We start from the raw sequence: 72,089 nt of genomic DNA on the forward strand, positions 1-72,089 counted from the left end.
GTATCTCTATTTGCAGATGACATGATCTTATACACAGAAAACCCTAAGGAATCCTCAAGAAAACTACTGAACCTAATTGAAGAGTTCAGCAGAGTATTGGGATACAAGATAAACATACAAAAATCAGTTGGATTCCTCTACACCAACAAAGAGAACTTCCAAGAGGAAATCACCAAATCATTACCATTTACAATAGCCCCCAAGAAGACAAAATACTTAGAACTAAATCTAACCAGAGACATAAAAGAGCTATACAAAGAAAACTGCAAAACACTACTGCAAGAAACCAAAAAAAGACCTACATAAGTGGAAAAACCTGCCTTGCTCATGGATAGTAAGACTCAACATTGTGAAAATGTCAATTCTACTCAAAGAGATCTACAGATACAGTGCAATCCTGATCCAAATTCCAATGGCATTTTTTTAAATTTATTTATTTATTTATTTATTGTGCTTTAGGTGAAAGTTATCAAATCAAATCAGTCTCTCATACCAAAAGTTATACATACCTTGCTATATACTCCTAGTTGCTTTCCTCCTAATGTACATTCCTCCTTTCCACCCTGTATTCCCCATGTCCATTCAACCTCCTCCTATCCCCCTCTTCCTTCTCATCTCTCCACGAGACAGGAGTTGCCCACATAGTCTCATGTGTCTACTTGAGTGAAGAATCTCACTCCTCACCAGTATCTTTGTCTCTTGTAGGCCAGTCCAATCCCTGTCTGGAGAGTTGGCTTTGGGAATGGTTCCAAACTTGGGCAAAAAAGCGTCCAGGGACCATGACTATCAGGGTCCTTCCAGTCTCAGTCTGATGATTAAGCCTGGTCTTTTTATAAGAATTTGAGATCTGCACTCTGCTGTTCTCCTGCTCCGTCAGGGATTCTCTGTTGTGTTCCCTGTCAGGGCAGTGACTGGTGGTAGCCGGGCACCGTCTAGTTCTTCTGGTCTCAGGATGATGGAGTCTCTGGTTTTTGTTTTTTTTTTCTGTCTGTTGGACTCATCTTTACCATATTTTTTGGTGTTCTTCATTCTCCTTTGCTCCAGGTAGTTCAAGACCAATCGATGCATCTTAGATGGCCACTTGCTAGCGTTTAAGACTCCAGATGCCTCTCACAAAAGTGGGATGCTGAATGTTCTCTTAATACATTTTGTTATGTCAATTGACCTAGATGTCCCCTGAAACCATAGTCCCCAGACCTCCGTCCCTGGTACTTTGATCCAATGGCATTTTTTAATGAGATGGAGAAACAAATCACCAACTTCATATGGAAAGGGAAGAGGCCCCGGATAAGTAAAGCATTCCTGAAGAAGAAGAACAAAGTGAGGCCTCACACTACCTGGTTTTAGAACCTATTGTACCATCGCCGTAGTCAAAACAGCCTGGTATTGGTACAACAGATATATAGACCAATGGAACAGAATTGAGAATCCAGACAAAAATTCATCCACCTACGAGCAGCTAATATTTGACAAAGGCCAAAATACAGTTAAAAGGGGAAAAGACAATATCTTTAACAAATGGTGCTGGCATAACTGGATATCAATCTACAAAAAAAAAAAGAAACAAGGCTCATACCTCACACCATGCACAAAAACTAACTCAAAATGGATCCAACACCTAAATATAAAATCTAAAATGATAAAGATCATGAAAGAAAAAATATGCACAATGTTAGGAGCCCTAATAGATAGCATTAAAAAAAATACAAAACATTACTAACAATGCACAGATGCCAGAAGAGAAACTAGATAAGAGAGAGCTCCTAAAAATCACTTATGGACATCAAAAGATTTCACTAAAAGAGTGAAAAGACAACTTATGGACTGGAAAGTATTTTTGGCTACAGTATTTCCAATCAGAGTCTAATCCCTAAAATCTACAAGATTCTGCAAAACTTTAACAACAAAAAGACAAATAACCTAATTAAAAAATGGGCAAAAGATATGAACAGGCACTTCACCAAAGAAGACATTCAGGGGGCTAACAGATACATGAGGAAATGCTCATAATCATTAGCCATTAAAGAAATACAAATTAAAACTACAATGAGATACGATCTCACACAAACAAGGCTAACCGTAATCCAGAAAACACAAAATAATGAATGTTGGAGAGGGTATGGAGAGACTGGAACACTTATACACTGCTGGTGGGAATGTAAAATGGTAAACTACTTTGGAAATCAATTTGGTGCTTCCTTAAAAAGCTGGAAATACAAGTATCAGACAATTCAGCAATCCCACTCTTTGGAATATATCCTAGAGAAATAACAGCCCTCACACAAATGGATATATGCACACCCATGTTCATTGCAGTACTGTTTACAATAGCAAAAAGATGAAAACAACCAAGGTTCCCATCAAGGGATGAATGGATAAACAAATTATGGTATATTCACACAATGGAATACCTTGCAATGGTAAAGAACAAAGTTGAATCTGTGAAACATCTCATAACATGCATGAATCTGGAAGGCATTATGCTGAGTAAAATTAGTCAGTTGCAAAAGGACAAATATTGTATGAGACCACTATAGTAAGAATTCAAGAAAAGGTATAAACACAGAAGAAAACATTCTTTGATGGGTATGAGGGTAGAGAGGGAGGGATGGGGTATTCACTAACTAGATAAAAAAAAAGATAGCAAACAAGAATTCTCCTAGGAGAAGGGAAGGACAACTCACAGTACAGGGAAAGTCAGCACAACTGGGTCAACCAAAAGCTAAGAAGTTTCCTGAACACAACCAAACACTTTGAGGGACAGAGTAGCAGTGGAGGGGGTCTGGGGACCATGGTTTTGGAGGACATCTATGTCAATTTGCATAACAAAGGTTATTAAGAAAATGATCTGCATCCCACTTTAGTGAGTGGCATCTGGGATCTTAAAAGCTAGTGAGCAGGCATTTAAGATGCATCAATTCGTCCAACCCACCTGGAGCAAAGAAGAATGAAGAACACCAAAGACACAACGAAAATATGAGCCCAAGAGACAGAAAGGGCCACATAAACCAGAGACTCCATCAGCCTGAGACCAGCATTAGATGGTGCCCAGCTACCACAAATGATTGCCCTGACAGGGAACACAGCAGATAATCCCTGATGCAGCAGGAGAAAGTGGGGTGCAGAACTCAAATTCTAGTATAAAGAACAGACTTAATGGTCTGACTGAATCTGGAGGAACCCCAGAAGACATGGCCCCCGGACTCTCTGTTAACCCAGAACTAAAACCATTCCTGAAGCCAACTCTTCAGACGTAGACTAGACTATCAGACATGAAATGATACGCTGAAGAGTGTGCTTCTTAGTTCAAGCAGATACACTAGACTAAATGGGTAGCTCCTGTCCTGAGGCAAGATGAGAAGGCAGAAAGGGACAAAATCTGGTTAAACGGATGCGGGAAATCCAGAGTGGAAAGCAGGAGTATGCTGTCACATTATAGAGAAAGCAAGTAGGGTCACATAACAATGTGTGTACAAATTTTTGTATGAGAAACTAACTTTAGCTGTAAACTTTCACTTAAAGCACAATTAAGAAAAAAAAAAGAGTTTGAGTAAGTGCAGTATGACTGCAGGAAAAGGCCCAGTTGAGTTTGGTGGTTACTAATTTATTGTGAAATCAGTTAACATGGCCCTGTTTTTCTCCCATTGCAATGAATCATGTGGCAGACAGCCTAGAGTTGGATCGGAGCAGTGTTGTGTTTTTGTTTCACAAGCAAACGGCAGAATAATGGGGTCAAGGGAGTTTAGGGTGTATTCTAGGAATTTATGGTGATGGGAAATCTTTGCAGGATCAGGAAGGAAGTCAGGACTTGAAGATGTATATGAAAGAGTGAAAGGTAATGGATTGAGGGACAGAACATCCTGTAGAGAAGAGTTACTGGAGTTAAAGTGTTAGAGGAAGTAAGCTGGAAAGTTGGGAAGAGGGGAATGCTTGAAACTAAAATTAAGCAGGATATAATAATACCTAAATATGACGATAGGTGTTGGTGGCTGTGGTAAGTAGAGAAGAATATATGATAATTTGATTACCTAAAAAAGCAAAGTTACTGTATACAAAGACATTATAAAATTATAATGCAAAGAATGGGCAAAAAAATTTGCATCATATATGATAAAGGGTTAATAAATTTATTAAATAGATCTTTTCCAAATCAATATGGAAAATAAAGCATCCCAGTAAAAATGGAAAAACACAGGATTAGGAAATTCTTAAATTACTAACAAGTTCATGAAGAAATATTCAAGCAAATTAAAGCATCTGTCTAACTGGCAAAGATACTTATAAATTCTAATACCTGATGTTAGCATATTTACATTACTACAATCATTCTCATACCATGCTGGTCAAAGTTTAAATCAGAACAACTCTCTCAAAGCCATTTTAGCAATTATTTTTAAGGACCTCAAAAATGTACATAGACTTTGACTCGCTAAATCATAGATGGGAATTTATTCTAAGAACACAATAAGAAATGTTTGTTTCTGATTATTTTTATTTCAGCATTTATTTTGCATTATATTAGTAAAAAATTGAACGCATCTTTAAATGTTGAGAATACCTTCAGGAATCGCTTACATACACGCATTGCCATCTAGTCAATTCCAACCCATAGCCACCCTATAAGACAGAGTAGAACTGCTCCGTGGGATTTCTAAGGAGCTCCTGGTGGATTCGAACTGCTGACCTTTTGGTTAGAGGCCATAGCATTTAACCACCAGGGTTTCCACTTACATAAAGGTAAAACCAGTAAAAAAAAACTAGTTGCCATCAAGTCAATTCTGACTCATGACAACCCCATGTGTTTCACAGTAGAATTACTTCATATGGCTTTTGGTGGCTGATTTTTCAGAAGTAGATTGCCAGGCTTTTCTTCAGAGGCACCTTTGGGTAAGAGATATTTCTGGGTGGACTCAAAGAATCAACTTTTTTGTAATACATTTTCACCACTCATAGACTCATACATAAATGGAAACAAAACCAAACCCACTGCCATCAATTATAACTCATGGTGACACCACATGTTACAGAGTAGAAATGCTCCGTAGGTTTTTCTTGGCTGTTGTTGTTAGGTGCCATTGAGTCAGTTCCAGCTCATAGTGACCCTATGCATGACAGAACGAAACACTGCCTGGTCCTGAGCCATCCTCACAATTGTTTTTATGCTTGGGCCCATTGTTGCAGCCACTGTGTTAATCTATTTTGTTCAGTCTTCCTCTTTTTCGCTGACCCTCTACTTTACCAAGCATGATGTCATCTGCAGTGCCACTGGGGGTCTTGAACTGCCTACCATTAGGTAAATAGTAGAGTGAAAACCATTTGCACCACTCAAGGACTTTATATAAAGGTAGATACAACGAAACACTGAGTAGTCCTTTGTCATGAGTTGAATTGTGTCCCCCCAAAATATGTTGTCAACTTGATTAGGCCATGATTCCCAGTATTGTGTGGTTGTCCTACATTTTTGTGATTCATATAATTTTCCTATGTGTTGTAAATCCTAATCTCTGCCTGTGGTTAATGAGGCAAGATTAGATTATGTTAAAGAGGATTAGAGTGGGCTGTAATACCCTCGCTCAGGTCACATACCTGATCCAATGGAAAGGGAGTTTCCCTGGACTGTGGTCTGCATCACATTTTATCTTACAAGAGATAAAAGGAAAGGCGAGGAGCAGAGAATGCGGGACATCATACCACCAAGAAAGCAGCACCGGGATCCGAGCATGTCCTTTGGACCCAGAGAAGCTCTTAGGGCAGGCGAAGATTGATGACAGGGACCTTCCTCCAGAGCTGACAGAGAAAGCCTTCCCCTGGAGCTGACACCCTGAATTTGAACTTGTAGACTACTAATCTGTGGGAAAATAAGTTTCTCTTTGTTAAAACCATCCACTTGTATTTCTGTTACAGTAGCACTAAATGACCAAGACATCATTGAAAATTATTTTCAAATAAAATTTGATAACAAGTAAAATCTTCCCAAAGAAACACTAGGTAACAATAAAAAAAAAAGCCTGCTACAAAACTATAAGTATGCAATTCCCCACCTAAATAATAATGTACACGTATGAATGTGTGTGTTGGTGGTGCTATATGTCCATACCAACATACATAAAGCCTGGAAGGAAAACTGCTGGTAGTGCTTATCTCTAGATGCTAAATGATTTAAAAATACTTTTCAATAGTATTTATACTCCACCATATGGGAAGCTCAACTACAGTTTGGGGAAGTCAACATAGAAGCAGCAAGATAAGATACAAAGTTAAAAAAAGGCAATCTTGACATTATTCGGGTTTTTAGATGCACTTGTTGCACCAGGGCTCTACTAACCCCGGCTCCCTAAATTAAAAAAAAAAAAAAATCCTGTTGCTGTAGAGTTGATTCCAACTCAGCGACCCTGCAGGACAGAGTAAAACTGCCCCCCAGAGTTTCCAAGGAGTGGTTGGTGGATTTGAACTGCAGCCTTTTGGTTAGCAGCCAAACGCTTAACCACTGTACCACCAGGGCCCCCACTCCACCATTGCCCTCCCACAATTTTGTTAAATATACAAACATGTTACTCACACTTTGTTTTGTCTGATTTCTTTTTTATTTCCTTTATGTAAGTTAACCTGAGTTTCTACACTTGAATCAAAGAGTGGTAGAAAGAGATTAACATAGAACTAGTATGAATCGGAAACCCTGTCTGTTTGAGTTGTTGTTGTTGTTAGGTTCCCTAGAGTCAGTTACAACTCATAGCGATCCTAGGTGCAGCAGAATGAAACAACACCTAGTCCTGCATCATCCTCAGAATTGCTGTTATGTTTGAGCCCATTGTTGCAGCCACTGTGCTAATCCATCTCATCAAGGAGCTTCTTCTTTTTCCGTTGACCCTTTACTTTACCAAGCATGACCTCCTTCTCCAGGAACTGGCCCCTCCTGATAACATGTCCAAAGTATGTGAGATGAAGTCTCCCCATCTTTGCTTCCAAGGAGTATTCTGGATGTAGTTCTTCCAAGACAGATTTGTTCTTTCTTTTGGCAGTCTATGGTATATTCCATATTCATCACCAACACCATAATTCAACAGCTTCAATTCTTCTTTCAGCCTTCCTTATTTATTGTCGAGGTTTCACAAGCATATGAGGCAATTGAAAACACCATGGCTTGGGTCAGGCCCATCTTAGCCCTTAAAGTGACATCTTTGCTTTTTAACACTTTAAAGAGATCTTTTGAAGCAGATTTTCCCAATGCCACATGTTGTTTGATTTCTTGACTGCTGCTTTCTCGGGCGTTGATTATGGATCCAAGTAAAATGAATTTCTTGACAACTTCAATCATTTCTCTGTTTATCATGATGTTGTTTATTGGTCCAGTTGTGAAGATTTTTGTTTTCTTTATGTTGAGGTGTGATCCATACTGAAGGCTGTAGTCTTTGATCTTCATCAGTAAGTGCTTCAAATTCTTTTTGCTTTCAGCAAACAAGGTTGTGTATCTGCATATCGCAGGTTAATGAGTTCTTCTCTAATCCTGATGCCTCATTCTCTTCTTAGCATCCAGTTTCTCAGAGTATTTGTTCAGCATTCAGATTGAATAACTATGGTTGAATATGAAAGGATACAGTACCATACTACCATAAAAATGCCTTTTGCTCCATGTATTCATCCTTCTACCCTTCTCCCAAAGCTCTGACAACACCTGATCTTTACCGTTTCTATACTGTTGCCTATTCCAGAGTATCATATAGTTGGAATTATACAGTATGTAGCCTTTCAGACTGACTTCTTTCACTTGGCAATATACATTTAAAGTGTCTCCATGTCCTTTCCTGGCTCACTAGCTCATTTCTTTCTATTGCAGAATAATATTTCAGTGTATGGATGTACCACTGTTTGTTTATTCATTCACCTATTGAAGGACATCTTGGTGGCTTCCAGTTTGGGGCAATTATGAATAAGGCTGCTATAAACATTCATGAGCAGATTTTTCTGTCAAAATATATTTTCATCTTATTTAGTTAAATACCTTGGTGCATGATTGCTAGATCATATGATAAACTTATATTCAGCTCCCTAAGAAACTGCCAGACCTATTTTCCAAAGTGGCTGTGCCATTTTGCATTATCACAAGCAATGAATGAGAGTTCCTATTGCTCCATATCCTGGTCACTATTTAAGGTTGTCAGTGTTTTGGGTTTGGACCATAGTATAGGGTCATTGTATGGTCTCTATGAGTCAGCATAGGCTGGATGGTAACAGGTAGTATCTCATTGTTACAGTATCTCATTGCTGCTTTAATTTGCAACTCTCTGGCAACATACGGGAAACCCTGGTGGTGTAGTGGTTAAGTGCTATGGCTGTAAACCAAAGGGTCCACAGTTCGAATCCACCAGGCGCTCCTTGGAAACTCTATGGGGCAGTTCTACTCTGTCCTGTTGGGTCGCTATGAGTCAGAATTGACTTGATGGCACTGGGTTTTTTTTTTTTTGGTTTAGTGACATATAATATGGAGCACTTTTAATAGGGTTACTTACCATCTATTTATCTTCTCTGGTGAGGTGTCTTTTCAGATATGTTGCCCATTTTTAACTGGGTTGTTTGTTTTCTTATTGTTGAGTTTTAAGAGTTCTTTGTATATTTTGGATGGAAGTCCTTTATCCAATATGTGTTTTGCAAATATTGTCTCCCAGTCTTATGTATTGAATTTTCATTCTCTTAGCAGTGTCTTCCACAAAGTAGAACATTTTAATTTTGATAAACTCCCATTTATGAATTTTTTTTTATGGGTTGTACTTTTGGTGTTGTATCTAAGATGTCATCACCAATTCCAAGGTCATCTAGATTTTCTCATGTCTTATATTCCAGAAGTTTTATAATTTTACATTTTAAATTTAGGTCAGTGATCCACTTTGAGTCAATTTTTATGAATTAGGTCTGTGTCTATAATCATTTTTTTTGCATGTGGATGTCCAGTTGTTTTATTTGTCAAAAAGACTGTCTTTTCCTCCTGATCCTTTGATACTTTGCCAAAGATTAGGTGACTGTATTTGTGTGGATCTATTTCTGGGCTGTCTATTCTGTTTCATTGATCTATGTGTTTATTTTTCTGCTAGCACTACACTGTCTGGAGCACTGAAGTTTTGTATTAAGTCTTAATGTCAGGAAGTACCACTCCTCTGACTTTGTTTTTTTCCAGTTCTCTGTTGGCTATTTTGGGGTCTTTTGCCTTTCCACATAAATCTTAGAGTCAGTTTGTCAATATCCACGAAATAACTTACTGAGATTTTGATTAGGCATTAAATCTGTAGATCAAGTTGGGAACAATTGACACGGAGAATATTGAGTCTTCCTATGTATACACATAGAGTATCTCTCCATTTATTAAGATCTTTTTTATTTCTTTCATCAGGGTTAGGCAGTTTTCCTCGTATGGTTCTTGTTATACTTATACTAAAATATTTCATTATTTTTGGAGCTGATGTAATTTCAAATTCAGTCACTCACTGGTGGTGTATAAAAAAGGAATTGACTTTTGTATGTTAACCTTATATCCTGCAACCTTGCTGTAATTACTTATTCATTTCAAGATTTTTTTTTGTAGACTTTTTAGCATTTTCTACATAGACAATCAAATAATCTGCAAAGACAGCTTTATGTTTTCTTTCCCAATAGGTTTCATTCTTCATCTTCCATCTGCCATCTTTCCCTTGATGATTTCATCCAGTCTCCTGCTTTTAAATACCCTATAAATGCTGACTGTTTCCAATTTGTTTTCTCTTCTGAGACTTCAGTTTTGAATTCAAATTTCACATATCTAGTTATCCGAATGTAATCTCCACTTGAGTGTATAGTAGACATCTCAAACTTATCCTGAATAAACCAAAATTCCAATCTTTGTGTCCAGGCCTAATTTACTTATAGTCTGATTCATCTCAGTTATGACAATGCAATTCCTCCAGTTGCTTAGGCAAAAAACTGAAATTAGGGATAGAAATCTAGGCCAGAGATATAAATTTTATAGTTACTGGCACTTAGATGGCTTTCAAGGAATTTCCCTTGAAAATATTTTTTATTTTACCTTCCACAGGATAGTCGTACAAACAATTCCTTTTGTTTATAAAGGAACTCATTAATACAACAATATTTCTTAACTAAACCTTTAATTTAGTTAGCCTTTAATAATTAAAAATGTAGTTGTGTAAATAATAATTATTTTAAGTCATAATATTCATATGTTAATAGTTGTCCTGGAGGATTTTCATCTTAAAAATAAATAAAGAAATGCTCATGTTTGTCATGCATAAACTTGTCAAAGTAGTCATGGCAAAGCATGAAAGTAAGACCACAAGACATTCACTTAGCACTGGAGAATCAAAATTAACAATTACAATGTTAGTTCAATGTCGAGAGTTCAAATCTTTAGACTTCAGCTTTTTACCCTTAACAAGAGGTCCCCAGTAGCTAGGGTTTGCGATTGGTTGTGGCAGCCAGAATCTCAGTAGGCTCTCAGTCTTCGGAGCGAGCAAGAGCCAGAGAGACCTTTTGTTGCTGTCTTCTCTTAATAAGTAAGCAGAGATGGAGGGTTTATATACAATTTCTTCACCTTGACCTCACAAGATAAGGGTTAGGTACTGTCATGTTTAACCAAGAATAGTATGTTTTACTACTAATTAAGGGGATTTTTGTATGGTTTATTTATGTCTCAAGGCCAATTTGTATGGATTTGATTTATTAGAGATTAAGTTGGTTGTTATATGATGTGTTTATATCTCAGGACAATTACAGAGATTTGATTAATATTACATTTGTTTATCAGGGAGGTTTTTCACTACATACCTTACATACTTGTCATAGTTCCCTTATCTACATCCACAGTTAGAGCAACTTTCTAATGACTCATAGATTCTAATGGCTTATGGTTCATGGTTAAACAGCATCATAGAAGTAAACATGTTTCTATTTTTAGTTCAGAAATTCTCTATTTCTAACTTCACGTTATAAATGACTTACACGTAGAGGTTTAAAAGAATTATAAAAAGCATCGTAACAGTGCCAAAAGCATTATAGAAGTATACATAATAGTGACTTATACATAGGTGATTTGAGAGCATCCCAAAGACATACATAACAACAATAGTGAATGAATGAACTAAACGATTATTAATTAAATAGTTACACTGCTAAGGACAGATTGTCTGAAGTGCTTTGACTAGCTGGTCATAAGTTGAAGGTAACCAAGCTAACCACATTTATTTTTTTTCTTCTTTCAGGCCCTATAATCAATCTTTTGATAATATTTATTAAAGGATAATTTTCCCCCAAAATGTAAAACCATGACTCTCATAAGGATATCAAATGAACATCTGTAAGAAATTTTATTTAACTCATTATTAATGAGGAAAGTAGGCAGATGTTAAACTTATTCAAAGGAGAAGCCAAAAAACAGATACATTTATATCTCAGGAATACTGAAATGAATTTGTGAATGGACATAAAACTGGCTTCCTCCATAGTCAGGTAGGGAAGTCAATTGACCTCCACCTAACAGGATTATTTGCATGTTTGTAGACAAGATTTACTTTATTTTATATTTATATCACTTTAATATTTACAGAGCTGTGAAATAAAACAAAGGCAGTGAATTAGAATCAGAAAGCTCAGAAAGGAATGCTCTAAGTAATGCATGACTTTGTTGTTGTTTTTTTCTTTTGTTATTGGAGACACTCAGTAACCTTTTGCTGCTTATTCCAATAATCTTTACTATTCTAAGTATTTGCAATTACCATCTGATATGTAAGAGAAAAGGAATTGAAAAATGGTGACAAATAACATACAAAAAAGAAATCAAATCTTTTCATTAATTTAAACATAATTAGATTTTCCATTAGAAAAGTAAAAATAGGTTAAACACAATAAACAGGTCAATTAATAGACATACTTCAATGATTTTTGTTATATGACACTGGTATGTTAAATTTTTAGCCATCAAGATCACATTCAAGTCTTCTACTCTGTTATCATAACTCAGTCAAATTATAATAATCCAAGACAACCTACTAGGAAACTATTACTTTCTTCTGTAATAAACTGGCACTGGAGAAAAAGATTTTTCTTCGTTGTCTTTAAGTACACTACTTAAATAACTTTCAGTTAGACTTTTACTTGTAAATACTGACTGATCAATGTAGAATAATGATATGTGTTAGCAATAATGACAAATTATTGTGTCTAATTGAGGCACTTAAAAAAAAACGTTGCCATCAATTCGATTCCGACTCATAGTGACCCTATAGGACAGAGTAGAACTGCCCCATAGGGTTTCCAAGGAGTGGCTGATGGATTTGAACTGTTGACCTTTTGGTTAGCAGCCAAACTCTTAAACGCTGAGCCACTAGGGCCCCAAGGCATTTAAGAGGGGACCAAATTTGTTACTGAGTCTGTTCACCTGATAGTCAATTATCAGGTCAAGTCCATCAGTTATTCAATTTATCAAATAAATTCTTCTATTTATGAGTATTGAGAGCTAGTTGCACAGAAATAACGAGAACCTATCCTAATGTGACTTTTCCAGAGGGTCTCTTTTCCCACCCACATAAGTATATTAAGAGAGAGCTTCTGAGGAAGTACAAAGTAGAGGAATGGCAAGTGTCCAATGTATGTGAATAGTGGAAGTGGTAAGCCTGGATCATGCAGGAACAAAAACTGCTTTTTAAGTCATCATATTTCAATTGCTTACACATCTTCTTGGCATCAGTGCATCTTGATTTCATTTAACCAATTTTTTCTACTATCTACAAAATAGAAATGTAACGCTTTCACCAAGAAATATTGGGAAAAAATAAATCCAGAAATAAACAATATGTCTACAGGGTTGTTAAATCAGCTCCGATTATAATAAAAGCAATGTTCTTAAGCTTTCTTGCATTATGAACACAATGCTCCCAGTATTTCAGAAACCAGGGGTCTATTTATAATGGTCTTGGCCTCAATACACCATATCCATAGCTTGTCTACTGATGCCAGAAAACTAAGGATCCAAATTACACCATGCAGAATGCCAATGCAAGTTTCTTTTCCGTTTCACAAAACTTAATAAGACTAAGAATTTGGAAAGACTGGCTAAAAATATTCTTAACCTTGAATCTTCAAATGTGTAAAATAAAAAAGCAAGGACTTGATCTCCATTTTTTTGATTTCTTGATTCAAATCTGCCTAAAGCAGGATTGAATATATTTGAAACTAATTCTATGGCAAACAGGAAGCATTACAATTTAAACTATACAAAGACATTAACTCCACATAAGACCTCATCTCTTTCTTGCAAGACACAAGAGAGAAATCTCACTAGTTTCAGAAGAAAAAAAAGCTTCTATTATGTTAAAAGCTCTAAAGATAAAAGTACCAGAAAGCAGAGTACTGCAATTATTTCTGCCATCTATAAATCTCAGGTGGTGGTGGAAAGAAAATGGATGGATGATAGACAATAACCACTGGAAAATTGTGCTGTTATTGAGTAAAATTAGCCCACTGAGAACCTTCATTTTGACGTAAGTCTTAATGACAGCATTGTTTTTCATACCTGCATGGTAGTAAGTCATTTTACAAACTGAAACAACCAAACCCTGGAACTTGAGCTATTTTTTCCTTTGTTTTCTGTTTCAGCTGTTGAATTAGTACCAAAACATCCTGTCTGTTTATTATTACCCAGGTTAAAAGCTATGAAGCTCTGAACATTTCCATTATAAAAATGTCCTACTTCCTATCAGTACGAAAAGTTTCCTTAGCCTGGATATTTCCAAAATGTCTTTTAATCCAAAAATAAATTTTAAACTGTTTAATTTCATATTTTCAATAAATACAACAAATCAATAATCACCCTGTTTAGCAGACATTGGTTTTAGGCATAGAACTTATATAACATAATACCCAGTTAGCATCACAACTAGTGCCTGACACTCTGCGCCTACACTGCAAGGCAGATGAAATACCTCCTTGGAACCCCCAGTGAGCCCTTTATAGTCCTTCACTGATCCAAGAATCCTTCATGTTGCTTCAGGCTTGCCTTCTTACCGACAGCTCTCCCAAGATTGTTTATGTTTTAAAGAGTAGTTTCTGAAGAGAGCAATGCTTAACGAAAAGACTTAAATTGTATTAGTGACACCTCAAGTATTTCACACTCTAGTCAGCTTCCACGTCATGCTGTTCCAGTTCCCTGAAAGTGACTGAAAAGATTACAATTTAGCCTTTCCTCTACAACAGTGAAACTACTTGCTTTAAAGGTGAACACTGGTGGTATAGTAGTTAAGTGCTACGGCTGCTAACCTAAAGGTCGGCAGTTCAAATCTGCCAGGTGCTCCTTGGAAACTCTATGGGGCAGTTCTACTCTGTCCTATAGGGTTGCTATGAGTTGGAATTGACTCGACAGCAACGTTTTTTTTTTATGATTGACTGTTTAACCCAGGAATATGCTATGGAAATCCTGTCCTTGGGTGGATGGCACTGATTCTTCATGAAAGCTTTCGTTCTAAAGCCAGAACTTTTTAGGTAGTGAAGGATCCTCCTGATTCCTTCCACTTCCTCATGCTCCACTCTTGTGCTTACTCTTTCCCCCCGCAATTTATTTTTACTTTATTTGTTAATTATATTTATGTATGTAAGTTATAGATGTGGATTTTTTTAACTCATCCCCTCCCCTAGCCCCTGGTAACCACTAATTTTATCTCTATGCGTTTGTCTCTTCTAGATAGTTCATATAAGTAGGATCATACAATATTTATTTTGTGTGTGTGTCTGACTTATTTCACTTAGCAAATGTTTTTAAGATGTGTCTATGTGGTGCCACATATCATTACTTCATTTCTTTTTAAGGCTGAGTAGTATTCTATTGTATGTATACTGTATACCTCATATTGTTTAGCTATTCATCTGTTGATGGGCACTGGGGTTGTTTCTACCTTTTGGCTGTTGTGAATAATGCTGCAATGAACACCGGTGTGCATGTTTCTGTTTGAGTAGCTGCTTTCAATTCCTTGAGTATATTCCTAGATGTGGAATTACTAGGTCATATGGTAATTCTATGTTTAACTTCTTGAGGAACCACCAAAATGTTTTCCACAGTGGCTGCCACCATTTTACATGTCCACCAGCAACATACAATAATCAGTCCAACATAGCCACGTCCTTGTTATTTTCTGGGTTTTTTTGTTTGTTTCTTTCTTTTTAATAATAGCTATCATCCTATTGGTTGTAGAGTGGTATCTCATTGTGGTTTTGGTTTGCATTTCTCTGATGCCTAAAATGCCGGAGATGGCGTGATAGAATTTTGTAAGACCAATGACTTCTTTGTTGCAAATACCTTTTTTCACCAACATAAACGGCAACTATACACATGGACCTCACCAGATGGAATACACAGCAATCAAATTGACTACATCTGTGGAAAGAGACCATGGAAAAGCTCAATATCATTAATCAGAATAAGGCCAGGGGCTGACTGTAGAACAGACCACCCATTGCTCATATTCTAGTTCATGTTGAAACTGAAGAAATGTATAACAAGTATGACCTTGAGTATATCCTACCTGAATTTAGAAACCATCGCAAGAATAGATTTGACATGTTGAACACTAATGAAGGAAGACCAGGTGAGTTGTGGAATGACATCAAGAACATCATATATCAAGAAAGTAAGAGATCATTGAAAAGACAGGAAAGAAAGAAAGACCTACATGGATGTCAGAAAAGACTCTGAAACTTGCTCTTGAATGTCGAGTAGCTAAAGCAAAAAGAAGAAATGATGAAGTAAAAGAGCTGAACAGAAGATTTCAAAGGGCGGCTCGAGAAGACAAAGTAAAGTATTACAATGGCATGTGCAAAGATACTGAGATTGAAAACCAAAAGGGGAGAATATGCTGGGCATTTCTCAAGCTGAAAGAACTGAAGAAAAAATTCAAGCCTTGAGTGGCAATACTGAAGAATTCTACAGGGACAGTATTAAATGATGCAGGAAGCATCAAAAGCAGATGGAGGAGGCAAATTATTCACAGTATAAAAGTAGTAATAGAAATGGATTTTTCCAAGCCTTTTCCAAATTACCCTAAAGGTCTATACCATGTTTTCTGTAGAATTTATGAAGTTCCACCACAAAATGAACAGCATTGGAAAAGCCACCCACCACCATATTCAAGGGAGTTGGAAAACATAACATGAGTGAATTGCCCATCTTCTTTTTTAAGAGAAAAAACATACATTGATTCCTTTGAAAAGTACACGATTGAAGTGCTGGTGGTAAGGCCTTTCTGAAATTTAGGTATAGCTCTACATTCATAGCTTATTCCACGGGACCATTCCATATCCCCACTGTGTTGTCTTAATGTCCAGCCTCATACACTACTGTTCTGTTCAACAGCAGCAACTGAGCCAAATTCATGCTTATTTTGAAAGTTCTGTGCTTTTTAAACATTTGATCAATCCCTTTTACCCATTAAGTCAGCAAGAAGCATTTTACTGAAACCAGTTAAAGGAATGAGGTAAAGGCAGGCAAGGGAGGAGAGAAAGTTTGAAGGGAGGGCAGAAGATGTGTGCAAATGGGAGAAAATAATGAGAAAGCACTCCCAGGATGTATGGCCTTTTACTATATACACAGTGAGTAACATATAGAAACACGTACATTTCTCGGTTCAGTTCAGCTGGCACAGGAAATCAAAAAGATACAAAAATAGGTATATGTGTTTTTATTTCAAAGAATTTTGTAAGTAGTTGTCAAGCCTACTTCATAATCATACACACACACACACACACAATCATCATGCGGTTGCTATTTCACTTACGTGTTGATTGATGAGATTTTCTTTGAAATTAGCTTTAAATTGATGCTGAGAAATACATTTTTTTTTTTTTAACTGCCTGTTCTTAAGATATTTGGTTGTTGCTTGTTTTGAATTTGGCCTTTCTTCTTTATCCTGGTACAAAATGCATTTTTCCAAGAAGTACTCAACTTAAACTGATGAGTTCATATGCCTCAGGATATTTTTAAGTAAATGTATTTGTTTAGGAAACCCTCGTGGCATAGTGGTTAAGTGCTAAAGCTGCTAATCAAAAGGTCGGCAGTTCAAATCCACCAGGCACTCCTTGGAAACCCTGTGGGGCAGTTCTACCCTGTCTTATAGGGTCGCTATGAGTCAGAACCGACTCGACAGCAATGGGTTTTTTTGTTTGCTTATAACTATGTTTGTATTAATCATTTCTAAATAATAAGGCAGTATCTTTCAGATACTTTGATTCCTTATTTAGAGAATTGTGTGTATTTTTCAGAAGTATAAGTAAACATAGGTCCAGGAAGAAGTTTTCACAGTTTCAAGGATAATAATGGAGTATCAGTTTGAAAAGCACTTTAGATATTTTTTGCACGGAAATACTGATAATTGTTTGAGAGCTTTCTTTGAATTTTCCAGGAATCATTGCCAATCTTGAGCCAGTATCTTTTTTGGATCCAGAAGCTAACAGTACTAGGAAATTGTAACTACCTTTAGGATATAGACATCTAGATAGATATGTAGATACAACTTTTGAAAATAAACTAGTGAAAAAATGTCAAGTAACATTTTTATCTAATGTTTGAAAATTTGTTTCACTATTTTTTAAAATCAGTATGACTGATTTTTGTTTGTTTTGTTTTGTTTTTGGAGTAAGGCAATAAATACATAGGAGATTTTCATATTATAGACATAGGGGAGGGAAGAAAGATCAAAATTGAATGTAACGATGTATAAAATATGCAAAATGCCTAATAGAGCCCTGGCATATCACAGGATTTCAAAAAAGGAAAATAGTTTAAACAAATTAGTTTCAGTTATGTACCAGGCACTACTACATATTTATTTGTATAATCCTTACTCTGTGGGGGAGTCCCAGGGTGGCACAAAGTGTTAAGCATTGGACTACTAGCCAAAAGGTTAAAGTGTTAGCAGTTGGAACTCACCCAGAGGTGCCAAGGAAGACAGGCTTGGAGATCTGCTTCCAAAAAGTCACAGGCTTGAAAATCCTGTGAAGCAATTCTACTCTGCCCATCTGAGGTTGCCATGAATTGAAACTGACTTGATGGCAACTAACAAACAACAACAACATTGGCGTAAATAGGGATATCCCCTTTTTACAGATGGGATATTGAAACACAGGGAGTTAGACAATTTGGCCAAGGAAAAACACCTGGCAGAGGGGCTTTGAACCCAGCAGTCCATGCTCTTGGCCACTGTACTAAATTGCTATTTTGATTATTATTATTAATACAATTTTTTAGAATGAGGGAATTTTTAAATATCCAAAAAGAAAATGGAGTAAGAACAGAGAAAAGTGAGACATGTCATGTAAGCCTATACTCAATTTTCCTTTTTCGGCTTTATCTAGGGGGAAAAAAAAGCTACATCAGATAGTACCTTCGAAGTTCAACACTTAGGTTGAAATCCTGACTCTCCCACTTAATAGTTAGGCAAGTTATTGAGTCAATCTGATCTTTGTTTCCTCATCTATAAAACCATTTACCTATCAGAGAGTTATTATGAAGATTAAATTAGCTAATGCATATAAATGTCCAGTGGAGAATATTCCCTCAATAAATGGTAGCAGTGGTAGCAGTAGTAGGAATTTTTATTATCTTTCTACTCACTCTCTTTTCCTCTTTATATCCTTTTCTCAGGTGGGAAAAGCAGGAGCAAATTGAAAGAACATAGTGACCTTACTTAGACTGTGGATTATTCAACTATGTGAGCTGGGGAGATAAGCAGAAAGGGACAGAATGTGCCCTGTAGCCCAGGGAGTGGTACATACAATGGAATAAGAGAAAAGCATATTCCTGAACTACAGAAAGTGAGGAGAATATGGTGCCAGATGAGGCTGGAGCAATGGGAAAGGTCTAGATCACAGCAGCTTTTCAGCCTTTTGAAATAATCTCTTCATCCCATGGGCACTGGGGAGACACTGAAAAGGTTTTTAAGCAGGAAGTAACATGAATGGGGCCTGGAGTTAGAAACCCAAAAGGGAAGAACGCACTTGGCACTTTGCAAGCTGAAAGAACTGAAGAAAAGATTCAAGCCTCAAGTTGCAATGTGGCTTAGGCTGAGTTCTCCAGAGAAGCAAAACCAATAAAGCATATAAATATATATAGAGAGAGAGATTTATATCAAGGAAATGGCTCATGCGGCTACAGAGGCTAGAATGCCTCAAGTCCGTGGGTTAGGATAGAGGTCTCCCCTGATTCAGGTAGCCGCAGGGGCTAGCAAACTCAATATTGGCAGGTCAGAGAGCAGGGCTCTTGCTCACAGGCTGCGAAGATCGACGAATCCCAAGATCTGCAGGCAAGACTGAAGGTAAGCTGCTAGCTCAAGTCCCAAGAACCAGAGACCAGATGAACAGGTGCCAGCTACAGAATCCAGTGTGAGCAAAAAGCCCTCTAGCCCTGCCAGAATGTCTGCTTATATTAGATGCAAGCCACAGTGCCCAAGGAAACTCCCTTTCAACTGACTGGCTACTCACAGCAGATCCCATCATGGGAGTGATGGCATATCAAACCTTAACAGGGAAGTGATCACAACATTATACGACTACCGAAACACTGAGAATCATGGCCCAGCCAAGTTGACACATGATCTTAACCATCACACAATATTAAAAGAATCTGTGGGAAAGATATTGAATGACTCAGGGAGCATCAAAAGAAGATAGAAGGAATACACAGAGTCACTGCACCAAAAAGAATTTGCCGATGTTCAACCATCTCAGGAGGTAGCATATGATCAAGAAGTAAGAAGTCCAAGCTGGACTGAAAGCATTGGCAAAAAACAAGGATCCAGGAATTGACAAAATATCAACTGAAATGTTCCAACAAATGGATGCAGCCCTGAAAGCACTCACTCATCTATGCCAAGAAATTTGGAAGACAGCTACTTGGCTAACTGACTGTGTCCATTCTAAATAAAGGTGAACCAACAGAATGCGGAAATTATTGAACAATATCATTAATATTACAGGCAAGTAAAATTTTGCTGAAGACCATTAAAAAATGGGTGCAGCAGTACATTGACAAGAACTGCCAGAAATTCATGCTGGATTCAGGAGAGGACATGGAACACAGGATATCATTGTTGATGTCAGATGGATGATGGCTGAAAGCAGAGAATAACAGGAAGTTGTTTACCTGTGTTTTATTGACTATGCGAAGGCATTTGACTCTATGAATCATCACAAATTAAGGATAACCTTGTGAAGAATGGGAATTCCAGAACACTTGTGCGCATGAGGAACCTGTACATAGATCAAGAGGCACTCAAATAGAACAAGGTGATACTGAGTGGTTTAAAATCAGGAAAGATGTGCGTCAGGGTTGTGTCCTTTCACCATACTTACTCAATATTTATGCTGAGCAAATAATATAAGAAGCTGGAGTATATGAAGAAGAACATGGCATCAGGATTGGAGGGAGACTCATTAACAATGTGCAATATGCAGATGAACCAACCTTGCTTTTGGAGAGTGGTAAGTGATGAGGACTTGAAGCATTTACTGATGAAGATCAAAGACCACAGACTTCAGTAAGGATTACACCTCAAAATAAAGGAAACAAAATTCATCACAACTGGGCCAACAAACACATCATGATAAATGGAGAAAAGATCGGAGTTATTAAGGATTTCATTTTACTTGTATCCACAACAACACCCATGGAACCAGAAGTCAAGAAATCAAATGATGTGTTGCACTGGGCAAATCTGCTGCAAAAGACCTCTTTAAAGTGTTGAAAAGCAAATATGTCACCTTGAGGACTAAGGTGTGCCTGACCCAAACCATGGTATTTTCAGTAGCTGCATATGCATGCAAAAGCTGGACAATGAATAAGAAAGACTGAAGAAGAATTGATGTCTTTGAATTACAGTGTTGGCAAAAAATATATTGAATATACCATGGATTGCCAGAAGTATGAACAAGGTTCTTTTGGAAGAAGTGCAGCCAGAGTGCTCCTTGGAAGCAAGGATGGAGAGACTTCATCTCATATACTCTGAACATGTTATCAGGAGGGACTAGTCTCTGGAGAAGGACATCATGCTTGGTAAAGTAGAGAGTCAGCAAAGAAAAAGAAGACCCTCAATGAGACAGATTGACACAGTGGCTACAACAATGGGCTCAAACATAGCAACGATTGTGAGGATGGAGCAGGACAGGGCAGGGTTTTGTTCTGTTGCCCACAGGGTTGCTAGGAGTCAGAAGCAACTCAATGGCCCCTAACAACAACAACATAAACAGATATGCCAGATTATTACTTGACTGCAAGTAAACAGAAACAGAGAGGGAAAAGTGGGTACACAGACAACCAACCAGTTAGGAAGCTGTTGCAGTATCCAGACTAAAAGGTTGTTTTCTGGGTCTAAGAAGGTAGTGTGGACATTAAGAGGTGCCTCAGGGAAGCATTTCATATCCTAAAACATCTACTTCCTTCCAACTGTATTTTCATTCACTAAAATTAAATAATACAGTCAAAGCAATTGAACCCTGGATTATGAGCAACTAGTTTGATCAGGTTCAAAATTCAACATAAATACTAACCCACTGCCGAAACCCACCGCCGTCGAGTCGATTGGGACTCATAGCAACCCTATAGGACAGAGTAGAACTGCCCTGCAGAGTTTCCAAGGAGCACCTGGCAGATTCGAACCGCTGAACTTTTGGTTAGCAGCAGTAATGCTTACCCACTACACCACGAGGGTTTCCAACATAAATGCTAATTCCTCCAAAAAGTTTTCCTTGAATCATGATCCTAGGTTAGATGTCCCTGCTCCAATAATTATCTCTCATATCGATTTTATAGTATCTTGTAATAATATCTTATTTTTCTGTCTTCACTATGAAATCACAAGCTTGAGGGCTGGCACCATGTGCCATTAGTTATGGAATTCCAAGTACTCGGCACAGTGCCCATCAGTAGGCACTCAGTAAAGGTTTAGTGGATTTTGAATGGAAAGAGAGAATTTAAGTGCACCCCACAAGAGTAGTTAATTAGCTCAAGTACATTTATACCTGGAAGCATCTGTGGAGTACATGTGTTTCCATAAGGAGACTTCTGCTGTGTACGTGTTAGTGTATGGCGGGGACAGAAAGAAAAGATGTGTTTATTTCTTTAGGAAGCTACCTCACATTACTTACTACAATAGGAAATAAAATCCAGTGCTAGCATTGCTTATACTCACTCAGGCTCACTTTTTCCCAAACTAAATTTTCCTGTTGTCACCACCTCTGAAACCCCTTTCCTAAGGCAAGTTACTTGTACAGTTTTACAAAAGACTCCATATTTCTTTGGATTTAATAAAATCAAAGAAACTCCATGAAGAAAAGCCTTTAGAAGAAATATTCTTTTAAATGCAAATGATAAAATCAACGATAGAGAGAATCTTGTGTCCATATGTACTCACTCAATGCAAATTATTAGAAACATTTGATGAAAAAAGTCAAAAGGCTTCTTAACTACTTGACCTGCTTTTAAAGTCAACTGGAAATTTTATTTGTTTTATGAACATTTATTGAGTGTTGGTTATGTGCAAATTTCTATGAGTGACACTTTGAGGGATACAAAAATAACAGTGTTATTCCAAATTAAAGAATGTCCTTCTCAAGAAGGTGAAATTCGTATGTAAGCATATTTAAATAAGTTCTATACTCTAATGACTCGAGGAAAAATATAGCCACCCATGGAAGGCATATCCTTCTGAGACTGTTCTCAATCATAAAGAAGATATTACATCAAAAAAAAATATTTTGACTTGTAAGTAACCATGTTATACAGTTTATAAGGGACTTGTTTTGAAGTGAAGCAGATGTAGACTGTAGTTGGACACATATTATTTATGATTCTCAATTTTATCTATCCATAAATATGGATTATAATGCCCACTTTGTATTGTGGGGATTGGAGGCAATGGTGTGTATTAAAAGTCTAGCATGGTACCTAACACACAATAGGATTTTAGCCATAACTAACAGACTGACAGGTATACCCAAAACTAAAACTATCTTTTTTACCTCAGCTATGAATTCTTCAGAGTAACTGATGTGGCACTTGAGTTGGTTGAGGATTTCAGGCAGTTATGCCAGAAATGGTAGGGGAACAAGGGTGGGTTGGAGGGGATGGGAGTGGGCAGTATTTTTATGAGTGTAGTTCCCCACTTAAGATTTCATCTTGAATTAGGGTGATGGGGGAGGAGATGATATTCTCGATGCAGCCAGGAAGGTTGCATGTAATTGTTAAAGAAACAAAAAACAGCTGCTGTTCAGCCAATTCAGACTCATGGCAATCCCATGTGTTTCAGAGTAGAACTGTACTTCATACTTTTCAATGTCTGTGATCTTTTGGAAGTAGTTTGCCAGCCTTTCTTCATGAGGCACCTCTGGGTAGATTAGAACGGCCAACATTTCCTTTTGGTTAGTAGCTGGGTGCTTAAATGTTTGCAACACCCAGGGACTCCTGTGTACCTGTTAGAACATATCAAAAACATATAAAGGTTAAATATGAATAGACAAATTTTTTCACAGATGATCTAATAAGGATGTTACCACTTGATACATAGAGTCAATTATAGGCATTGTAGAAAAGAGTTGGACCTGTACATCCATGATCAGTGGGTGGTTTCCGGAAGCATGTGGTGATCCACCTAACATTCTGGAAAGCATTACTGAGCCCTATAAGCTCCACTGTTTCTCTATATTTCCCTTTAACTCCCTGTCTTAGGCTGGGTTCTCCAGAGAAGCAAAACCAGTAAGGCATATAAATATATATCGAGAGAGATTTATATCAAGGAAATGGCTCACATTGTTGTGGAGGCTGGAAAGTCTCAGGTCCATGGATCAGGCTGGAGGCTTCTCCTGGCTCACAGGCTGTGGAGATAGACAAACCGGCAGGCAAAATGGCAGGTAAGCTGCTAGCTCAAGTCCCAAGAACCAGAGGTCAGAAGAGCAGGAACTAGCTGCAAGATCCAGAGCAAGCAAAAGCCAACAAGTCCACCTATATTGGATGTATGCCACATCCCGAAGGAAGCTCCTTTCTAGCTGATTGGCTACTCACAGCTGATCCCATCATGGATTTGATCATATTATATCAGATTTCATCATGGAGGTAATCACACCATCATACAGCTTCCAAACTACATCATAACTGCCAAACCTCTGAGAATCATGGCCAAGCCAAGTTGACACATGACCTTAAGGATCACACTACCCATTAATCTGATTAGAGGAGAGTTAAGGTGAAAAAGAATAGTCCCCTAATACATACCAACACAGAGTACCTGCTTAATAATATTTATGATAATATGTCTGAGACTTTAATAAATCTCTTGAACTGAAACATAAGCGATGGTAAAGAGAATATGGAGTTAGAAATTCCAACAAATAAAGAACAGCTGCATCCAAAACCAAACTCATTGTCATCGAGTCAATTCCAACTCATATCAACCCTACAGGACAGAGAAGAGCTGCCCCATACGGTTTCTAAGAAGAGGCTAGTAGATTTGAACTGCCAGCATTTTGCATAGTAGCCAAGCTCTTAACCACTCTGCTACCAGGGCATATTAATTCATAAATATAATAAACTAAAATCTTAAAATCAAATCAAAACACTCTTTGAGATAACATGGCCATTTAGGATTTAAAAAATGGGTTTATGAATCAAATTCTATATTACAGAATATAAGTTATATTTAAAATGTACTACTGGGCATTTCTGTCTAGAAAGGGACAACATCTCCTATGACAAGTCCCATGAATAAAAGACCACTCATCTAAACCCATCTTTGACTGTGCTTTCAGAGATGTTATTTCTATGACTGTATAAATGCCAAAAGAAAAAAAAAAAAAAAAAAACCGTTGCAGTCAAGTTGATTCCAACTCATAGTGACCCTATAGTACAGAGTAGAACCGCCTATAGGGTTTCCAAGGAGCGCCTGGTGGATTTGAACTGCTGGCCTTTTGGTTAGCAGCTGAACTCTTAACCACTACGCCACCAGGGTTTCTTATGACTGTATACTAATCTATAAATAAACGGTACCCATTAAAATTTAAACCACTAATGACAAATCTGGGATCTTCAATGATTTTTCTTCCTATAAGCAAAATGAGAAGGAATTCACTGGACCATGCTATGGTTTCATAACAATGAAAAGCCCATAATACTAGCTAGTGTTGAAATGACTTTCAACTTCAGCTTTAAAAAAATTAGAAAACTCCAAGAAATATAAATGCCAACATATCTAAATGTCATTAACTTTAGAAAAATTCATTGGGTTTATCCATTTACCTGATAGACCATTCCCGAGCAAGAGCCAAAAATGCCTGAAAGTAGCTAGAAAACTTTAAAGTACTACTCTAAATCTCAGCCAAAAAAGAGCACAGATGCTATGGCTGAAAGGGTGAATCTAGAGAGATGTAACTGCAAGGCCATCTTTCTTTTCTTCCCATTTTGTCCATTGACAAATGCCTTTTTAATTTGAATCATAAAGCTAGCAAGATGATATATTGCTAATGGAAGAGAGAGGCTTTTTAGATTAGCTTTGTTCTGATAATGTTAAGAGGCAATACTGAGTAATACCTAATCTATAAGGCATTACATACAGTTGTTACTGTGTGGAGCAAATCCTTTAACAAGCCCGGTGGCCATGGTTTTCCCCATTCCTCTACGTGCTGGCATCTTTAGGCCTCAGAAGAAACCTCCACCCCCCACTGAGGCCTGATGTTTGTTAGCAAGATTACAAATACACAATTCTGACCTAACCCCCGCCTCACCTCAGGAAGTCAAGTGGGCATGATGCAGCAGGATGTTTATTAAAAAACCTAAAAAAAAAAACTACTGCCCACAAGTCGATTAAAAAGATACAATGAGTCACTTTGTTTGGGGGTATAAAATAGCTGGGCAATGAAATCTTCCGAGTCTCCTCAGCTCTGGTGCAGGTGGGACACACATAGCATAAGCTTACTGTTCACCCACGTGGACCTACCTGGCCAGGGGGAGAGGCAGTAGGTAAGGTCCCATTTAAGCGCCTCACAAACTAGGGCGTGCAAGGAAAAGTCATTTCTGCCCAGACAGTTTTTGAGAGGGGATTGCTCATTATGGAACTTTTCCAGTGGTATGCTGTCTGATTCTTGTAAGTAATAAAAGCTACTTTCCACGTGCTAACGTGTATTCAGGCTCTGATCAGAAGGACGTGATGTTTATGGAGCAGTCCATATTAGTTATTAGTGCCCTTTTTCTAATGACCTCTTAGCTATCTAGAAATTGGATCCAACCTGTGAACCCCAGACAGATTTGGAGTGCTGTCTTACAGCATGGCGTGGTTGAGCGGGATGTTTTGTCCTACAGTTACAGACAGTAAAATTAATACTATGGAAGCACTTTCTTTCTAAGGGGAATTTATTATAATAAAGATACAGTTTATGAGAAATAATATCGGCATTATTCCTAGGACGGTGTCGTAGTTATCTAGTGCTGCTATAACAGGAACACCACAAAGAGCAGTTTATTCTATCACAGTTTAGGAGGCTAGAAGTCCAAATTCAGGGGATCACCTTTAGGGGAAAGCTTTCTCTCTGTCGGTTCTGGAGGAAGGTCCTTGTTGTCAATCTTCCCCTGGTCTAGGAGCCTCTCAGAAGCTGGACCCCAGGTCCAGAGGACAAGCAATTCTCTTGGCTCTGGTTTCTTTGTAGTACGAGGTCTCCATGTCTCTCTGCTTGCTTCTCTCTTTTATATCTCAAGAGATTGGCTTAAGACACAATCTAATTTTGTATATTGAGTCCTCCCTCATTAACGTAACTGCCGCTAATCCCATCTCATTAACATCATAGAGATAGAATTTACAACACATATGAAAATCTCATCAGATGATAAAATGGTAGACAATCACAAAATATTGGGAATCATAGCCTAGCCAAATTGATAGATATTTTTGGGAGGACACAATTCGATCCATGACAAATGGTTAAACATGTTATTTTTTCTAAGGTGCTGTTGAGTCTGTTCTGACTCGTACCAAAACTCAGTGCCGTCGAGTCGATTCCGACTCATAGCGACCCTATAGGACAGAGTAGAACTGCCCCATAGAGTTTCCAAGGAGCACCTAGGCAGATTCGAACTGCCCACCCTTTGGTTAGCAGCCAGTAACACTTAACCACTATGCCACCAGGGTTTCCGTTCTGACTCCTAGCGACCCTATATACAACAGAATGAAAAACTGCCCGGTCCTGCACCATCCTGGCAATCATTGCTGTGTTTTAGCCCGATGGTGCAGCAACTGTGTCAATCCATCTTGTTGACGGTTTTCCTCTGTCTCGATGACCCTCTACCAAGCATGTCCTTCTCCAGGGATAAGTCCCTTCTGATAATATGTTCAAAGTACATGAGATGAATTCTCACCATCCTTGCTTCTAAGGAGCATTCTGGCTGTACTTCTTCCAAGACAGACTTGTTTGTCCTTCTGACAGTCCATGGTATATTCAATATTCTTCACCGGTACCATGATTCAAAAGCATCAATTCTTTGGTCTGCCTTATTCATTTTCCAGCTTTTGCATACATGTGAGGTCATTGAAAATACTATAGCTTCGATCAGGTGCACCTTAGTTCTTAAAGTGACATCCTTGCTTTTTAACACTTTAAAGAAGTCTTTTGCAGCAGATTTGCCCAATGCAATATGGCATTTGATTTCCTACTTCCATGGGTGTTGATTGTGGATCCAAGTAAAATGAAATCCTTGACAACTTCAATATTTTTTTTGTCATCTTGATGTTGCTTATTGGTCTTGTTGCAAGGATTTTTGTTTTCTTTACGTTGAGTTGCAATCTATACTGAAGGCTGTAGTTTTTGATTTTCGTCAGTAAATATAAATACATACTTGAGTACATTCAATATTGTTTAAAGGAAATTAAAAATAATAACACACTGAAACTTTGGGGATAATAAATTACCTGTTTTCTCAGGAAGGACGAATTACAATATCAACCCATTAATGCACTTTATTCAGGTGGAAAAAAATCCCTATTAAGTATTGTATGTTCCCAAATACGCATATCCTTTTTAAAATTTACTTAAGACTCAACATTTCCATTGTTAACAGGTGTTTTATATATACACCCAGGAGTCCCTGGGTGGTGGCTGCCAATCAAAAATCAAAATGTTGGCAGTTCAAGTCTGCCCAGAGGCACCTTGGAAGAAAGGCCTGGTGATCTACTTCTGAAAAATCAGCCACTGAAAACCCTGTGGAGCACACCTCTACACTGACACACATGGCATGTGGTCACTGTGAGCCAGCAGTAGCTGATATATACATATATATGCACACATATTTCACAACTAAAATTTAAATACTTTTGTTCTAGGTCATAGTATTATTTTTTCCTGTATATCACATATGATCATTTAAAATAATATTTAAAAGATGCATGTATAACTTTTTAGATATCCGTGGCATAGTATATGTTTAAAAATATGTCTCACATAGAGTAGGCATATTTAAATATCTTATTATCTCTCATTTAAGAATCTCCCTTCATGATGGTCTGACCAGAGAACAACAAAAATACAAAGAGTACATTTCACAAACTGACTATGAGGGTTAATAAACTTGTTTTAAAAATATTAAAAATTCATATTTTTAAGATGACACATGAATTTACAAGCATTACAACCTTTTGGGGAACTAGAATAACCTCACCTGTGGAAATTCTTTAAACTAAGTTTTTTCCCTGTAAAATGTTTTTAATCAGGAGGGGCAGAAAAAAATTTGAATGGTAGCAAGGATTCACAGAATTATACATTCTCTTTTAAATGTATGACGTTGTTGCTATAGCTTTTCCTAACATTCAGGGTCAGGATACGAGGTCAGGCAAAAGGGCAAAGATGATTCAAAACCAGTAGATTAATTTACTTTTGGCCAATTATAATTAATATCACATCAAGGCTGTTTACGTTTCGGCTGTCAGCCGCATGCATTAGCACCAGGTTAATGTGCAAACCATGAACCAAATGATAGCAGCGTAAATCCCCACTGTTGTTAGATAGCAGAGTCCATTGCCCTATCCTTACTTCCTGGGAATAACCTTTGATCTTCAAATCAACAGTAAAAATAATTACTGACTTTGGACAAACCAGGATTAGTCACTTCAGTTGAGTAGCTACACAGCTGGAGACAGATGTGCAGGTCTCTCTGCACAGATCCTAAAGGATCTGTCCCAAGCTTTTACATCATGCTTGTCGTTCGTTTATCAGAGGCCAAATGCTTTTCTTTGTAAACGTGTGTAAAACATTCTCAGAATTTTAAACAATAACAAATCAGGGCTGAACGTGGCTAAAATGCAAAAAGGAAATCTCCCATCTGTCCAAATCAAACAGTTGTATTATCAGAAAATGAAGAATAAAAACAGCACGCACACACACACACACACAAACATACATACAGGCCATTGTAATAATATCCAAGAAAAAATATTCAGATAATATGTGAAAAGCTTAACGAGAAGAAAGTGAAGAATATTACTATGAAAAACTGAAAAGATTTTCTCAACTGTGTTAATTCATGAAGTTAATGTTTCTTCTTTCACGTTTTGTGCATCAGTGTTGTTAGCACTACTATTTTTAAGAAAAACAATCCACATTAATTCAACATACAATGTGAAAATTTCATGTTTATTTCTAGAATCTTTAAGTACCATTTGTTCAGGGAATATTATGCATTCATTTATTCAACAAATTTTATGTCGTCTGTTAAGTCGTTGGAGCCCCTGGGTGGTACAGTTAATGTCCTTGGCAGCTAACAGAAGAGTTGGAGGTTTGACCTGGTGACCCACTTCTGAAAAAGCAGCTATTGAAAATCATATGGAGTATAGTTCTACTCTGACATGTATGAGGTATCTATGAATTGGAAACCCTGGTGGTGTAGCGGTTAAGAGCTACTGCTGCTAACCAAAAGGTCAGCAGCTCGAATCTACCAGGTGCTCATTGGAAACCCTATGGGGCAGTTCTACTGTGTCCTGTAGGGCCGCTGTGAGTTGGAATCAACTTGATGGCAATGGGTTTGTTCGAGTTTTATGAGTTAGAATCTGTTTGAAGGCAAATGGTACTGGTATTAAGTCCTAGGCACAGCTCAAGGCATTGGGGATACAAATGTGAAATAGCTAACCTGTGTCTCCACAGGCCCAGATGGAGTACAAATCCTACTGATAAGAGGCAGACAGCAAATGAAGAAATAAACTAGGTAATTTCAAGTAGAGATTGGTGCTAGAAAGACAATGAAGCAGAATCATGTGACTAAGAGTGAAGGGTAGGAAAGTGTGTGGGGGGGAGGAGCAGCCTGGTTTAGATCAAGGGCCTGGTCTGGAAAACCTCCCTGAGATGGTGTCTTGTGAAGTAAGGCTTCATGACGAGAAAAAGCCAGTCATGGCAAAGCTTGGGGTTAAAAACTGTCCAGGCAGAATGATCAGCATGTGCAAGGGTCCTGCGTGGGAAAGAGCTTGATGCATTCAAGGAGCAGGGAAAAAGCCAGCAGAACTGGAGCACATGAACACAAGGGAACTTGGAAGGCAAGGATTTTCACCTGGCCTTTTTCTATGCTATGGTAAGGAGGTGCAATTTTATTTTTTCTATTGTGTTTTAGATGAAGGTTTACAGAAACAAACTAGTTTCCCATTAAACGGTTAGTTCACATATTGTTTTATGACATTGGTTAACAACCCCACCACATGCAAACACGCTCCCTATTACCAGCTTTCCTGTTCCCTACTGCCTTCTAGTCCTTGTCCCAGGGCTGGTGTGCCCCTTCAGTCTTGTTTTGTTTTACGGGCCTGTCCAATCTTTGGCTGAAAGGTGAAAGATTCAATTTTATTTTAAGCATATGTTGTCTTTTCTCTAAGCATATTTTGACTTTTTTCCCCAAAGAGCATTGATAATATGAGAAAGCTAAAACTCTCTGATAAGTTAATGAATAGAAAAGAAAAATAGGTACAATGAGGCCTCTTGTAACATTTTTTAAAAGGTGCTTGACAGGCTCCTCTTACTTTGAAAAAGAAATATGTAATCTATCCAAATTATTACTTTTTTGCCTAGCACCTTAGGCTACTGTCAAACATCAGCTAAAAGGAAAATCTCAGGTTAGATTTCACAACTGCCAAAAATTGCTTTGGGCTGATTTTTACATTTTATTGAGTTTGGCTCCTGGGTTGTCTAGTTTGACAGAACTGACTTTACTCAGGTATCACACAGACACAGACTAAATAAATGAGCAGCATTTCAGGAAATCTATTGTTTTTATTCCAGTTTTCATGGGAGCTTATTCTCCTTCTTGCTCTCTTGATTACTGACCACCCAGAGGTCACACCTCCCTAGACTTGTTCCTGGTTCACATAGTTTTTAAACCCAACCAATAAATTCCCAGTGAAATTCACAGTAGTATAATAAGGAATTCATTAAATGACTAGTATTTTAATTTAGCTTTTTAGAGTCAATAGACTTTATTCTGATTAAAACCTGATACGTGATTTGTAAGCACAGTTAGAAAAATACAAAGAATTCCACCACCCAGAGGTAGCCACAGTTAATATTTTGGTTTTCTGTCTTGCAGATATTAAGCCTATTTAGAATCTCTCTTGTTATCTGTTTTTTTCCTTTGTGGGAATTTTACTTAAAAATAAATCGAGAAATGCTCAGGTTTGTCATGCATTCCTGATCAGGGGTGCACATTGGAGTGTCTTAACATAAGTAAACTAAGGAATATGCTGCACCGTTTCACAGCCAAGTAGGTGTCTACAACAGGCTAGCTAAATACAATTTTAGAAATGATTTATGAAAAAGAAGGAATTTGTCAGTCTTAGGTAGTTTACAGCTTAGCTTCAATGTTCAAGTCACACATGACATGTTTCATGCATTATATGTGTGCATCATAGTTCTTAGCTTTATTTTCTGTGCATATGAATTTAACTTATATCCTTCTAAAACACCAAATTGTTATCTGTTGATGAACCACAATTTAGATAACCAATATTCTACTGCCAGACCTAAAAATGACTCTAAATTTATCTATAAATGAAGTTTTCACAAACCTTGCTTCACAAAAATCTGGGGCCACTTTAGGTGCACTTTGAGTAAGTTTTACGAACCTGTTTAAATTGCACCTAATGAAAACAATTGCCTATGTTAATAGGAGCTCAATGAGTTAGTGGTAATATATCTTTTTTGTTTTAAAACATGGATATTTTAATTTAGCAATCAGTGTGATTGTTTTTCTTTGCTTTCTTATTCCGACGAGACTGTTGAATGAATGTACAAATAATTAATTCAAACAAACATGTAAATTAACCTTGGTTTTAGTCTATGGTTTTTATTTATGTTTTCCTGTTTTGATTCCAACCTAGTCCAGACATTGAGAAGCTAGTAAAAGTAATAGTTGGATTATACAGCTGGAGCTTTTCTCACTTTTTTCTTCTCTCAGGTCAAACGAAGTGTGTAAGTGTAAGGACACTTAAGGAATAGAGTGACTTTAAAAAAGGAATGATCGTAGCCTCCTTACCTTGAGGAAATTGGAGCAGAATCTCTGTGGAAGGGGAAGGTTTTCTACATTCAATTTTCATTGGGTCACCAAGTACAGTGCCTCCTCAGGATGTCAGATCTCATCACGGCGTAGACAAACATGATGCCAGCTTATTCTTTCACTACTTTTGAGATTGTGAAGTAAACATATTCCTTATTAGCCATAAGGATTTTTTTTAAGTGGATCCAGAAATACAGTGCTTTTTTGTTATTATTAAAAATATTTTTCTCAAGCAAGGGGGCCTAAGTAGACTATTAAAGCACCCATTTTAATTTTATTTTAAGAAGTCCCAAAACCCACTGCCGTCGATTCGATTCCGACTCATAGTGACCCTACAGGACAGAGCAGAACTGCCCCGTAGAGTTTCCAAGGAGTCCAGCTAGCATAATTAACACAGTAAGTTCAAGAGCATAATAAGAGGGGAAGATCCTATCAGTTAGACACTCTCAGTTTAAAAAAGCCTTTTCAGCTAGTGTCAAGATCAGTTAGTGCCTCTCTATTGGAAATTACTAGCAATTCCTATGTTGGAAAACTTTGGTTTTCTGCTCTCCCCTTTCTCATACAACTGCTCTCCCTGTGATCACAGAGCTATAGGGGTGGGACTCCAGAAGATATGTTTTTGCAATGGAACCTTCCTCTCTCAGATTTTAGCCAAATATTTACACTTGACCCCAAGCTGAGACAGTAAACTGGGCTCAAATTCCTTCTCCATCTCCAGGAATTTGAGATTCTTACCTCCTTCTGGGTGAGTTCCTTTAAGGTAATGGTTCTCAACAAGGGGTGATTTTGCCCCAAGGGTACATTTGGAGATATTTCGTATTGTCGTGACTTGGGAGGGTACTACTGGCACTTAGTGGGTGGGGTCCAAGGATGTTGCTAAATCTCATGCAATGTACAGGACAGCCCCCACAAAAAAAAATTTTCAAGTCCAAAATGTTGATACTACTGAGGTTGAGAAATCCTTGTTTCCTCCTTGTCTATAAAATAAACGTGAATTTGTTGCATGGAAGCTTATTCGCCATCTTGCAGCCATGTGGCAGAGAGTCAACATGCCAAACATGTAAGAACAGAAAGAAGAGAAAGCTCAAGTATGATGAAATCATTGAGCCACCTATTAGATCTGGGTTGGTTGTTTTAAACTTACTGTTATGAAATAATGATAATCACAATAATTAAAACCTATTTACTATGTATTTGCCTATGTTTCCACACTTAGTGGCTTCCCCGTAATATCAAAAATAGTGCTCAATAAACATTTTAATAATTGAACCAAAAAAGAGAAAGAAAAGAAACAGTTACTGTGGAGTAGATTATAATTCATGGTGGTGATACCATGTGTTTGGAGCAAAACTGCACTCCATAGGGTTTTTGTGGCTGTCACCTTTCAGAAGCAGATTGCCAGGCCTTTACTCAGGGGTGTTGAATCTGACTCATAGTGACCCTATAAAAACCAAGCCAAACCTGTTGCTGTCGAGTCGATTTTAACTCACCCTGGTGGCACAGTGGTTAAGAGCTACAGCTTCTAACCAAAAGGTTGGCAGTTCAAACCCAGCAGCCTTCCTTGGAAACCCAGTGGAGGCAGTTCTACTCTGTCCTATAGGGTAGCTGTGAGTCACTATGAGGGACCCTATAGGACAGAGTAAAACTGCTTGCATAGGGTTTTCAAGGCTGTAATCTTTACAGAAGCAGACTGCTACATCTTTCTCCTGTTTGAACCACCCTCCTTTTGGTTAGCAGCTGAGTGCTTTAACCACTGCACCACCAGGGCTCCTTACCCAACTCTTAATCCCACTTGTTCTTAGCACCAGCAGAATAAACTCATTTTTGCAAAATGTTTTCACAAAACAATCAAGCAACTCAATGTAACTGTATCTTTATGGAAGAGAGTAGGAATTAGGTGAGATCAATTCCAAAATAAAAAAAAATGGAAGTGGATTATCAGCTCAGCATACAAATCAAAATCTTTATGATAACTTTTTAGTTCGAAGGCTTTGCTTTAAAAATGGGGCTTTGCTGCTCCGAGGCAAAAGCATAACCTGTGTTCTAGATATACCAGCACCGGCCTGGAAGACCGCAGATGGGTCCTGTCTTGGACCTGTATTCTAAGAAAATGTTCCAAGAAAATGGTTATTGGTTCCCTTAAAACTTCTGAACCTGCATAAGCCGAGATGCAGAGGTCTGAGGGTCCCAGTTTTAAGATCACTGATCAAGAACTGTAATCTCCAAAGTGAGTTACAGGAACTAAAATGGAAGCACAAGAACTTCCACCTCCACTGAGGCGCTAGAAATAAAAAGGAAATCCAATTTTTACGATATTCAATATATGGATTAACACTGATACCTCTAATTTCTAGCATTAGAGTTGGCTTGAGGGGAGAGTGATACGGCACTGATGGTTGAGAGATAGGTTCACACATGATCATTTGTTTTCAGCATATTGCTACAGCTTGCAGTTTACTGATGACTGGTTGTGAGGTTTTTTGGCTTCTATTATTATAAATAACAGGATCTTTATAATTCTTTGACATATAAATGGGGAGTGATCACAAAATATCTTTTATATTCTGTATAGGTTCATTGGTTATTGCATGGCAAAGTATTTCAGAGTTGTGAAATAGGTATTTGACCAAAATAAACAAATAAAAACAAAGAACAAACCATAAAGAAAAGATAAATACATTTCAGTATGTTAAAAATTAAAAACTTATACTCATCATAAAACAAGTGACAAAGCAAGCTGTGAAGAGCACGCTAGCTGAAAGCAAATGTAGAAGCAAACAACATGTGAAGAAAGGAGATAAAGAAGATGATGCGACCTAGAGGAGAAAAACAACCCTATCAACAGAAGACACCAGGACCAACTAAGTCACAAACAAGGACTTATGAATACCAACCAAATGGGCTCAAAGAGCACCAATTAAATCATAAACTAGGACTTACCAACATCAACCAAATGGGCTCAAAGAGCTCCAATGTGTATAAAAGGAGGGACACTAAGACTCAGCTTTGCTCGGAGTCATATCCAGAGCCACCGTGGTCATATGTTGCAGACTAGGAAGCAGTGGGCTGCGGCAGCTTGCCTGGGCTTACTGCCAAGTCCTAGAGACATTGCTAACTTGATCATACATTGTAGACTGGAAAGCAGTGGGCTGCGGCAGCTCGCCCGGGCTTACTCCCAAGTCCTAGAGACGTTGTCTATCTCGGTCATACGTTAGAACTAGGGCCCAGGAGGTTGGGAAGCAGTGGGCTGTGCAGCTCTCCAGGGCTTACTCTCAACCTTCCTCCTAGTCTAACACACCTTTCTTGTTGCTCCGCTATCTTGGTAATACATTGAGGGTCGAGACTCAGTGAGCTAGGAAGCAGTGGGCTGTCGCAGCTCACCTGGGCTTACTCTTAGTTCACTCCCGACCTAACACACATTGCTTTGGCCATACATTGAGAGCTAAGGGATAATAAGCCCTTGTGCTCAACAGATGTGACAGAGATCCACCAGAGATTCTCAGGGATCAAGGCTGATTTGACATCCAAGCCATGGACGATGGTGTGGTCAAGAGTTGGCCTGGACCAGAAAACAACAACTCCCAAATACCGTCCTCATTTGCGGTAAGCTTGCTTGCTTTCCCTCTCCTTTCGCCTAGTGAATTGAGATCTTTGGTGTCCAGGGTAGCCAAGAACCTGTATGCCTAATAACTAATAAAGACATTGTGCAAAGATGCAAATGGTTTAGAGTAGTCATTGTGACCCCCTCCTCATGACACAAGCAACAACCTGAGAAAAGATCTTCGTAACTCATATAATCAATTAAGAACATTATTCTTAATGTATATTTAGAATTTCTACCAGATCAGTAAGAAAGTTAAAACACCCACTTTGGCCATAACCAAAATAAATTAACAGAAATTTACTAGTACAGGGTGCAAAAACAGCCCTAAATTTAGGATAAGATACCTGTCTCATTAGTAATGAGGAAAATGAAAATTAAAACCACAAGAAAATACCAGTTCATACCCACTGTTTGTCACCACTAATTGTTAAAATGTGGAGCAATAGGAACTATTCTGGTGTGAGTGAAAAATTGTGCAACATATTTGGAAAATAATTTGTGTATCATGATAAGGTCAAACATGTACTTGGCTTATATCCAAGTAAACCCATTACCCAGTGTAACCTATGTGGGGGTGCTGAAGGCTTGTGCACATGTTTACTGGGTGATACATAAAATAATGTCCATAGGGACATTGTTAATAGAAGCAACAAACATATAATAAACAACAAACATACAACAGCCAACCAAACCAAGACCTGTTAATAATCTCATGGTCCATCAACAGTAGAAATGGACAAATAAGTGGCAATGTATTCATACAATGGAACATGGCATAGCAGTGAAAATGGGTTAATCACCATCATAGGCAACAATATAATAGAATCTCAAAACTGTATTGTTAAGCAAAAAGTCATGAATGAAATATATAGTATGATTCAACTTATATAAAATTTAAAAACAGGCAAAACTAAATAAATATTGTCATGTCTATGTGTATATGTGTGTAAATATATATATATATATTTTAAGTTATATGTATATAAAAAGCCCACTGCCATCAAGTGGATTCCGACTCATAGCGACCCTATAGGACAGAGTAGAACTGCCCCATATTGTTTCCAAGAAGCACCTGGTAGACTTGAACTGCCAACCTTTTGGTTAGCAGCCATAGCTCTTAACCAATATGCCACAAGGTTTTCCAATTATATAGTACATTTTAATTTACTTTTTCATATATGATATTTTAGTAGGGAAAACTCAGGTTGTTCCAAAGTAAAACAGTTTATTAAGGTTTTAAACACAGTTTGCACCTGAAAATGAAAATTTTTAAACCACGAAGTCCAAGGTACCATAATCACACAAACATTTACATAGAATTTAGGCAAAGAATGGGGCCTAAAATATTCTGATTGGTTTACAGCCATTGAGGTCAATCAAAGGCAGGACAAAGTAAAGCATGACTTTTAGTATTATGGGTTATATTAATACAGTTGAAATACACTGATTGGCTAAAAGACGTAATTACAAGATATGTGGTCCTGGAGGGGGGCTCATGGTCAGTCACAAAACAATGGCATTATAGATAACTGTCGGGAATAGGTTGTTAAACATTACCTTGCCCAGAGCATAAGATTTCCTGGGGAGATCTGAAACAGAGAGTTTCGATAAGCTTTGATTACAGACCCCAGGACACATGTATCTACATTCTTAGCCTGACCACGAAGAAAATCATTTCCTTAATGACAGGGTAGGTAACTAAGCAACAGGGTTTGATCTGTGTGAAAGGTTATACAGAGCCTAGCATGAGGCAGGAGCCCTGTGGCTAGTAGTTAAGAGTTCGGCTGCTAACCGAAAGGCCAGCGGTTGGAATTAACCCGCTGCTCCTCGGAAACCCTGTGGAGCAGCTCTTATCCGTCCTACAGGGTTGCTACGAGTCCGATGACTCTAGAGCAACAGACAATGAATGGGTTTACCGTTAGTTTAGCCGTTTTACTTTAGGTCAGATTCCTCTTTTGATTTTTTATCCCGTTTGGGGTTGGGTATCAATATATTAAGGAGCCCTGGTGGCACAGTCTTTAAAGCATTCGGCTGCTAACCAAAATGTCAGCAGTTCTAACCCAACGGCAGCTGTGCGGTAGAAAGATGAGGTAGTTGGCTTGTGAAGCCCATAGGGTCACTCTGAGTAGGAATGGACTCCATGGCAGTCCGTTTCATTTGGTTTTGGTATCAATATATTTGTCTGAGAATACTTAAATAAAAAATAAAAATTATTCCCCTAAACAAATTATGGAGAGACAGAGAGGACAGGAATGAGAATTAATTAGGCATATTTTTTTTAACAGAAAAGAAAACCTTCCTAATTTGCTGACCATTTCTGTAAGAATAACTAGCTAACATTTATATCAGCCAAGGCATATTTGAGGGGAAGGGCAATTTAATGTGGTCTTCAAGGTAACGATAGCATTTAAAATAAAGAATGTGGGAATTTTGAAAATTCACTTTAGAAAATATTGATTTACAAGATTTGGTTGTCAAGAACAATGTTTACTACCTGTAAAAATTATTTTTAAAACTTTTTAAAAACCTGAGGAAAAAAGACATTCGTTGGCTAGTTTTAAAATATTCCAAATAAAGACTTTCAGTAGGTTTTTAACCCATTCGATAAAATTATAAAAGTGGTGGTTGTTGGGTGTCATTGAGTCAATTCCAACTTAACAGGGAGTCCATGTGACAAAGTAGAACTGCCCATTAGGCGTTCTAGCTGGGTGGATTCCAATCACCCAACTCTTAGTTAGCAGCCAAGAGCTTAACTGTTGTGCCACCAGGGCTCCTTACAAAGATGCTACAACTTCAAAAATAGTTTGCAAGAAAAAACTTACTGACATCATGGAAGATGGGAATTTACTAGCCAAATTACAACAAAAATTTTGGATCTACATTTCCTTGTGAGTTACCTTTTTTAGCTACGACAGCTTCAAAACTGAGCTTGGAACAAAACTGAAATAAGAACAGCCCTTCAAATTAGTGTATCACACCTTAAAAAGATTCTAAAAATAACAAAATAATCAGTTACAACGTACTCCTACCATAGGAACACTGAAAAATTTGTTTCTATCATTAGTAGATAAAATTAATTAAAATCTGTGAAATAACTATTTCCAATTTATCAATTTATTTTAAATTTCTTAACTTATTTCCAATTTATCTTAAACTCTAATTTATTTCAAGCTTATCAACTTATATTTTAAATGTATATTTTGCATACTATATGTTTATTTTCTACCATTTCAGTAGTTTGTGCACATCATTTATATATAAAGATATAAATAAATAGTGTGTGTGTGTTCATGCTACAAGCATTTTAATAAGAATGCATGCTTTTAAAAAGTTTGGAGGCAAATGGTCTAGAAACATTACTATCATCACATGAAATATTAGAGTCTCTTGCTCTTAACCACAAACATGTTGCAAAAGGACCAGTATTTAGCCATCGGATTAATTATCACAAGTATTAAAGTTCCACATCCTTTGTCATATAAATTTGTGTTCTCGAATTAGCTTTGGGAGGCAATTGTTTTGAATTTTCACATTATCTGGTTCTTTTCTTTAGCCTGAGTTTCTTTTCACTCACATAGGATTTGCAAAGGTTTTTTTGTTTTTCAATATTCACCATACTAGTTATTAAATAACACATTACACAGACTATATGAGTGATTGAATTTTTATCAGAAAGGAAGTGAATTTAGAAGGATAAATAATTACAAAGAGATGGATTGAATAACTATGGTTTCAGGCCTTTGAGGTAGTTTCAATCCTTGTAAATACTTTTTATTCATCTAAACAAAGCACATTTCTTTTCTCCAACAAATCCTTTTGAGAGTCACCGACTATTTGATGAGCTTCTCCTGCTGCCTTCTGCAGCCAAACTCAGGCCTTGTTTCTTCTGGTCTCTCTCTCCCTGTATAAGTTTCATTACATTTATGATAATTTGATAATATTATCAAATATAATAATAATATCATTATTATAATCATCAAGTGAATTTCAATTGTTTTTCTGTTTATCTCAATCAGTGAACTGTAAATTCCTTGAAGACAAGCAGTATTTATTATCTAAACTTGTAATCAATAAAGCAAGAATTATTTTAATGAATAAATTAGTCATGTACTCATTATTCCTTATGTCGGTATTTCCCAAAATGTGTTTCAGAGAATAGTATCACCTGGAAAAGCTCTATAGTAAAAGAGTTTCATTGTCAAATTATCTTGTGTAATGATTTCCTTATTAGAAATCCAAAATGCCCATCAGTCTGGTAAAAGGACGTCAAAACTCTTACAGTAAAGAAACCTGTTTAAAATTTTTAACTTGGTATTTTCCAAATACATATGTCAAACTTCCTTTTTTTTTTTTTCTGGAACATATGTTAATGGCTCATGGAAGTGGTCTTCTGTGCAATGCACTCTAGAAAATGCCATATTATAAAATTTCTGTTGTTAAATGTGTATTCAGAGAAAGCAATCAAGGAGAAGAGCCATAATTATACTTAGGTGATTCAGTGGGCTGTGTTGCAGCTAAAGTAAAGGAAATGAATTCTAAATAGTTAAATTATTTACCCACGTAGAATATGTCATTTGTTTATATTAAAAACACATGTTCTACACTGAGAGGGAAATTCTATTCCATGTTCATTTTTGGAAGGAAAAACGTTTTGTAGTTTCACTTTCTCAAAAAGCTCTGTAATGAATTTTTTTAAAATTTTGCTTTTAAATCATTAAATCAACAGAGCTCATATATCCAACACAACAATTATATGTTGCCTTCCATAGTGTTAGCCTTGAGAATCAACACATTTGGAACCATGATGCTATCTCTAGAGACAGTTCACAAATCAAAAAGGGCCATCATTTTCATCTTTTTAAAATTTTTGACCTCAAAAAGCATTATGAATTTGTACACTACTTTTATTTTTCAAATTTAGGTTTAATTCGCTTAGGCTGTTTTTTCAATAGCAAATCTTTAAAAGACTATTAAATATTTACTCCTGAGGCTACTCAAAAGGCCTTCATTGGGTATATTAAAGTGATTTTTCATTGATAATATTCATTCCAAAATATAAGTTTGACGTTTAAAAATTAGTCTCATTGCTTTTATATAGTTGCCATAATAAGGGTACTTCAATATGAATTTAGCAAGAAGTATGTTAATATTTGAGATATTCTGGAATACATATTTTATTAACTAAAAAGGGACTATTAAAATATCTTAAAGGTGATTAAAATAATAAAATAAAGTACAAATATCAGATCATCTTTATTAGTTCTTCAAAAGATATCAGTTATCTATGTTACTAAACCGAATATTGGTGAAAGGTTACTTCTTACAGTATATGTGATAGCAAACCAGCTTTAAGGTTTTTCTTTTTCTAGTACCAGAAAATACTATTTGTTGGATTTTTCTTTCTTCACATGGAGAAACAATGAGTTGTTTCGTTCAGTCTCAACCATTCTGCTTTACAAAGAAAAAACGAACATAAAAACTTAAGTATCTGACCCATAACGCTTTGGAACTTTTTTTGCTACTGATCGGGATGTCGTCCAAGTGCATAAATACCGATTCTTCAAGCTCTAAAACTTTACTCTCCAGGAAACCTTCAACACTACGAAGGGAGGAGGTAATTTTCGATTTCCTTTGTATTCTTTTTTTTTTTTTTTTTTTGTCCTCTGGGAGAAGAGGTCAAAGGGTAGAAGTCTACTCCCACTCAAGGAAGCATCAGAAAAAGAAGACCGTCTCTAATAATGAGGCAAGAATTTTATTTTCTCCCCTTCTGAATAATGAAATTACCTGAAGTAAAAAAAAAAAAAAATTTTTTTTTTTTTAAAGTACAGGCGTAGCATATAAATGAATATGAAATCACGAGATGTTAAGAGGAAGGACTGGGCACTCTTTTACCTTTGAACTATCTCTAAGGACTCCCTGTAACAGAAAAAGGAGGAGGAAAAACAAAAAAGAGGCAGGCACAAGAAAGAGAAAAACCACCCTGTGTGCAGACTTTTGGACCACACATTCTTGCTTTTTGAAAATTGCTTTTTGCATAGTTTTCTTTCCTGGGCAAATGTTATTAATAATGCATGTATATTATTAATATAAATATAAACCTGGACTAGAGTAAAATATTTAACAAAGTGAAGCTTATGGCTGGAGAAAAACCAAAAAACCCAGTGCCCTCAAGTCGATTCCGACTCATAGCGACCCTATACGACAGAGAAGAACTGTCCCATAGAGTTTCCAAGGAGGGCTTGGCAGATTTGAACTGCCAACCCTTTGATTAGCAGCCGTATCACTTAACCACTATGCCACCAGGGTTTATTTAACAAAGTGAAGCTTCTGGCTGAAGAAAAGAAGGAGAGATAAAGTCCTTATTAAAAGCTAGGAGATGCAGTGCTCTTCTCATACTTAGTTTGGCTGCTAACCAAAAGATTGGCAGTTGAAATCCACCAGGATCTCCTTGGAAACCCTAGGGGGTAGTTCTACTCTGTCCTATAGGGTCACTATGAGTCAGAATCCACTCAGCTGCAGGAGGCTGCGGGGAGTTCATACTTAATGGAGTCCCTCACATACGTTTTTTGAATTATTTATTAATGGTGTTGGGAAGAGGGGTTGCTTTGTCCATTGAGTACCAAGACCCTGGATCAGTGAACCAAAAAAAAACCCGAAACCGTTCCTGTTGAGTTGATTCCAACTCACAGCAACCCTGTAGGGCAGAGAAGACCTTGCCCATAGGGTTTCCAAGGAGCAGCTGGTGGATTTGAACTGCGGACCTTTTGGTTAGCAGCTAAGCTCTTAACTACTACTCCACCAGGGTGAAACAAGGGTTTACCAAAGGCCCTGGGAGATACTGAAATGAGGGAAGTTTAAGGAATCAGGAATTGAGCTGGAAGCAAAATTTCATCAAAATCAGGGAACCAGAAGGGTATATTAGAAGGCAGAGGCATAGAAACAGGAATGCAGAAAGTTGATGGAAGCACATCAGGGAGGGGTTGTGAATGGTCACCTAACACGGATATTGTCTGAGGCTAGCTTTAAGGAACTTATTGAGGGGTGGCCTGTGGGAAGTCTGGGATGCAAAGGACTGACAGTTTGGACTGCTTTATTTGACAGTTTCTTTTCGGGTATAAATGTGTTTTTATTCTGCAAACTAAATTATAAACAACTAGAATGAAAAGAAAGTATCTTCTAGTGTCATGCGCTCCTTAAAGAACAAAATAAGGAGTCAGAAGCACTTGGTAACAGTTTAAGTGTTTATCTTAGATTTTTATTGTTGCCAGAGCAAATCTCAGAATTCTGTAAATCAGAAGTCTGGGTTGGCTTGACTGGTTTCCCTGTCTGAGTTTTATAAAGGCTGTAATCAAAGTGCCCACAGTATCGGCTCTTATCGGGAGGCTCTGGGGAACAATTGTCTTCTGGACTCATTCACGTTGTTGGTAGAATCCAGTTTCTTGATGTTGTAGGACTGATTTTTCCATTTCCTTGCTAATTTTTGGCTGGGAGTTGTTCTCAGCTTCTAGAGGTCACCCTCATTTCCTGGCTCATGGCCCCCTTCATCTTCAAGCCAGCAATCATGGGTCAAGTCCTCAGATTTTGATTCTCTGACATCCCCTTCTGCCTCCTATGTCTCCAGACTTCTTCCACTGCATCTCTACCTGGCTCTTCTGCCTTTATCATCTGCTTTTAAGGGCTCACGTGGTTACAGATAAACCAGCATAACTTCCGTATTTTAAGGTAGCTGATTAGTCATCTTAATTCGGTCTACAAAGTCTTTTTACAGCAGTGATTAGATTAGTGATTGATTAAATAACCCAGGGATGGAAATCTTGGGAAGACACCCTTAGAATTCTGCCTGTAACTAACTGTCTTACAATCACAGAATTGTCTGATCCTAGGCAATGAAAGCATCTCCTCTTAGACTGCAAAATGAAGAATTATGCTAAATAAATGTTACCTTTCATTCCAACTGACTGTTTATGTCAGTACTTTTTTGCCCTTAGCACAGTGCCTAGCAATCAGTTGTGCTCAGTGAATATTTATTGTTTGAGATGGCCACAACCATTGAACTTTTTAACAAGTCTTAATTTTTGGCTTTGTTTAAGAAAACTATATTGTATTGTTAAAAGTTCATATAAATTATTATATCCTATTATCTATAATAATAAAAGTTCATACATTTTCAAAGAGTAATAACAGCAGGAAGTTAAAAAAAAAAAAAACTTGATCACCTTATTTTCTACACCCAGATATTTTCCCAAGACTGGAAAATCCTACTTTTTGCAGCTTCTGGTGCTACAGTTATAACTTTAAATAATAGACTATCTGTCACTTTTTTATTCTTGCAAGCTGCCATCAAGTTAGACTCCTGTCAAGCCCATGCACAATGGAATAATACACTGCTCCATCCTGCACCATCCTGTGGTCAGTTGTGGATTGGATTATTGTGATCCGTAGGGTTTTCATTGACTGATTTTTGAAAATAGATAGCTAGGCCTTTCCTCCTACCTTGTCTGTCTTCGTTTGTAAGCTCCTCTGGAACCCGTTCAGCATCATGGCAACACTGAAGCCTCCACTGACAGACAGGTGGTAGCTTCACATGAAGTATATTGGCTGGGAATCCAACTCAGGTCTCCTGCATGGAAACCCAGAATTCTAGCACTGACCCACCAATAGTGGACATTGTTTATCTACTATAAAAGGCGAGGATTTACCATAACTTCACTCAACTTCCCTCCTACTCTTTCTCAGATTCTAAGTGTGTTGGTGATTGAGGCAGATTGTATTTTCTGAGACAGATGTGATGTTGACCCACTTCTCCTCAAGAGGTAGGATATTTGTTTCCTCCCTTTGAGTCTGGTAAAGCTTGTAAAAACAGCAAAATGATGCTATTTGATCCCTGGAGGGAAATCATAAAAGATAATGCAGCTTTCGCATAGTCCTATTGGGATGTTCATTCTTGGAACCTAGCCACCACGCTCTGAGTAAACCCAGACCACAAAGAGAGGTCATGTGTAGGTATTCCAGCCAATAGGCCCAGCTGAGGTCCGAGCTCCCAGGATCAATTGCCAGACATGTGAGGAAACCTTGCAGATGACTCCACTCCCAGCTGCCATCTGACTGTAACCACAGGAGAGACCCAGAGTGAGAACACCTAGGTGAGCCCAGTCAGTCCCCAGAACCATAGAGATAATAACATGAATATTACTGCTTTGAGCTACTAGGTTTCGGGTCAGCAATAGGTAACAGGAATAGTTAAATCTTTTTTTTTTTTTTATTGTTAAGTTTTATTGTCTAGGCATTCTGGCCAGAAATTCAAATTTAGTTTTCTTTGATTTCTTGAATGGTTGATTTTAAATACTTAAAGAATAATAACAATTAATAGTATTACATTTATATAAATATAAGTTAATGCAGGATTAAGAAATGTGATTAAACCCCTAGAGAAGGGAATGCATTTCTGTGTCACTAAATTCCTAAAATTCAAAAAAGAATGTCCCAAACATCAAGGTCCAGTACATTCTCTATTAAGTTTTTTCAGCTTTCTTTGTGTTTTCATAGTCATGATGAGCTATCACTGTCCTTATATCTAAAGAAACTCTTTTCTTGTCATTCTAAGTTTAATATATTTTTTAAAAGAAATTGAAGGCATTGCTATATTGTCACTAAGTATCCAATGTTACCATTGATTTTTCTACAATTTCTTTGTATGTAATCTGTGTCTTCCTCTTTAAAAGATTTTGAAATTTTCTCTTCCACATTGGGATTTTTATTTTCCACCAGGAGGCATTCACGTGTAGGTCTTTCTCAGTCTATCCCTTTAGGCAATTGTGGACCCTTTCAGTTTGGAAAACTGTGTTTTGCTGCTGCTTGGGAAAATTTCATTTAATTATTTCTTTCATTAGTTTCTTCCATCTTTTGTCTCTCCCTCTCTGAGTCTGAACATCCTATTGAATGACCTCTTAGATCAATCTTCCATGTCTCTCAAATTTTCTATCATGTTGTTTTCATGTGAGTCTTTAGTGCTGCATTATGGGAGAGTTCCTTGTTTTTATGGTTTAGATCATTAGTTTGGTTTTTGGGCCTGACTCATTTACTCTTGAGTCTATTCATTGAACTTGTTTAAATTCAATGATAATATGTATTTCCTACAATTTCTGCCTAGATTTATAATTTTCAATCTGTTCTTAAATTAATGATATAATATTTTCTCAAATCTCTCTTAATGTTAACCATCATACCCAGTGTTGCTGAACTGGTGGAAGAGGGGTGATTTTGCCCCTTGGGGGACATCTATCAATATCTGGAGACATTTTTGCTCGTCAAACTGTGAGGGTTCCTACTGGTATCTAGTGCGTAGAGGTCAGAGGTGCTGTCAAACATCCTACAATTCACAGAATCATCCCCTGCAAAAAAGGAATTAATGGCCCAAAGTGTCAATAGTGCCAAAGGTGAGAAAACCTGGAATATACCTATTAAAAACATTGAAATGTTTCTTTGCTCTGTGTATCACTTTTGATTCCTCTGGAGCTGTTCTTGTTGTTGTTAGGTGCTTTCAACCAGCTCTGACTCATAGTGACCCTATGTACAACAGCACAAAACACCGCCTGGTTCTGTGCCATCCTCACAATCATCGCTATGCTTAAGCCCATCATTGCAGCCACTATTTCAATCAGTCTTGTGAGGGTCTTCCTCTTTTTTGCTGACCCTCTGTTTTACCAAGCATAATGTCCTTTTCCAGGAACTGGTCTCTCCTGATAACATGATCAAAGTATGTGAGACAAATTTTGCCATTTTTGCTTTTAAGGAGCATTCTGGCTGTACTTCCTCAAGACAGATTTGTTTATTCTTCTGGTAGTTCGTGGTTTATTCAATATTCTTTTCCGGTGCCACAATTCAAAGGCATCAGTTCTTTGGTCTTCCTTATTCACTGCCCAGCTTTTACATGCATATGGGGCAATTGAAAATACCATGGCTTGGGTCAGACAAACCTTGGTCCTCAAAGTGACATCTTTGCTTTTTAACACTTTAAAGAGACCTTTTGCAGTGAATTTGCCGAATGCTATACGTTGTTTGATTTCTTCACTGTTGCTTCTGCAGGCATTGATTGTGGATCCAACTAAAATGAAATCCTTGACAACTTCAATATTTTCTCTCTTTATCCTGATGTTGCTTATTGGTCCAGTTGAGAGGATTTTTGTTTTTTTGTTGAGGTATAATCCGTACTGAGGCTGTAGTGTTTGATTTTCATCAGCAAGTGCTTCAAGTCCTCCTCACTTTTCACAAGCAAGGTTGTATCATCTGCATGTCGCAGGTAGTTAAAGGGTCTTCCACGGATCCTGATGCCACATTCTTCTTCATATATATAGTCCAGCTTTTTGGATTATTTGCTCAGCACAGAGATTGAATAAGTAAGTACAGTAAAAGATACAACCCTGACATACATCTTTCCTGATTTTAAGCCACACAGTAACCCCTTGTTCTGTTCAAATGAATGCCTCTTGGTTTATGTTTAGGTTCCTCATCAAGGAAGGTTGTGTCATCTGCATAACTCAGGTTGTTAATGAGTCTTCTTCCAATCCTGATGCCCCATTCTTCTTCATATAGTCCAGTTTCTCAGATTATTTGCTCAGCATACAGATTGAATAGGTATGGTGACACATAACTTTCCTGACTTTAAACCATGCAATATCCCTTCTTCTGTCTGAACAACTGCCTCTTGATCTATGTACAGGCTCCCCATGAACACAATTAAGTGTTCTGGCTATCCATGATTTGTTATGATCCACATAGTTGAATGCCTTTGCATAGTCAATAAAACACAGGTAAACATCTTTCTAGTGTTCTCTGCTTTCAGCCAAGACCCATCTAACATCAGCAATAATATACGTTGTTCTACGTTGTCTTCTGAATCTGATTTGAATTTTTGGCAGTACCCTGTCATTGTACTACTGCAACCGTTTTGAATGATCTCCAGCAAAATTTTACTTGATGTGACATTAATGACATTATTAGCTAATTTCTGCATTCTGTTGGATCACCTTTCTTTGGAATGGACACAGATATGGACCCCTTCCAGGGGTTGGCCAGGTAAGGGTCTTCCAAATTTCTTGCCATAGATGAGTGAGCACTTCCAATGCTGCATCTGTTTGTTGAGACATCTCAACTGGTATTCCATCAATTCTTGGAGCCTTGTTTTTTGCCAGTGCCTGCAGTGAAGCCTGGACTTCTTCCTTCTGTATTATCAGTTCATGATTATATGCTACCTCCTGAAATGAGTGTTGACCAATTCTTTTTGGTACAGTGACTCTATTTATTCCTTCCATTTCCTTTTGATGCTTCCTGAGTCATTCAGTATTTTGCCCATAGAACCCTTCAATATTGCAACTCAAGGCTTGAATTTTTTCTTCAGTTCTTTTAGCTTGAGAAATGCCCAGTGTGTTCTTCCCTTTTGATTTCCTAACTCCAGATCTTTGCACATTTCATTATAAAACTTTACTTTGTCTTATTGATCCACACTTTGAAATCTTCTGTTCGATTCTTTTAGTTCTTCATTTCTTCCATTCATTTCAGTGCTCTACATTCAAAAGCAAATTTCACAGTCTTTTCTGATGTCCATTTTGGTCTTTTCTTTCTTTCCTGTCTTTTTTAATGACCTTTGCTTTCTTCATGTATGATGTCCTTGATGTCATTCTACAACTTGTCTGGTCTGGGGTCATGAATGTTCATTGAGTCAGATCTATTCTTGAGATGGTCTCTAAATCAGGTTAGACATACTCAAGGTTGTACTTTGGCCCTCATGGGCTCATTCTAATTTTCTTCAGCTTCAACTTGAAGTTGCCTATGAGCGACTGACGGTCTTTCCCCTGCCAGTGCCTGACCTTTTTCTGACTGATGATATTGAGCTTTTCCAACATCTTTTTGCACAGACGTAGTTGATTTGATTCCTGTGTGCTCCATCTGGCAATGTTCGTATGTATAGTTGCTGTTTACGCTGTTGAAAAAAGGCATTTTCAATGCATAAGTTGTTGGTCTTGCAAAATTTTCTCATACGTTCTTGAACATCATTTTTATCACCAAGTCTATATTTTCCAACTACCAATCCTTCTTCTTTGTTTCCAATTTTCCCGTTCCAATCACCAGTAATTTTCATTGCATCTTGATTGCATGTTTGATCAATTTCAGACTTCAGAAGTTGGTAAAAATCTTCAATTTCCACATCATTGGCATTAGTGGTTGTGGGCAAATTTGAATAATATTCAAATTAACTGGTTTTCTTTGTAGGATTATGGATATTATCCTATCACTGACCGCATTGTACTTCAAGATAGATCTTGAGATGTTCTTTTTGAAGATCAACGTGATGCCATCCTCTTCATTCCCTGTGTAGGAGGCCATATGATTGCCCAACTCAAAATTGCCTGTAGAGTCCATTTCAGCTCACTAATGCCTGGGATAGTGATCTTTATGTGTTCCGTATCTTTTTTTGACAACTTCCAATTCTCCTAGATTCATACTTTGTACATTCCATATTCTGATTATTAATGAATATTTGCAGCTGTTTCTTCTCATTTTGTGCTGTGCCACATCAGCAAATGAAAGGCCCAAAAGCTTTACTCCATCTTCATAATTAAGGTCGAATAATACTTCAAGGAGGGAGCTCTTCGCCAGTCGAATTTTGAGTGCCTTCCAAACTAAGGGGCTCATCTTCCAGCACTGTATCAGACAATGTTCCATTGCTGTTCATAAGATTGTCACTGGTCAATTTTTTTCAGAAGTAGACCTCCAGGGCCTTTTTCCTAGTCTGTCTTAGTCTGAAAGCTCCACTGAAACCTATCCCCCATGGGCGACCCTACTGGTATTTGAAATACTGGTGGCATAACTTCCAGCATTACAGCAACATGCAAGCCACTGCAGTAGGACAAACTGACAGATGAGTGGTGACCTTTGGAGTTAGCGGTTATATATTTTTCTTTCTCTTTATGTTGTTTTTTTCTGAAATATGTGATGGTCTTGGTTTCTAGTTCACATTTATGCAAAAAAAAGACAAAGTTGATTCATGGGTTTTTTTCTGTCCGATTGTGTTTGTCTATCTTCTCAAGAGCTTCTACCTTAAATAACAGAGCCAACTACTAGTTTCAGTTAGACAGTAGGGCCATGTCAACAGATAAATACCACTTTAGGGTGCTTGCATATGGAGCAAGCAGGATAGAGACCCCTTCAATTATCAAGTTAAAGAGACTTTTGCTCTGGGGATAATTTACTACATTTTACTCCTTAGATGGAACTTTCTTTTTTTTCTTCTTCTTCTTCTTTCTTTTTATTTATTTTTCTAATGTTTTCTCAGTTTCTGGTGTCAAGATCTGGAGTTATTTCAAACCCTTCTTTACGTCTCTCTCAGGCCCAAACTTATTCTAGAATACCTCCCCAGACAGGTGTTAGGTTTTATTGTGGAGGCAAATACTACTGCTGTCAGTCATATCATCTGTATATATGGCAGAGGAGGAGGGAAAGGGGTTAGGTCTCTCTAGGAGCAGCTATTACGAAAGTTGTTATTTAATTAATTAATTTCCCTGAAGATTCCCAAGACCCTTTCCTACTCTCTGTTTTGTTGTCACTGATCTTAGTGTTTCTCATGGGCTCCATTAGAATTGATTGCTCTCACTTCTGGAATCTTGGCTTGGATTCTTCTGCTCTGTTTTCTCCATTAATCTCATCCCACATGCTTTTTAGCTTCCAGGATTTATTTAAACTTTCTCATCCACTGGTAGCTTTATTTTCTGTTTTCCAACACTATCATGTGTTGATTTTTCTTTAAAATATTGGTTCCAATCATTTCAATAAAACCATGGGCAGGAGGAGAGGTAAATATGTGAACTAGAAGCACTTCTTATCAATTACAGGTCTTTGCCTTTATACATATTTGTCATTTTTATTATCAACTCCCAAGTACTTGGTCATGTTCCCCAAAAGCAGATCCTGAGACAGTTCCTGTGCAAATGATTTATTAAGAAAATGCTTGTACGGGAAACTAGTATGGGAGTAGGGGGAGATGGACAAGGGTGGGAAAGGATCCCAAGTGTGGTAGACAGAATAATGACCACCTCCCAAAGATGTCACGCCCTAATCCCCAGGACCTGTGAATGTATTGCATTACTTGACAAAATAGAGCTTGCAGATGTGATTAAATTAAAATTCTTTCAATAGGGAGATTATCCTGGATTATCCAGGTAGGCCAAATATAATCACAAGAGTTCTTATAAGTGAAAAAGAGAAGCATCATAGTCAGAGAGATTTGATGATTCTGTGCTGCTGGCTTTGAAGATAGAGAAAGAAGCAACAAGCCACGGAATGCAAACAGCCTCTAGAATTTGAAAACAGCATGGGCATGGGTTTCAACCTGCAGAAGGAACATAGTCCTATCAACACTTTGATTTTAGTCCAGTGGAACCCATTTGGACTTCTGATTTGTATATATTAATTTTTTTTTAATCATTAAGTTTGTGGCAGGGTTTTGAACTGGTTCATTCTGGTTCAAACCTCTACTGAGAATTTGCATTTCCACCCCAGATATACTGAATCAGAATCTAAATTTTTAAGAAGATCCCCTTGTGATTCTTATATATAATAAAATTTGAGAACAGCTGCTCTACTAGTGGTTCTCAGAATTGGTCCCTAACCAGTAGCATTAGCATCATCTGGGAACTTGTTAGAAATGAAAATTTTCAGCAGGGGTTCAAACTGGGATGAACCAGTTCAAAGCCCTGGTTTGTGGTTTAGTCACGGGTGCAATCTCAGGTGAAGTCCATCAGAGAGCATCTTTACCCGAGGCCACAGGAAAACACTACACTGTAAGTACTGCCTCAGAGTTGTCTCACCTGAGGTAAGAGGGCTAAGAATTTGATATATCTGTACCTGACCCTGTTGGTCATTAGTCATAATTAAATTACTAGGTATTTTTGGCTCTCTACCTGAGGTGGGAAACCCTAGTGGTGTAGAGGTTAAATGCTACAGCTGTTAACCAAAGGGTTGGCAGTTTGAATCCACCAGGTGCTCCTTGGAAACTCTATGGGGCAGTTCTACTCTGTCCTATAGGGTCGCTATGAGTCAGAATCGACTCAACGGCACTGGGTTTGGTTTTGGTTTGGTACCTGAGGTGGGGAATACAAAAAATGTAAAAAAGGATTCTAATGGTTCTGAGGCAAACACTGACATTGTTCATTATACCTCCCTTCTCTTAATCTTCCTTTTAGAAACTCTGTCATTATATGTTCAGGATTTTAGAGAGGCAATGCTTCTCTAAATGTTCATTTTCCAAGATTGGTTCTCTAGCAATCAATTGATTCTCTATGATCATAGCTTTTAGTTTTCTATCTAGAAAATTTCTTTTTTGTTGAAGATATATTTGATTTCTGTTTCTTGTAACATAAAATTTGAACAACATTAAAGCAAGAATCTTTCAGGGATATAAAGGGAATTATCATATCACCACTACATAAAATTTTTTTTTTTTTTTTTTTTATGTAGTGGTCATATGATCGAAATCAGGTGGAAGTCATGGAAAGCTCCATTAATGTGATGGGAAGCAAAGGTCCTAACATGGAGTAATGTTAGTAAGGTCATATAACCTGGAATATTATGTGCCTAGTGCTATGAAGCAGTATAAAGTGTATAAAGAAATCAAAGACCAAGATGTGAGTGATTAATTCTCCTAGATTTGGGAAAAAAATACTAAATAATAATTTCAAGAAACAGTGATATTAAAAGTCTTATACATTATTACTTTTAGTTATTGTGCTAAAAATAGTTTGTTTTTACTTTTCAACTCAAATAGCTGAAAACCACACCTGGCTTTGATTTCATGTATTGTAGAAGTCAGAGTCATGGTTTTGTCAGATATCCTAGCAGAGCACAGATTAAAAATGAATGGCATGCTGGGAACTGGAATGGAGATATATAAGAGGAATCAGATGATTCAGAATGCCTGCATTCTCTACCCATCACTGAGCCTTTCTTAGCCAGGTGAGTAGCTACACATTTGAAGAAATGTTCTTTCATGGCTTGAAAATATAACTAGATGCAGTTATTTTTATAAAAGACAGATTGGATGCCTCAGCTTCCTCCCAGGCCTGCCCTAACACCATCCCTACATTGACTCTAGCATTCTTCAGGGGTCCAAAATCAGGTTTAATCTAGGAATAGAAGAATTTCATTACTTAGGGCTTTATTAATTTATATTGGTAAAATATGTGGAACTTATTTTTCAGGTGCTTAATCAGGAAAGGAAGAGCATATTTGCATTATCTACATTTTTAATAGGAGTGTACTTACCATAGAATCTGGAATCCATTTTGTAACTTCAGTTGATATGCATGGTTAAAATATTTTTCTTGGAGGAGTAACACAAACTTGATTTATCTCTAACACATATTAAATGACATTGAGATGCTGATAATTCCTTGGTATAATGTAAATGGAAGAGATTTTAAAACTTTGAGAATAGGAAATATAGGGAAATCCCAGCTATCCCTAAATATGTGCTCTAAAAAGGCTCAAAATCACTCACCTTACCAAAGCCTAGAGATATACATTTGTGAGGCTAGATCTGTTATATAGGTTTCTTTTGACTCTTTTATGTGGACAGGGTTTTCTAGTGCAATAGCTGAAATACCCTTCCTGATTTCATTGTGAGTAGAGGTTCCCAAAAGTGTTGAGGCCAGGTATTACTCTTAACACTGAGAGGCATTGTAAGTATATTTATCACAATAATACAGCAGGCTGACTTGCTAATCACAGAAATGGTTGTCAAAAATTTTATTAACATAGTGTGCCAGGAACCAAAAAAGTTATTATTAGCATTAACAAAAGTACACTAGTTCTGAAGAACAGAAATCTAACTCAGATCATTAGGACAGATGTTTGTGGCTTCTCATTCTTTAGCAAATTGAGTCTGTTCACAGGTCCACTGTTTTTCAGTGAAGGGAAAACTGGGTACTTTTAAGGAGGTACCAAACTTGGATCTTTTTGCAAGATTTCCACAAATCAAAGAAAATGTACAGTGGAGAAAAGGAAATATCCAAACTTTTCAGGGACTACTGGGTACTAGGATACTGGCTGTAAGCTGACACTAACTCCTGAGGAACTAGAACATTACTGGGTCATAGGTTCTCTGGATGTCACTAGACAGGGTGGGAGCTTCTGAGGGAGCCGTGATGAATGGGATTTGTTAATCCCAGGTGAGGAATAAAAACATATTTCATGTTTAAATCCCCAGTTCTGAAATATGCAGTTGCAATAGTTGCCCTCAGCAATGGACAGAAGCCACATTTTAGATTCCGGACTGTGGAGTAAGGCATATTAAGTTAGGAAATGGAAAAGTGTAAATCCTTGGTGGTCTTCTCTTTACCAAAATAGCAATTCAAAGGTAATACTACATGCCTGCTTGCTGAAAGTGAAGAGGACTTGAAGCATTTATTGATGAAGATCAAAGACCACAGCCTTCAGTAGGAATTACACCTCAACATAAAGAAAACAAAAATCCTCACAACTCAATCAATAAGCAACATCATGATAAACAGTGAAAAGATTGAGGTTGTCAAGGATTTCATTTTACTTGAGTTCACAATCAACACCCATGGGAGTAAAAAAAAAAAAAAAATGGGAGTAGGAGTCAAGAAATCAAAAGAAACATTGTATTAGGCAAATCTGCTGCAAAAGACCCTCTTTAAAGTGTTGAAAAGCAAAGATGTCACCTTGAAGATTAAGGTACGCCTGACCCAAGCCATGGTGTTTTCAATCACCTCCTATGCGTGCAAAAGCTGGACAATGAATAAGGAAGAACAAAGAAGAATTGATGCCCTTGATTTGTGGTGTTGGCAAAGAATATTGAATATACTATGGACTGCCGAAAGAACAAACAAAGCTGTCTTGGAGTAAGTACAACCAGAATGCTCATTAGAAGCAAGGATGGCGAGACTACGTCTCACATACTTTGGGCATGTTATTAGGAGAGAGCCGTCTCTGGAGAAGGACATCATGCTTGGTAAAGTAGCGGGTCAGTGAAAAGGAGAAAAGCCTCAACAAGATGGATTAACACGGTAGCTGCAACAATGGGCTCAAGCATAGCCACGATTGTGAGGATGGTGCAGGACCTGGCAGTGTTTCGTTCTGTTGTACATAGGGTTGCTATGAGTCGGAACTGACTCAACGGCACCTAACAACAACAACTACATGCCTGGAGAATCACAGACACTACCATCATCAATAAGGATATGAAAATTTCAGAGTTGGTATTCCTGTCACATATGATTTAATTCTCCAATTTAGCTGATCCAGAAGATAAAAAGATATTGAGGAAAGATTGTCAAGTTTGAGCTTAGCCAAATGATAATTTCAATTTAGCTGTTGACCCAAATATGCTCTTATAACAAGAACAAATCAGTATAATTGCCAGCATGTGATATTCGGTTGTTGATCTCAGTATGCTTTATTTTCTCTATCCTAATAAATAGTGAACACAAGAAGACATTTGCTTTCACTTAAAAGAGTCGACAGTACAGTTTTACTACCTTCCCTCCGAGATATATCAACTCTCTTGCTCCTTGTGTATATTTGCTCTTAAATAGAACTTAACCATTTCATTATTCCACAGGGCAGAGTTATGGTTTACTACATTGATCATTTTATGTTGATAGGGCCTGACTAGGAAAAAGCAGGTACCCTAGATGCCATGTAAGACATATGTGTGCCAAAGAGTAGAGAATAAATTTCATGAAATTAGAGGGCCTTAGAAACTCCATGAAGATTTTGGGTGGTCCACTGGTTGGTAGCATTTCCGACTATGCCATATCAATGTGGAAAAAGTTCCTACTAGTACTAGTACTTAATAAATCTCTTTATATTTTGGAGGCACTAGTCCTGGTGGCGCAATAGTTAAGTGCACAGCTGCTCTGTAGGAGAAAGACTTGGCAGTCTGCTCCCATAAAGATTACAACCTAAAAACCCTATGGAGCAGTTCAACTCTGTCACATAGGGTCTCTACGAGTCAAAAATCGACTCCACGGCACCTATTTAGATTTAGATTCCACACTTATTTACAAGGTGACCCTAAAGAACTGCCAATTCTATTTGAGGTCGAGAACAAAAAGAGTGCTTAAACTGGTCCAGGTTGCAGGTGAGGAAGTTCTGACGAACTTACATTGCTCCGAGTTTCTGTGATATATCAAAGCTGTATGGAGCCTAATGCAAATCCCAGTGTAAGGATCATAGCAGAGTTTTGGAGCTAGCTCATGTCCTCTGATTAGCCTGTTATTTTCTTTCTGAGAAACAATAAATGACTTACTGAATCTCATGATCTGCTGGAGACTTACATCTGACTATGGGGTGCTGAAATGGAGTCTCTTTCTGGTCTTAGAATTGTTTTCCCTGATTGCCATTCCTCTCTCAGCATCAGCATTTTAAAAATAATATAATACTTTGGACATGTTGTCAGGAGGGATCATTCCCCGGGGAAGGACATCATGCTTGGCAGAGTACAGGGTCAGTGGAAAAGAGGAAGACCCTCAATAAGGTGGATTGACACAGTGGCTACAACAATGAGCTCGAGCATAACAACGATTGTAAGGATGGCTCAGGACCGGACAGTGTTTCGTTCTGTTGTGCATAGCGTTGCTATGAGTCGGAACCTACTCGACGGCACCTCACAGCAACAACAACATAATACCTTGTATTTTCATTGTGCACTAGACAACATCAGTTCAGTCAAGGAACTAACTTTTTGAAAAAGAGTAAGGCAATGAATTGACGCCCATAGGATGATCCAGAAGCAGCTGGCCGGTTAAGCAAGGTAGATGCCAATAAAAGATTAAGTTGTGGGAAGTACTGGGACACAACTTTATGTTTAGGCTATTCAGCAGAATCTTTATGTGCTCTTCTCAATGGTCAATAAATGGTGCTATTTCTTCCTATTCAGCTGGGACCTAAAGGGTGCAATGGGGCTGGCAGCTCTCATAACCACACATAATAATTCAACCACAAAAGTTTGCTTTCCACATCTACAACTTGACATAATACTGATTTTTGTAGTTGTGCCCATGTGTGTAGGTGGCATGCTTTTGAAATTAGGGTGATAAACGCACTAGAGTAGGAGCGTACTTGGACCAGGAATAAATACTATTGAGACAAATTGTGTTCTTTGGGAAACAATTAGGAAAGGGATAAAAGAGTTATAAGGGACCCATTGCCTTAGTTTAGGAAGGGCTATTTTTTCATATGCTATTGTGGAAGTAAAGTGTAGATGTTAGGCAACTAAAGCAGTAGATTACAATTGATTCTTTTTTTTATTTTTTGTACAATCCAAGCCTCCTCTTCCTACTAGCACCAGAAAGTTCTCTTTTCAAAAATTCCTCATTGTGTGGAATCATGGTGGGTGATAAAGCTATGGACTTGGAATTGACCAGATCCTCTCTTCCTGTAATGATGAAGCCAGATACCAGGAACTGACCTGGGCTTTAAGATTAGAATACTATTTGCAGGAATCCTAATCTTGAATCAGAGTTTCTAGGTGTCGTGAATTGAATTATATCCCTCCAAAAATGTGGGTATCAACTTACGTAGGCCATGATTCCCAGTAGTCAGTGGTTATCCTCCATTTTATGATTGTAATGTTATGTTAAACATGATTAGGGTAGGATTGTAACACCACCCTTACCCAGGTCACATCCCTGATCCAATATAAAGGGAATTTCCCTGGGATGTGGCCTATACCACCTTTTACCTCTCAAAAGATAAAAAGGAAAGGGAAGGAAGCAGAGAGTTGGGGACCTCATACCACCAAGAAAGCAGCACCAGGAGCAGAGTGTGTCCTTTGGACCTGGGGTCCCTGCACCTGAGAAGCTCCTCGACCAGGGGAAGATAGATGACAGGGAATCTTCCTCCAGAGCCTACAGAGGGAGAAAGCCTTCCCCTGGTGCTGACACCTGGAATTTGGACTTGTAACCTACTAGACTATGGGAGAATAAATTTCTCTTTGTTAAAGCCATCCACTTGTGGTATTTCTGTTATAGCAGCACTAGATGACTAAGACACAGGACATGGGCTCTTTGTAGCAGCTTCATGAATATCCTCCAGTTCCTGAAGTGTGTTTAATTCATGATACCTCCATTAAGTACCTAATAAAGTATCCTTTGAGTTGCTGGAGATTTTGACAGTACTACAAGAGTGAGATGCAAATGCTGAGATGGTGGAATGAGGGTCTGCAGCCAATTTTGGTAAATGATTCTCGCTTATTTTTGTTTTGGAAGAATTAAACCAAATATTCTCCTACGCTTTCAGCCAAGGATTGTAATGTTCATTTGAATGTCCAGATTTGTATAGTCTGTTACCAGATTACTCTCCAATGAAAGGGCTTGTTGGTTCACTGCTAGTGTTTACTCTTTTCTCATGTATCACTGAAATCGAGAAAACAAAGAATAGAAGAAATTTATTGTAGATTCCTCAGTGTCTTAGTTATCTAGTGCTGTTATAACGGAAATACCACAGTGGGTGGCTTTAACAGAAATTTATTTTCTCACAGTTTAGGAGGCTAGAAATCCAAAATCAGGGTATACCTTCTAGGAGAAGGCTTTCTTTCTCTGCCAGTTCTGGGGAAAAGATCTTACCTCTTTTTAAATTCTGTTCCTCAGTTCCTTGGCAATCTTCATGTGGCTTGACATCTCTTAGCCCATCTCTGCTTGCTTCTCTGTGCCTAATCTGCTCATTTTAAACCTCAAGGGTGATTGGTTTAAAACAGATCCTACACTGATATGGCCTCATTAACATAACAAAGAAACCACTATTCCCAAATGGGATTGCATCCACAAGCATAGGCTTTAGTTTTTACATCACAAAATTTGGGGGATCACAATTGAACCCATAACACTAAGAATACCTGTCACTCTAGAGTTTACCTACCTGTCTTAAATGAAAGTAGATGACTCCTAGTGACTTCTTCCTCACTAAGTCATCTTCATCTTAAGTCTTTTTTTTTTTTAATTTATTGTGCTTTAAGTGAAAGTTTACAAATCCAGTCAGTCTCTCATACAAAAACTATACACACCTTGCTATGTAACCCTAGCTGCTCTCCCCTTAATGAGACAGCACATTCCTTCTCTCCACCCTGTACTCCCCATGTCCATTCAACCAGCTCCTGTCCCCCTCTGCCTTCTCATCTTGCCTCCAACAGGAGCTGCCCACTTGCTTCTACTTCAGACAAGAAGCTCACTCCTCACCAGTATCATTTCCTATCTTATAGTCCAATCCGATCCCTGTCTGAAGAGTTGGCTTTGGCAATGGTTCCAGTTTTGGGCTAACAGAGGGTCCAGGGACCATGACCTCCAGGGTCCCTCTAGTCTCAGTCAGACCATTAAGTCTGGTCTTTTTTATGAGAATTTGAGGTCTGCATCCCACTGTTCTCTTATGCTATCAGAGATTCTCTGCTGTATTTCCTGTCAGGGCAGTCATTGGTGGTAGCCGGGCACCATCTAGTTCTTCCAGTCTCAGGCTGATATAGCCTCTGGTTTATGTGGCCCTTTCTGTCTCTTGGGCTCATATTTACCATGTGTCTTTGGTGTTCTTCATTCTCCTTTGCTCCAGGTGGGTTGAGACCAATTGATGCATCTTAGATGGCCACTTGCTACCATTTAAGACCCCAGACGCCACTCACCAAAAAGGGATGCAGAATGTTTTCTTAATGCATTTGGTTATGCCAATTGTCTTAGATGTCCCCTGAAACCATGGTCCCCAGACCCCTGTCCCTGCTGCTCTGGCCTTTGAAGTGTTTGGTTGTATTCAGGAAACTTCTTTGCTTTTGGCTTAGTCCAGTTTGCTGACCTCTCCTGCATTGTGTGTTGTCTTTCTTTTCACCTGAAATAGTTCTTGTTTACTATGTAATTAATGAATACCCCTCTCCCTCCTTCCGCACCATTGTAACCATCAAAGAATATTTTCTTCTGTGTTTAAAGTTTTTCTTGAGTTTGTATCATAGTGGCCTCATACAATATTTGTCCTTTTGCAGCTGGCTAATTTCACTCAGCATAATTCCTTCCAGATTCCTCCATGTTATGAAATGTTTCACAGATTCTTCATTGTTCTTAATCGTTGCATAGTGGAAGTTTGCTTCTGTAAAGATTATAACCTTGGAAACCCTATGGGGAAGTTCAATTCTGTCCTATAGGGTCTCTATAAGTTGGAATTAACTTGATGGTAATGGGTTTGGTTTTGTGTTTGGAAGGCTGATAAAAACACAGTCCTGGCAATTAAATCATTGAAGATAAACAATTGTGGTTCAAGAAGCTGTGGATGGTTAAACAATTATCTTGACGGTCAAAATGCTCATTCTAGCTATCAGCTTCCCTCCAACCAACACACTCTTCCTGGTTCCATAAAGAAGGTTCCATTAACTTTTGTTTTAAAACTAGATTACATGTCATCTTCACCATATGAAAAAGTAATTCCCTATTTCCTCAGATCAATGTAGTGATTGTATGATTCTGGAGCTCTCCTTAGATTTATCCAGCTGTTTATTATTTTATACATCTTTCATTTTACTTATATTGAATGGATATGGAACTTGGGAATTCAGACTGTCATTGGTACGGGAGATGAGGTTTGAAATTGAATTTTCATATTGACACGTTATACAGCCTTAGATCTTAGATTTAGAATTGCTAACCCTAAAATAAGGACCCCACTGACAAAATAAAACTATTTCTCTTCCCTCTATTCTCAATTCCAATAAGAAAGCAAACTCAACTTGTATTCATTTGGTACATTGCATAATAAAAAAGTTATATTTCTTTGATGGTAAGAATTTCCCTTATAGATCTTCAAGTTCAAATACTAAATCCAAAGTATTTATCATTCATTTTCCTCCACATGAAATTGTGTCCAAAGATTTTAGGGTAAAATTCACGTTTTTGGACACTAACAGAATGCTTGTAAATCAGCCAGTTTTTCAGTTCAGTTGTTTTGCTGGAATCTAGGTGAGATGATTTATAATTAAGTTAGATTGATCCCTTTTCTGAGTCAGAAATACTTCAGTCAAAATCTTAAAAATGTATTACACTATTTGTAAAAAATTCTCATTTAAATGAAACTGCTAATTGAAAGGCTTGGTAAAGTAGATTTAAAACCCAAATATCAATATTTTATTAGTCTCTGTATTGCTTTTAAGGCCTTTCTCTTCAATACATATAGGTTTTATTTTATTTTATTTTATTATCTCTGCTATCTTTAAAGCTGCCACGGTATTTATTTTTACTAAATACACGTTCCATAAAAAAAAATTTTTTTTAATTTTATCTTTAAAGCTGCAACGGTATTTATTTTTACTCAATACACTTTCCATTGGTTTTATGCAGCATACAAGATTTTTAACCATATAGTTTACCATTACTGCTGCTATTATGGAAGTTGCTTATAGTTGTTGCTTCTGCTAATATTATTTTTATCATAGAGACACAGACAAAAATTTCATCACTTGAACTTCTGTGAAGGACAATGAAACCAAGGGTATTAGCCCAAAGTCTTTGAGGGCCAAACCCTGGCAAAGAAAGTAAAGTATAAGTAGCCTTTTGTGAATCTCTGTATGACCTACTTAAACACAAAAGTATCTTCCCTACCAAGTAGTTGCTGAATGTCTTGTTATCAAACTAATCCCTTTCAAAATGCATCTACAATTTGTGTCTACAAATTGAATCTTTGCTTAAAAAAAAAAATTATTGTGCATTAGGTAAAAGTTTAGAGAGCAAATTATTTTCCCATTCAATGATTTGTATATAAAGTGTTCCATGACATGATTTCGTTCCCCACAATGTGTCAACACTCTCCCCATTTCTGTCCTAGGTTCCCCACTTCCTTTCGTCCTGATTTTCTACCCCTTCCTGCCTTCTCATCTTTGCTTTTGGACAAATGTTGCCCTTTTGATCTCATATAATTAATTGTTCTAAAGTGCATGTTTCTTTCGGGTGTTATTGTTTATTTTATGAGCCTGTCTATGGTTTGGTTGAAAGGTGGTCTCTGGGAATGGCTTTAGTTCCAATTCAGAGGGTGTCTTAGAGCCATAGTTTCAGGGATTCATCCAGTCTTTATCAGACTGGTAAGACTGGTCTTTATTGTGAATTTTATTTTTTGTTCTATAATTTTTCCTCCACTTTGCCTGGGACCCTCTGTTGTGATCCCAGTTAGAGTGGTTGGTAGCAGTAGCCAGGCACTATCTAGTTCTTCTGGTCTCTGGGTAGTGTAGGCTGTGGTTCATGTGGTCTGTTAGTCCTTTGGACTAATCGCTCCCTTCAGTCTTTGGTTTTCTTCACTCTCCTTTGCTCCAGACAGGAAGAGACCAGTAGCTATATCTTAGACGATTGCTCACAAGCATTTAAGACCCTCCATGCTGCTCACCAAAGTAGGATGCAAAACTTTGTTTTTATAAATTATGTTATGCCAGTTGACAATGAGATTTCCGAAGTCTATGGTCCTTTGCCTTCGAGCCTAGCAACTTCGTCTCATGAGGTGTTTGGTTATGTCTAAGAAGTTGCCCTGACTGTGGCCCTTGGGTGCTATATTGTCTACATTAATATATAAGCACACTTATAATTATATATGTAGAAATATCCATCCTGTCATGGATTGAATTGTGTCCCCCAAAAATATTTTGCTAGGCTACAATTCCCAGTATTGTGTGATTGTCCACAATTTTGTCATCTGATGTGACTTTCTGTGATTTTCCTATGTGTTGTAAATCCTATTACTATGATGTTAATGAGATGAATTAGCAGCAGTTATGTTGATGAGATCTACAAGATTAGAAAAAGCCAATCTCTTTTGAGATATAAAAGAGAGAAGCAAGCAGAGAGACATGGGGACCTCATACCACAAAGAAACAAGAGCCAAGAGAATAGCGCCTCCTTTGGACCCAGGGTACCTGCGCTGAGAAGCTCCTTGATCAGGGGAAGATTGATGACAAGGACCTTCCTCCAGATCCCACCGAAAGAGAAAGCCTTCCCCTAGAGCTAACACCCTGAATTTGGACTTGTAGCCTACCAGGCTGTGCGAGAATAAATTTCTCTTTTTAAAGCCATCTGCTTGTGGTATTTTCTGTTATAGCAGCACTAGATGACTAAGACACACCCCTAACCCTGTATCTGCAGGCGGGTGTGTTCCGTTACACCCTCCCACACCTCTTAACATATTTATCTACCTGTCTTTGATACAAAATGAGGTGTATATTTTTCCTTGGGAAATAATGTTATCTTCAGCTTCCCACAGTGAGAATTTGGGAACTTTCAACAGAAATGCACCAGTTAAGAGGGCTAATGGAAAAAAAAGTATGTTATATAGGACTATACATTTACTGTCTGCAAAATGAAAGTCAGGGACATCATGTGAAAGTAGTTCTAACTATAAGTAAATGCTACTTTGAGAAAATAACATAATAATAGTAATTACCTTTGTGATTTGATAACCACATTGAAAATTATCCGACCTGTATAGTGAAATAAACTCCAGTTGCTTCCTCTTTTATTATAATGTAATATGGGATATGATCCTAATAGCAGATTTTGTTGATCAATGTAGTAATTATATGATTCTGAAGCTTTCTCTAGATTTAGCCAGCTGTTTATTATTTTATAAATCTTTCTTTTTAATTTCCATGAAAAAAAATAAACATATGGCAGATATTCGGTATGTGTACTCATTCTAGCCATACAAACGAGATCTCCACACTTGCCCAGAACTAAACTTTCTAAGAAACAAAAGCTTAACGAAACTCACACTCAGGGCCTTCGGCGTACTGACCAAGTGTCTTGTACTTGGTCTACACAAGAGAAGAAAGCCCTGGGAGGGGGGAAAAGTTCAACATTTTTTTATAGTTCTCTGTCAGTATGCCAGGGTCACAATAATACTATGTAACAAACAACCATAAAAATTTCAGCAGCATTTTGAGAATAAGGATTTATATATTCACAAGTATTCAGGTTTCCTGTGGGTCAGTTAATCTAAGCTGGCCCTTTTTTTTTTTTTATGGGTCCTTTGCTCCACGAGTTTCTCGTGCTTTTCTTGGCACAGCAGATTGGCATGGACAAGTTCTTCTCATAGCATTGGTAGAGGCATAATAGAAGAAGCCTAATCATGAAAGTGCTCTTCAAGCCTTTGTTCATGTTAACACCACTAGCCTTGCATTTACCAAAGTAAGTCATGCTGTCAAACTCAAAGGTAAGTAGTGGAGAAATACCTTTCATCATTTTAGTGAGAGGAATTTCAAAGTCCAGTAGAAAAGGATGTGGATACAGGGAAGGGTAAGTAACTGCATCTATTAAATCAGCCTACCATAATCCCCACTGCAGCACAGAGGGGTCTCTGCCAGCTTCTCCTATGGTTTCTTTTCTCTAACTCCATGAGACCCAAGAGCTATCACATTTGGTATTGTTTTTCATTTGCTTTTGAACATATATAATTTCTCACTTAAGAATATTGCCCAAACCATTCACAATGAATTTTAATATAATCAAAAGTCTCTTGACCCATAGACTTCACTGAGAAATTACCTTATCTAAACTATTTGGGGAAGTGGTATAGGGACATATGGTATCTGAGGGTTATTCTTCAGAGAGAGGTGGATACCACAGGCCAACACTTGATCATCTTTTTTTTTAATATTTTATTATATTTTTGGTGGAAGTGTACACAGCAAAATGAGTTCCCATCCAACAACTTCTATATACAGAGTTAAGTGACATTGGTTACATTCTTCATATTGTATCAAAATTTTCATTTTTTGTTCTTGTTGTTCTGTTCCATTCACCAAGTCTCACAGTCCCTCAACATTCTCATCTATGCCTTTGAGTATTCATTAACCATTTGGTCTCACATAAATCTTTTTTTAAAAGAACACAGTATACGTCACAGATTGAATAGTGCCCCCCCCCCAAATATGTGTCAACTTGGCTAGGCCATGACTCCCAACATTATGTGGTTGTCCTCCATTTTGTGATCTGATGTAATTTTCCTACATGCTGTAAATCCCAATCTCTGCCTGTGGTTAATGAGGCAACATTAAGTTATGTTAAAGAGGATTAGGGTAGGATGTCACACCCTTACTCAGGTCACAGCCCTGATCCACTGTAAGGGTAGTGTCCCTGGGATGTGGCATGTGTCACATTTTATCTTAGAAGAGATAAAAAGAGAGAGAAGCAAGCAAAGAGATAAGGACCCCCCTACCACCAACAAAGAAGGGCTAGGAATAAAGTGTGTTCTTTGGACAAGGGCTCCCTGCACTGAAAAGCTCCTAGATCAGGGGAGGATTGATGACAAGGACATTCCCCCAGAGCCAACAGAGATAGAAAGCCTTCCCCTAGAGCTGGCACCCTGCATTTGAACGTCTAGCTTCATAAACTGTGAGAGAATAAACTTCTGCTATTAAAGCCATCCACTTGTGGTATTTCTGTTTTGGTAGCACTAGATAACTAAGACAATACTCAATGGTGATACTCATTACTTTCTGAGCTGATCTGCTATTTAGCTAAAAGGTGACTTGAGGGGATAGTTTCAATTCAAGGCTTAAAGAATATCTCAGGGTAATAATCTTGGGGATTCCTCCTGTCTCAGTGAGTCCATTAAGTCTGGATGTTTTAAGAATTTGAAGTTCTCTTCCACATTTTTCTCACCCTATATCAGGATCCATCTATTGTGGTCCTGAAAAGAATGTTTGGTAGTGGTAGCTGGACACCATCTAGTTCTTCTGGTCTTAGGGTAGATGTGGCCTTGGTTCATGTAGACAATTGATCCTGTAAAATGGCTCCTTCTTTGATTCTTGAGTGCCCTTCTCTCTCTCTTTTGCTCCAGATGAGTAGAAACTAATAGGTGTACCTTAGATGGCTGCTTGCAATCTTTTCAGACCCCATTTTTATTAACCAGAATAGTACATAAAAGGTAAACTTTGTGAACTATATTATGCCAATTGACCAAGTTGTCCCACAATACTACGACCCTACGTCTTCAAACCAAGAAAGTTAATCCTATGAGGTGATCAGTTACGTCTAAGAAGTGTCAGTTTCTGTGATCCTTATTGTTTTATTATATGTGTATATACAGACACACATCACACATATATATTTATACCCATAAACGTATACACATGAAACAAACAGGTGTTTTGGTTGTTGTTGCAAAATTATGTATAACATAGCATTTACCTGAACATCTTGTGTGTATGCATGCAACCTATTGATCATCTTCTTTTAATGGAGGGCCCTAGTAGACAACAATGTACACTAGCTTGAATGTGATAACCAGGTATTAAAAGAGAGCGAAGAGTGTGATGAATGTACATTCTCCCACCTGGCTTCTTGTCTCCCATCCAGTCTCTAAATTGTAGCTAGAATGATCCCTTAGATTTAATCTTTTCTTTCTAAATTATGGACTTTATTTCACCCCCTGCCCCACTTGTTTTTAAATTCTTTATGATAAGCCATGCACATTTTATGTGACAAGAGAAGGTAAACAATGAAGATAAACAAAAACCTCAACAGTTTTAGCAAGTACATTTAGTTTGAACAAATTTAGATGTTTAGCCACAATCACCTAAACAAGATCTTCCTTCTGCAGTTGTTTACATTCCCAATTCAGAGTTTCTATAATAAGCCTATAACTTTCACAAGGATCCTAATAATTACCATGAATAAAATTATAGCATCAGGCTTTCTGACTTCCTGCTGTCTCTGTCATTTTGTGCATGTTTGGCAAAGAAAGAGTGCTGTCTCTTGAATATAAGTAATCTTCATTTCTTAAGAATTAGGTGGGTTCATTTGAAGAAAACAAAGAATCATCTGCATGTTCTTTTCACTGGCCTGTTTAATTCGCATGGACTTGAGTTCTCAGAACACTGATTGAAGATTCTAAAAACACTTTCAAGATGACAGAGAAAAGTTTATCTTAAGAGTACCACTTGTACCCTGGTAAACACAGGAACTCATGAAACTTCATCAGGTTCTTAATTTAGATGATCTTAAAGATAACTGTTGGTAGTTCCATGATTCAAATCTGTTTGCCTTTAGAACATCTTGCTTCCTGCAGTCAAACCCCATGATAATTTTTGGTGGCATTTGCTAAGGATTCTTTTGCCGCAATACTAAGGGCTCCAAGGCACAATACTAATAGCTACCACTGACTAACTCTTCTCTATGTGTCAAGAGCTGTACTAGATTATTCCAAAATATTATCAACAATACTCACAAGAACAATAAGATAGTTGTTATTATTCCCAATTTAAAAAGAGGAAGCATACTCAAGGGCATTAAGTGAATTTTTTAACTAGATATTAACAATGTCCCATTCACACTGAGAATTTTATAATACCAGAACCCATAATGCTACCTCTGTTGAATTTTTGCTTGTTTCTTACTATCCTTCTTTTTTACAGCTATTCCATTTTTCACCACTTTGATTAAACAGTCATCAAAAATATTTATTGAAATCCTTTATGTTCCAAGCACACACAGATGTAAACAGTACAATCCCTAGACCTCAAGTCACTCCCAGTCTTGTAGGATGAATATATAAATTCATGTAGTGCAATGATAGGCAAATGAGCAAAATATTAGAGGGGAATTATAGTGTTATCGTGGCATATGTAACCCGTATTGGAGGAATAAGGAGCTATGCCTAACAAGGAAATATTGGAGCAGATGAGAGTATGGATGGTATTCCAGAGGGAGTGGTTAAAACAGGCGATAGTGTCATTAGTGCCAAATCATATAGAAGTATTGTGTGTTAAGTGCTTAGAATTTTGTTCTCCAGGAGATGGGGAGCAACTGAATAGTTTTAAGCAAGGGAATGATACAATTAGAGTTCTAAATTATTCTGGTAGCAGAACTCACCTATTCCTTGATTGATTTGTCTGAGATAAGAATGATGATAGAGTCTTGTTAGGAGGTTGTCATCGTAGGAGTGACGAGAGATACTGAGGGCTGAAACTAAGGCAGTGACATTGTTAATGGATTTCATCTGCCCTCTCACTCTTGTTTTTTTACTGTATATAGACTCACCTTAGATGCTTCTCAACTCACAATTTTCCAGGTATCCATTACGAATATATGAGAATTCAAACAGCAACATAAAGATCTACGTTCTCTGCAACAGTTGATATTGAAACATTTTTAAAAAAACAATTTGTCAATCTGGTGTGAAATGTTACCTCACTGTAGGCTTTATGTTCCTTTTCATAAATGTTAGTGAGGTTGAACATTTTTTTTAATATTATTTGGCCATAAATCTTTCCTTTTTGGAAAAATGCTTGTTAAGTGTTTGCTCATTTTTTTATAGCTTTTCACATCCATGATTTTAATTTTTCCATGTCTTTTTATCTTTAGAATGTGTCTCATGTAAAATGAGTGAATAAATAGGAACTCAAACTCTTCGTTATATAAAGATCCTATTTTCGACAATAGGCAATTACAAGTGTCAACTTATACAGCTTTTTTATGTCAAATAGTATCCTAATTTCATTTTTTCACAGATAATATTCTAGTAAAGTCTTTTAATGAAAGTTATTTCAAAGCAGTTTAAGCTATTTGTCTTTCTTATTTGACTTTTTTGGTGCTTTCCACATCCTTGTGAAGAGATGCGTGAAAGGAAAAGTAAGAAAACAGACTTTAAAATGTTCATCCTAGTTAAACAAGAAACAGACTTGGCTAAACTCTTCTAAATCAACTCCCACAACATCATCTAGGATACAGAACTCCCTAAGAGGGCTGTTAGAAATCTTGAATAATAAAACAGATAAAATACAGAGTACACTTAAAAGACTTCTGCAGGTTCTAGAGACAAAATTTGAGGGACTGATATTTAAAGCTAATATCAATAAAAATAAGAGCAACCAGCCCAGATTAAAGTAAGCTATCAGAAAAAATATTATCCATGTATTCTACTTCTATAATTAGTATTGACACATGATACATAATTAGGTCAGTGATAAATAAAATATCTTAACCCAATAGTAATATTGTCTACCCACAGAACAATTACACTAATACTACATCTAGAAAATTTTGAACTAAAATTCACATTGTTTTCCAGTGAGTCAACATCTTTCGTACTAGTATACAGAGTTATCTAAAAAATAAACTTTCTCACTAACTAGGTCCTAAGGAGGAGTGCTGGTGGTGCACTAGGCTGCTAACTGAAAGGTTGATGGTTGGAACCCCCCAGCCACACCACAGGAGAAAGATGTGGCAATCGGCTTCCTTAAATATTACAGCCTTGGAAACCCTGTTGTTGTTAGGTGCCATTGAGTCAATTCCAACTCATTGCGACCCTGTGTACAACAGAAGGAAACATGGCCTGGTCCTGTGCCATTCTCACAGTTATGCTTGAACCAATTGTTGCAGCCACTGTGTCAATCCATCTCATTGCGGGTCTTCCTCTTTTTCACTGACCCTCTACGTTACCAAGCATGATGTCCTTCTCCAGGGACTGGTCCCTTCTGATAACATGTCCAAAGTATGTGAGATGAAGTCTCTCCATCCTTGCTTCCAAGGAGCATCCTGGCTGTACTTCCTTCAAGACAGATTTGTTCATTCTTTTGGCAGTCCATGGTGTATTCAATGTTCTTCGCCAATACCATAATTCAAAGGCATCAATTCTTCGGTCTTCCTTATTCATTCCAGCTTTCACATGCATATGAGGACACTGAAAATACCATGACTTGAGTCAGGCACACCTTAGTCCTCAAAGTGACCTTTGTTTTTTAACACTTGACAGAAGTCTTTTGCAGCAGATTTGCCCAAGCAATATATTGTTGGATTTCTTGAATGTTGCTTCCATGGGTGTTGATTGTAGATCCGAGTAAATTGAAATGCTGGATAACTTCAGTATTTCTTCATTTATCATGATGTTGGTTATTGGTCCAGTTGTGAGGATTTTTGTTTTCTTTATGTTGAGGTGCAATCCATACTGAAGGCTGTAGTCTTTGGTCTTCTTCAGCAAGTGCTTCAAGTCCTCTTCACCTTCAGCCAGCAAGGTTGTGTCATCTGCATAACACAGGTTGTTAATGAATTTTCCTCCAATCCTGATGCCCCATTCTTCTTCATCTAGTCCAGCTTCTTTTGATTATTTACTTAGCATACCCTGTCCTGGTTGAGTCAGAATCTACTCAACAGCAAGAGGTTTAGGTTGTAAGGCAAAAAAGTTTTCAGTATTACAAACAGAAAATGATTTCAGCCCAAAATAGATCTGTGTGAACCAAAGAAATGGTAATAATATATAAAAGAATTTACAGTTGAAAGATTCTTCAAGGCAGGACTGTATCTGGTCACTGCTGAGAGATAGGATGGCCATATATCAACAGTGCTTCAGTGAAGTATATTTCAAACTCTTATTGATAGCCATTTTAATGCTCAGTGGTATTTTTAATCAGAGGTGCCTTCCTTATGTTGCTCCTAAATTTTTTGTTACCATTAAGGTCTTTTTTTTTATTATTACATATACAGAATTGATAGAAAGTAGTGTACTACTTTTTGTTTGTTTTTCATGAAAAATGCCTCATATGAATATAGCGTTTACATCAATGAAATTTAATACAAATATTCCCAGATATTTAGCTTCATCCATTTTATCTCAGTGCCATATTTACTTCCCCAAGAACTTCTTATAATATCTTAAATACACAACAAGCATTCTTATTACAAAGCTATATAAAAATGTTTAGTAAACTAATACCGAAATTTTATTTTCCCCCAAATTTAAAGAGAATTCTTGTAGGCCTTTCTCAGTAAACGGAGATAACCTGATTTGTAGAGCCCTATGGCAAACATGAGCATCTTCAAGCACTTCTGTTGACCACCTTCCTGTCATTACGTCTTTCCCATGGGTAGATGCTGGGCATGACTAAGCTGTTACTAGTAAAAGCTGGAGAAGAGTTCGCACTTACTGGAAGTACCTTGTATTTGCAGTGGTGATCTCAATGATTTAATGGCTTTAAATGCCATCACGTGCTGATGACTTACAGGTATCTATCTCTGGCCAAGGCTGCCTTTCCTGTGAAGCTAGGGCTTATATTTCTTTCTTTTTACAAAAAATTAAAAAAAATTTTTTTTTTTTTTTTGGTGAGGATTTAAACAGCAAAACATACATCAATTCAATGACTTCTACATGTACAATTCAGGGATGTTGGTTACGTTCTTGAAGATGTGCTACCTTTCTTAATAATCTTTTCCGAATTATTTCACCATCATCAACACAAACTCACTGACCCCTAAGCTTCTTATCTAACCATTTGATTTGCTGTTGTCAATTTGATCTCATATAGATAATCCTTAAAACAAACAAAAACTCACAACATTTAAGGTGGATATTCTTTTCTAATTAAGTTAAACTATCCAGGGCTTATATTTCTAAACACCTTCTGGGTGTCTCACTTGGATGTTAACATGACCAAGAACAAGTTCTCAGTTCTTTGGAACAATGCCTCCCCTCACTATGATGAAACTCAGTAAATGATTCCTCCTTTGGTCCAGTGACTCAGGCCATATTAATTCTTTCTCTTATATCCCATTAGGAAATCCTATCAGCTGACCATCAAAATATTTCTAGATTCCCATATTTCTTACCACCTCCACAGTTGCCACATTGATCCAAGTCACCATTCTCTCTGGGCCTGGATTATTTCAATATCACCTAAACTGTCCTCCCTGTGAGTACTTTCACTGGCCTACCCACTGCTTTCCAAACAACAGCCAGTGTGCCTTTTAAGAACAAGTTGTGGCCTCTTCCCAGAACCTCCAAATTGCTTTGCATCTTACAGTAACGTCAAAGTCCTTACAATGGCCTCCCAGAGCCCTATACCATCTCACTCCTTGCTACCAGCCTGAACTCAGATCCTTCCTCTCTCCC

This window comes from Loxodonta africana, chromosome 1, assembly GCF_030014295.1.
Source record: "Loxodonta africana isolate mLoxAfr1 chromosome 1, mLoxAfr1.hap2, whole genome shotgun sequence".
Classification (NCBI taxonomy): Eukaryota; Metazoa; Chordata; class Mammalia; order Proboscidea; family Elephantidae; genus Loxodonta; species Loxodonta africana.